Source organism: Arachis hypogaea, chromosome 7 (assembly GCF_003086295.3).
Source record: "Arachis hypogaea cultivar Tifrunner chromosome 7, arahy.Tifrunner.gnm2.J5K5, whole genome shotgun sequence".
NCBI classification, from domain to species: Eukaryota; Viridiplantae; Streptophyta; class Magnoliopsida; order Fabales; family Fabaceae; genus Arachis; species Arachis hypogaea.
In genome coordinates this window covers 19,824,209-19,886,974 of record NC_092042.1, presented here as the reverse complement: position 1 = coordinate 19,886,974, position 62,766 = coordinate 19,824,209, and the positions used below count along the sequence as shown (strand labels likewise).

At 34.4% G+C, this 62,766-nt stretch overlaps 3 protein-coding genes and 2 long non-coding RNA genes across 6 annotated transcripts; 2 read left to right on the top strand and 3 right to left on the bottom strand.

The window, feature by feature from the left end:
• Positions 1 to 13,030: 13,030 nt before the first annotated feature.
• On the bottom strand, positions 13,031 to 13,519 carry LOC112704017 (wound-induced protein 1-like). The gene has a single exon (XM_025755607.3). It carries the CDS (start codon positions 13,517 to 13,519, stop codon positions 13,031 to 13,033), a length of 489 nt encoding a protein of 162 aa, XP_025611392.1.
• Positions 13,520 to 14,969: 1,450 nt separating this feature from the next.
• LOC112702730 (E3 ubiquitin-protein ligase listerin) lies at positions 14,970 to 27,282 on the bottom strand. The gene is made up of 16 exons (XM_025753883.3): positions 26,988 to 27,282; positions 26,743 to 26,878; positions 26,207 to 26,269; positions 25,697 to 25,774; positions 25,462 to 25,553; positions 24,782 to 24,884; positions 23,979 to 24,131; positions 22,377 to 23,026; positions 21,765 to 22,230; positions 20,892 to 21,412; positions 19,773 to 20,463; positions 18,540 to 19,221; positions 17,289 to 18,307; positions 16,718 to 17,176; positions 16,077 to 16,307; positions 14,970 to 15,775 (listed from the first exon to the last, which is right to left on the bottom strand). Exons 1-16 carry the CDS (start codon positions 27,041 to 27,043, stop codon positions 15,548 to 15,550), a joined length of 5,628 nt encoding a protein of 1,875 aa, XP_025609668.1. The 5' UTR covers positions 27,044 to 27,282; the 3' UTR covers positions 14,970 to 15,547.
• Positions 27,283 to 36,151: 8,869 nt separating this feature from the next.
• LOC140174471 (uncharacterized) lies at positions 36,152 to 36,651 on the top strand. The gene is made up of 3 exons (XR_011863806.1): positions 36,152 to 36,331; positions 36,428 to 36,482; positions 36,561 to 36,651. It is a non-coding gene; the product is annotated as an uncharacterized lncRNA (long non-coding RNA).
• Positions 36,652 to 39,692: 3,041 nt separating this feature from the next.
• Positions 39,693 to 43,828, top strand: LOC112702729 (uncharacterized). 2 transcript variants are annotated; one of them, XM_025753882.3, is made up of 7 exons: positions 39,693 to 39,796; positions 39,900 to 40,177; positions 40,336 to 40,366; positions 40,497 to 40,510; positions 40,622 to 40,672; positions 41,501 to 41,562; positions 43,303 to 43,828. In XM_025753882.3, exons 2-7 carry the CDS (start codon positions 39,947 to 39,949, stop codon positions 43,580 to 43,582), a joined length of 669 nt encoding a protein of 222 aa, XP_025609667.1. In that variant the 5' UTR covers positions 39,693 to 39,796; positions 39,900 to 39,946; the 3' UTR covers positions 43,583 to 43,828. The 2 variants fall into 2 exon arrangements, with proteins under 2 accessions (XP_025609667.1, XP_072055361.1); XM_072199260.1 differs by lacking the exon at positions 39,693 to 39,796 and having other exon boundaries at positions 39,818 to 40,177.
• A 4,174-nt stretch (positions 43,829 to 48,002) lies between these two features.
• On the bottom strand, positions 48,003 to 51,193 carry LOC140174470 (uncharacterized). The gene is made up of 3 exons (XR_011863805.1): positions 50,716 to 51,193; positions 49,293 to 49,363; positions 48,003 to 48,650 (listed from the first exon to the last, which is right to left on the bottom strand). It is a non-coding gene; the product is annotated as an uncharacterized lncRNA (long non-coding RNA).
• Between the last annotated feature and the right edge of the window lie 11,573 nt (positions 51,194 to 62,766).

Genomic DNA, 62,766 nt, shown 5'->3' with positions numbered 1-62,766 from the left:
TCATTGAGCTTCCGACCTGATGAATACCCTATTGCAAACTAAAAAAAAAAAAACTTAAAATTAAGAATAAATAAAATACGGTGAAAATTCACGTACAGTTGTATTTATGTAAAATTGATAATTGAAAAATTTTAAATCATAATTTAGTCAAACTTATTAAATTATTTAATAATTTTCAATGATATAAATTGTAAATATATAGTATGGGTGAATATTTTAAAATGTTACAGATGTTCAGAGTTAGAAGATGTTCAAACTCATTTTTCTAAAAAAAAGGGCCAAATTAATTTTAATAAAGAATTTATCATTCGTCAATAAATTGATGTATGCAAAATATAAAATTTAAACTCTCAATACTTATTTAAGTAGATTAGTGAGTTAACTACTAAACTAATCCAACTTAGTTAAAAACAGACTTTAATGGTAATAGTTCTAGTATATATATTAGGCCTAAGTCTGATTTGTGGCTTATATAAATTGTTTTGGATGTTTGAACTTGATATGTTCACAGACCTAGTTTGATTGAAAGTCTATCAACAAATTTATTAATAAATACAAAATTTAAAAATCAAATTAAATTGGTCTAGTGATTAGTTTATTAATCTGTTTAAGTAAGTGTCAAAAATTTGAATCACATCTTATATATATAGCAATTTATTGTCAAATAGCAAACTTTTAAATGAAGTTCAATACTACGACAAATTAGTCATTGGTCTGCCGAGTTAAAAGATACTGCTAAAAACAAAAAAAATACAAAATTTAAATAAAAGTAGGCTGGTCATTAGGAGTACATATACGACCGGGTGAAATTGGATTTGTGTTGATTCAGATTCGATCCTAAATAATAACTAGGTCTATTTTTTAGATTCTTATTTGACTCTAAACCCGGTAAAATCATACTACTTTCGAGCTACATTAAAACCGAGTCTCGATCGAGTAAAGTCCAGGTCTTGATAAATTTTATGTCAAAAAATTATGATGCACTCATTTATAAAGAAGGAAAAAAGAAATACTTATTACATAGAAGTTGATAACCATACTTGAACTTGAATTTGTCCATAAATTTTAATTTCATACTTTTTTTATCTATTTCTTAATTTAACAAATGTGATTAAAAATAAATCAATAAGTTTATAATTAATATAACATAATATTAAATTTAAAATATATATATCTTTTTTAATCCCTCTAAGATGTACATGAGTCGGGTGAAGTTGAGTTTGTCTTGATCCAGACTCAATCATAAATAATAATTGAGTCTATTTTTAAGACTCTTATTCAACTTTAAATCCAATAAAATCACACCAAATTAGTCTTAAAATATTCGAAGTCGAACCAAATCTTTGGACCGAACAGAATCATATACACCCCTCCTGGTCACATGACTCCACCTAATCGAATTTCACCCAAACGCAAAATGTTATAAGTTATAACATTCTTGTTCCTTTTATTATTAAAGACATACAAAAATTAGGATATTTAAATTTGTTGGAAAAATGAAAAAAATTATAAAATTGTATGGTTCTAACAACTGGATCAATCTATTCAGTTCATTCGATAAATAAATAAATCAATTGAACATGTACAATTTTTTAGACGTTAACCAATTTAAGATAATAAAATATAAAATTATTTTTAAAAATATATATTTATACACAATTATATTATTTTATTATATTCGACTAAATCTTTTAAGTATTCGAACTTTAAATTTTATTATTTAATGATTGATTCGGTTTTTAAAATTTTAGTATGCTGCAATTTGTTAGCACAATTATTGCGAGATGCATAAAATTAAAGAAAATATTGGACTTAAATAATTTTTTTAATCTATACGAATTATGAAATTAATTTTAATTGTATAAAAGGTTCGTCATGTCAATGTGTTAAAAATAAATTTATAAAATACAATTGTTTATTTTAGCCTTTATACATATGGATGGAAGTCAAAAGAAAAAGAAATGGAGGAGTTTCAAAGAGATCTCCACATGGTAATTGACTAATTGCTTTCTGATCTTCTCTATCTATATTTATTAATTTAACTATGTTAGCTATATGTCAAAATTATAGAATTTTTTTAATATGATAAGTAAGGTGGTAATACAAAAAAAAATTGAATATGTAATACCGAGTTATAGAATGTTATTTTAGATTTAATTAAATCGCAAGTAACATCTTAAATTAAATCGTTATTAACAATTTCATTGTTGCAAGGAATGGTCTCATTCTCATTGAATTCAAGATAAAGAGGATATGTTTTTCGTGAAACATTCTCTCTCTTTGCACTCTCTCATCTTACTCTATGATTCCTTCTCATTCAATTCATTCATTATTTATTATTATTATTATTATTGTTGTTGTTGTTAAAAACAAAAATACTTACAAAGACTACAACATTATTATTATTATGGTTTTTATTATTGTTATTATTAGTATTATTATTGTTACACATTATTATTATTATTATTATTATTATTATTATTATTATTATTATTATTATTATTATTATACATATTTTTTTTTAACCATCGATCGATTGATGTTAACGACATACAACAGTGGAAAAATAAAATGATAATACTAAAATATTTTATGATTATTAATATTAACGATGTTATGATGGAAACAACCATGTTACTGTGTAGAGACATTATTATTATTATTATTATTATTATTATTATTATTATTATTATTATTATTATTAAAGTGTTATTTTAATTATTATTACTGTTATTATTATAGAATGGTTATTAGAGCCAATTATTAAACTTTTTAGAATAATTTTTATTTGATAAATACTACTGTGTCCTCTTTAAAATAAAGGATAAATTATTCTCTGATAAATATATATAGTGTTTATAATTATAATTAAGTTGAATATTAACCATAATAATTAAATATATATTCTTTATTTTTCTTTTTCTTTCTTGTGATTATTTAAATTTAGTTTAGCACTACCAGTTTATGGTGGCGGTGGTGGTGGTGGTTGTCACCGTCGAAAAAATCTCTTTGCGGTGACTTACAAATCCATCAACAAAGTGCATACGTATTCAGCTTGTTACACGTGGCAATATTTGTGCTACTGAGGTACGGAGAATCTATACTACATAGGCACAACTCCTTCCTAATCTCAGTGTACATCCAATGCGCCTCCTCCACCCTCTTCTGTACGGTGATAACATCCTCGAAGTTCACTATCCGCAAAACTTTTGTCCCATGAAAGCATAGTTATCAGAACCGAACCGGTAATCAATCCGGTGAGACTACTGGGTCACCGGGTCACTGGTTCAACCGTTGGGTCACAGGTTGAACCGGTTAACTCGGTTATAATTAAATAATTTATAAAATTTATTTTTTTATAATAAGATTTTTTTATATAAAAATAATTATTTTAATATTTCAATAATTTATTAATTAATTATATTAATCAAATATATGTTGAAAAAGAGTTAATATTAATAAATATTATATAATTATCAATAACAAAAATATGGTATGATTAATAAAATTATTTTTATTTATCTTTTTAATTTAAAGAATATTTAACAACATTTAATATTTTTAATAATTATGTAAAATTAAAAAATAATTAATTTAAGTTAGTAAATATAAAATAAAAAATTAATTAAATTAAATATAAAATTACTCATTAGAATAAAAGATAAAAGTGTAAGGAGATTTTAAATTTTACATAAGTAAAAGAGTTAATAAGATAAAGTTATTAATTAGGATATGTCTTATAAGTTATAATATATTTATAAAAAGGTACCAACAACTTCAAAATGCATGGTAGCCTGGTGGTTACAAATCCTTTTATTCTCTAGGAGTGCCGGTTCCAACCCAGCAGGTGACACTGCGTTACATTTTTTAAAACGCACGTGCTGACGTCATTTGCGGTCTGACCGGTCCGGTTCGGTCCACGGTTCAGTTCGGTTTTTACTGGGTCTTCCGAATTTGATCGGTTTGTCTGCTTGTGTGGTTCGATTGTTAACCCGGATCGGTTAAAGGTCCGGTTCACCGGTTTTTCGGTCGAACCGGTCGGTCTGGTCCGGGTTTGATAACTATGCATGAAAGTGATTAAATTCTTGTGCATAATTGTTATCTCATCTTGCAAATCCTATTGTCTGCAATTGAATTCGACTTGATCTCCACCTCATCGACAACAATATTTTTAATCTCATGAGGATCCGAATTTACCGTCCCTTGAAACTTGTATTTGACCTCATCAACAATAATGTCTTTATGACTTGAGGATCTAAAGAATCTTTCTAAATGTCTTTATGACTTCTATCATAACGGACCATAAGCTATCTTCTACCTTCAAGTGCATCAATTGCATTCGTAAAGATCTCTTCCACTTCATAAAACTCATCTTGTGAATCACTTTCAATATATATATCACAAAGGATAATTTACCCTTTATTTTAGAGAGGGTATGATAGAATTCACCTTTTTATATTAGTTGTTTCATTATATGTTACTAACATAAAGTGAATTACTTATTTCATTTTTTTAAAAGCCACAATGAAATCGGTAGTACCGATTTATTTTTGAAAGATATTTTCTTGTAAAATTGGTAGTGCCGATTTTTAGCTAAAGAAATTTGTCTTTTGTTTTAAATTATTTGTTTTGATTTTCGATAATTTTATCCATGATTTTTTGTGACGATAATTTCTTCTATATCAAGATATTACACCAAAATTACATAATATACATGTAATATATGCTTAATAATACAATATAAAAAAATTAGCCTTAAAATTAATCATTAGTATAAAGTCTATAAATATTACAAAAAAAATTTAAAATAACATTTATACTACGGCGGTTTTGAAAAATCGCCACAATATCTAGACATTACAACGTTTTATTTTATTGGCATAATTGATTTGTATTTGGTAGTGATTTTGGTAATTATAGCGGTTTGAACCGCCGTTATCACCTATATACAAAAAATGAAAATAGGTAATTTCGAATTTTAGAACCCTTAGTTAAAACACTACGACGTACGCGTACAACCTCTCCCTTCTCTCCTTCATCCTCCTCTCCGTCGCTACTGCTTTCACCCTCCATTGCCGCTGCCTCTTCAACAAAATCAAAGGTTCCAAGCCACACACGCACCTTCTTCTATGGATCCCTTATCTCTGTCGTGAATTTTTCCCATAGTCCTTGCTAGGTAGATGCATACCATAATGTTTGGAGGTTGTATTTGTATTTTTGAAGACTTATTTCTTTCCTATCTTGTTTGAATTGTGACAAAGAAATATAAAGAAGTCTAAATTATTTTTATGAAGACTATTCTTTTCTTTATCTAAAATGTTTTAGGGGTGTTATGTCTTCAAAAGATTTAGGAAAGTTGGTCGGTTCTAATATGATATGATAAATATTATTTTCAATTGAAGTTTAAATTTATTTGCAAATTGTGAAAAAACGGTTGACTATTAATTATATATTACATAGTGACAATTGTGTTGATATTTTATTTTAGATAATATTAATATGCATTAGCATGAATAAGTAAAATTTTATACTTTTTATTATGCTCACAAATTATTCTTTTATTGTAGATATGAGTGGCAAATGGGAAAGTCAACCCCGCGTCGCCAAAAGCCCTCCATCTAGCGGGCTGGCTCGCCCCGCCTAGTGAGGCGGTCCTGAATTCCTCCTCCGTCCCATCTAACGACAGGCTGGTGAGACAAGTCCACCAAATTTCTTTTCTTATAAACTATTAAATATTAAACAATATATATAACAACTTGAGTGAACTACCAACATGGCTTCTGTCCATTTTTGCGAATGACAAAGCGACCCCTCAAAATAAAAATGATCCACTTCGGTCCTTGTCCACTACTTCCGTGACACAATCTGGTCCATGTAGGTGTTTCTCCATCAACTCCATACGAGAAACTTTGACGTTTCATGGTAACCTTGTGTGCTGGCATATCTCGCTACTGATGTGAATGTCTATTGCATACGTGGACAATGTAAAATGGTCAAAGGCTTAGTTGTTATGATCCATGTCCTCCAAAAACGTCGTTGTTTCCATGGAAGCGACCTTCCATACATTGTATGCGTTCATCTCTCCAATTGTGTCTAATTTGTTGAGTCCTAATTCGCCATGAGCAGCAGCAGAGAGCTTGGTTCGACGTCTATTTGTGGGTTTGGATGAGATGCAAACAATGGTGAAGGCAAAAGTGCAACTGTTGGCAATGTTGGAAGCGTTGAAGTGAGGAAGAAGAAGAAGAAGAGGTTCAATGTTCCGCAGTGCTATTGTGGGAGTAAGGCAATTCTATTCCTATCCTCAACAGAGCTAAACCCTAATAGCTTGTTTTATGGTTGCCCAAACTTTAAGGTAGTTTGGATTTTTGTTAAGTTTGTTTAATTTGTCTTTTTCTGGCATGTTCTTACCATTTTCTATGTTGTACAGAGTTTAAAATTACACTGCAAATATTTTGAATAACTTGATGATTATATTTCATCATTTGATGCTGAAAGCATAATGTCCTTTGGGTTTGAAATTTGGAAGTAAAATGAAGATCATTTTGAATTTGTCATTGAGTTGTTTGGTGGAAAGTGAAGGAACTAGAGTGCAGAGTAACCGATTTAGAATTGCAAGCTAAGAATTATACAAATGTGAAGAGTGGTCATAGGTTCTTTAGTTTTTTAGTCCTAATTGTTGCTTTTTTCTGTGGAATTGTTATGGCAAATATCTTTAGGGTATTTGGTTAGATGCTTATTATGCCAATTTATCTTGACACGATGTTATCATGATGTATAATTATGTTTTTGAGGGAATGAAGATGACATATTTTTATTATGATGAATGTTATTTTCTATCTAAGCGAAATTGACAGTAGACAAAGTAATGTAAACCAAACATATGTCTTATATTATATTATATTAAAGGTCTACAGTAAAACAACCACATGATGTTGAAAGTAATATAACAAAAAGGACAGCATATAACCCTTTAAAAAAAGCATGTTTTCATATTATAGCAACAAAAATAGGGGCAATATATAACCCTTAGAAAAAGTAGGATCCAAAATAAACTACTAGAGGTCCATTAGGGGCCTAAACTTGTCAACAACATTAAGCAAACATTGTTTATCCTAACCAAATTAACACAAAAAAATATTTCCAAAAAAGAGCGTCCTATCACTACTTGGATTATCTCTTTCTAGGAGGGTTGAATCTAGGAGTAGGGATAAACTTGAAGAGCCTTGAAGCAGTCCCAAAACTTGCTGCAGCCATTGTCTCAACAAAAATGTCACTCTGTCTTTATTTAAGGAAAACATTGGTAGTTGCTACCTTGGGATGCTCATCTTAGTTTGGTGAAAACAGGGTCTAAAAAATCCATTATTGGTGGAGCAGATTGTATAATCATTGATGGACCAGATGTGGAAGAAATTAGGGGCCTAACAACAGGGTGTTTCATCCTTTGAGTCTGATTGAGTTGAGGTGTAATGTTAGACTGTGGTGGTGGCTGATTCAAGTTGATTAAATCAGTTACAGCCTGAAACAAGAAAGTAAAACAATGACACATTTAAATATGTTGAATAATTATAGCTGTAAATTTGATCAAATTTACCTCTTTTGCCTGGGGTGCAGTTTGTGACAGCGGTATCTCATTCCTTTGCTTTTGAGCCTCTGAAGAATTCTTTTTTCAAAGAGTTTTAGGTTGCTTCTTATTTTTCTTTTCTTTTTCTAACCCAACACAAGAAAATTATAGTTAATAATAAATACTAATCATATGCAAATCAATTCAGTTTTTAATCAAGTTACCAAAGGATTCATGGCAGCTACGCCAGTATTTTTTCCCCATGTGGTTGATCCTAGGCACATGTACAAAAAATTGTTTTAGGACAATTCGAACCCTGACAATTAAATTCGAAGACACTTCACACCTTAATAATATGTATAGTATGCCTAATCAAACCCTAAGATTACCTGTGCAATGTTCTGGCTTGAGTCATTGGTTACAATATGAATCTGTAAGTCCTTTCCTTGCTTGGCCGTGCCCCTCTCTCATTCTTAGTCATTGGTGTCCAGTTAGAATTCTTTGAAAAATTTTTACATGTCTTATAATAATGCCCAGTCTCTTGACATTTGCTACATGTCACTTGAAGTGTCTTCCTAGCTTTGTTGGTATGCATTTGTAAGTAGACCTTATATCATTCATAGTCAGCCACTGATGCAAAAAATCTTCTGGCTTCAACCCAATTTTGTACATGGCTGCAACTGCATACATGCAAGACATTTCTAAAAATCACAGACATTAGGACAATAGAGATATAAAGAATAAGAACCTATAACAACACATAACTTGGAAAAAAAGATGGTCTACTAGTTAACTGCCAAACGTTGCAGCTACATGTTTTTCGAAATAGATTTACTCTAATCTTGTGACTTCCTCTATGAACCTCAAATAGGATCCTGTCATTGTCCCCAACCCAAATGGCTCTCTATTTATTAGCTCTAGGCTTGATAAACTCATCTAATCTTTTCTGTTGGACTGGGGCTAACTGACCAAAATGAGCCTTTAATTTTTTCTTGTGGGTGGCCATTTTTTTCATTAGGTAGCATTTGAGATCTTCACACATGGTCAGAATTAGTTTCTCCTGTATTCCAAAATTTTCGCATTCCACACCTCACATATGTTGTTTGTAATATTATCCACCTTGGATCCGTGGCTAAAGTAGACCTTTGTCCACACTGTCAGCTCAAATAGTTGAAGATACTCCCAGGCTCCCAAGTTGACTTGATTCAGTTTCTCCATTGCACTTGCGAAATTCTTGCATTGTAGTGCACCTTGCACATTCCTCCACCATTGACTTAGTCTGTTGATCCTTGAAGTGCTTGATAAAGTTTTTTTTTAATATGAAGCACACAGTTTTTATAGTGTGCATTGGGCATTACTTCTTTCAGTGCCAACTTCAAACCCTTCATGCATAATTCAAAACAGTTAACAACAATAATACATTAGTACTGTGAATCAATCAGATTAGTAAGCTATGATGAAAAATAAAACTAAGATATGCCTCCTTTTAATACCTGAGTATTTTTTGCTTGCCCTCTTCTTAGCAGTCTTTGGTGTCAGCTTTGGCATACTACTAGTTAAAGGAGCTTTGTTACAACCACTCTTCTTCTTAAGTGATACTCCCAAATTTTTTTCATCATTACTCTTGTCATCTGTTTCATAACCAGCAGCCTTATCAGTCATTTTCTTCTTACTTATCACTGACTTTTTTGACACTCTCTTCTTCTTATATAATTTTTCTCCATTACTACTACTATCATCTGTCTCATATTCAGGAGGAGGAGACTTGTATGGTTCATCCTCTGTAGTCTCATATCCGTCATCATCAGATGATGATAAAGAACTAACTACTATAGTTTTCTCAGCTAAACCTTCTCCAACCACTTCAGGCATATCAACTTCGTGATCAAAATAAATATAGAATTTATCTGTGTCCCTATTCATCAGCTTATTTTTTCTCATTTGATTCATCTCCTCATCTCCTTTAATTGCATGAAGACTAGACTCTATGGTAGGTGTTGTCATATCAAGCCATAATATCTTATACCCCAAATATCCTAATTTCTTAAACAATGCCACCAAATAAAAAAAAGTTAACATAATCTAATTCTATTAGGAGAAATCTCTTCACTTTACCATGTAAGTAGTAGAGACCACCCTCTGAATCTCTTCCAAAAATTTTTTCATATTAAAACACAAAAGTAACTAAATTTTTTTCATATTAAAACAAATTTTTTTCCATATTAACACACACACTTAATGACACACATATACAACACAGGTTAAAAAAATTAATTTTCTCTATTTTTATACAAGACCAAATTATTGAAATCTGTTTCTAGTTTCCTAATGTGTTATAGACTAATACTTTCTACTTTGATTATAAAAAAAATTATATCAGCATTATTCATATTTTATGTTTTCTTTTTCCAAGACTACAAATGGGTTTCAGATATCAATGGTAGTGTATCAAAATCAATTAACAGGACAACACAAAGCACAAGAGATAAAGAGGCACATGGAGAACTGAACTAACTTCAACTGTGCAAAGCACTATTAGTGGACTCCTCCAAGCGCCGTCCAACCTCCATCAACAACAATGTCATTAGCACACTCGTCAGCAGCAACGTCAGCGTGAGCCTCTAGCTCTCTGAGGTCAACAATGGTCTCCGTGGTGAAGAATGTTCTCTCTTAGGGTTTTCTAGTAATTCTTTGGGGCGAATGAAGGGGTATTATGAAAATCCAAAGTGTGAAATACGTATGAAAGGTCGCATTTGATGGAAACGACGACGTTTTTTTGTGGACGTGGATCAGGACAACTAAACCTCTGACTATTTCACATTGTCCACATATGTAACAGACATCCACATCAGCAGCGACATATGCCAGCACACAAAGTTATTGTGACATGTCAGCATTTTTTGTTTGGAGTTGACAGAGAAATACCCACGAGGACCGCGTTGTGTTACGGAAGTAGTGGACAAGGGCCGATGTGGATCATTTTTATTTTGAATGGTCGTTTTGTCATTCGCGAATATGGACAGGGACTGGGATGGCAGTTCACTCTAATAATTTCACAACCATTTCAATAAAATTATAATTTCTAAAGACAAAAAATTATAATTTCTAAATTCACAAACATTAAAGTCTTTATAATTATAAATATGTAGTAAATATAATCATAAACCAAGTTTTTAAAAACAAAATAATAAAACCAACATTGTCCAAAGCAAAACAAACATTGTCTAAAATATATAATTAAATATCTTCAAGTTTATAATCAATCAAACATAAAACATAATCCAAAATATAACTTAGAACATCTCAATTATCATCTTCATCATCTTGTAGATCAATAATATCATAGAAATTTGTAAAAAAAAGGTCCCTGACAAAAAAAAATGCCTGGCCCGTTGCAAAAGCCTGTCCTACTAAAGCCCGCCAAAGCCCACGGATTAGGCGGTGTGGGTTAGGCGGGTTTTTTAAGTTTGGCAGTTTTAAATTTCTAGCCCAACCCGCCTTTTTTGGCGGGTTATGTAGGCCGACCCAATGAATTTTGGCCCGTTTGCCACCCCTAGTAGTAAGGATTAGATCAAGAGACTGAGATTCCATTGTCAAAAGAATTAAGAAGTAGACCTTTCGGAGTAAGCAACAAAAAACCGTAATCTCGCATGATGAAATATTATGTGTTAAGGACCATATATTTAGATATGTATAACTAAAAAATCATGATATATTTGATGCTTTGTTTATTAGTTATGACTTTTGATTTTCGATGATTATGAATGAATTAAAAATATTATGATGTTTGGTTTATGATATTTTTTGTTATTACAAAATTTTAATGTTTTGAATTTCAAAAATGGAACTTCAAATAAAAAATAATTATTTTAATACGATCTAAATGACTTTAAAAGACAAAAAAAGCTATAATTATAATAAGGTAAAAATGGCATTTAAAAATCGCCATTTTAAAGGCATAAACTGTCATTTTGTTTAAGTAAAAAGGACGGTTAAAAACTACCATTTTTAAAAGGATAAGCTATTATTTTATAAAGGTAAAAACGTAAATTTTTTAATTGCCATTTAAAACCACTAGAATGTGCTTTGGATTACGTCGTTTTTTGAAAATGCTATTTTTGGATATAATAACCGTTCAAATCACCGTAATTACATTCAAAAATCGTTGTTTTAACCATAATTTTTTAAGTGAAAATATATGTTAAGATATAAAATCTATATTAAAAAAATTAAATAACATATATGTACATACATAATTTTAATGGTTGATTTTGGAATACATATAACATTTTTTTTCTATTCATTTTGCTAAATACCTGAACATGACTTTTTTTCAAATAGAAATAGGAGTGTTTACAGTGCAATTTGGATCAATTTAAGAGTCAAAAACTCATTTGATTCGAATACTAATTTTATTTACGGTACGATTTGAATTGGATAATTTTCTCTAAACAATTCAATCCAATTTTAAGCGGTTTGAATTTGATTAAATTGACGGTTTTGTAAATTAAAAAAATGAATACACATAACAAGTCTCAACATTAAATCTTAAATAATTAACAATGATATAACAAGTCTCAATATATAGTATATTAAAAAATCAACAATAACATATCAATAAAAATAAAATTATAGATTGATTAAAATAAATAAATAAATCCCTTTTTAAATTCATAAAATATTCACTAAATAATAATAATACATGAATAAGATAAAAAGTATAACAATAAATATATTATAGGTAAAATTTTAAATATAATAATAAAAAATAATATTATATCACATTATACTATTTGAATTGGATTGGATTAGTTTTGAGAAGTAAATTTGAAATCCAATCCGATCTAATTCATATTCTAATTAAATTTAAATTAGAGCAAGTTTTAGTTGGTTGTCGATTTGAATTGGATCGAATAAACGATTTAATTTATACTATAAATAAAAATATGAAATTCAATTATTGAATGAAATCACAACGATAATAAATACAAATATTGTGGAGTTTAAGGATGACAATGGATAGGGTAAGGTTTAGACCCAACTTCATTCTTACTCTAGGTTGACTTTTCACTAAAACTCAATCCTATCTTACTAACCCTAACTCTATCGGTATTTAATTTACAGGTCATAAAAAAAATATAACATTCAATAATCTAATAAGATTTTAAAATTATAATTTTGTGTTTATATATCTCTAAATAGATTTGACTTTTATATAAAAAAAAAACGTTAAACTTTTGATAAAGATATTGGTTCAGTGATTAAAAAGTTTTTGGTTCAACATTCTTTCCTAACACATTTTTTATATAATATACGTATGTGCGCGGCTGGAGGATTAGTCGGATAGGATAGGGTTGAGTTTCAATCTGTACAGTGTTCGTTTTGCAGATCAATTCACTCTGCGCTCAATTGTGCCCGGTTAGGTACCTACGGATAGGGTTGCTGCTGCAACCCCTAGCGGAGTTAGGGCTATATTGCAAGAATAAGTCCAGGCACAGAGTCATCAATGAGCTTGCTCTTCCAAACGCAATGACCCATGGAAGAGTAACAAGCATCATCATCGTCAGCATCCAAATGCTTCCTAAGCTTAGTGACAATCACCGAAGTGTTGAGATACTCTCTGATCTGAGTAATGACCCCATCAACGGTAATAGTCCATGCATGCACCCACCACACGTTGTTCACCTTATCGTACCCTTCAGCGATAATCACCGTTGATCCAAACTCTTCTATCAGATGAGGAACAAAAGGGTTTGATGATGATGCTGAAGAAAAAGAGCATGTTAGGAACGGAATCAAATGGTGGCGATGACGTTGTGGGCCATGGAACCACCATTCTAAGTTTGGGGCAAGAAGGAGATGCAATGTGTCCGCGTCTTTGGAGATTATAGCTTTGTATAAGTCTCTGATGATTCTCTTGTTGCGATCTTTTTCCTCTATTATTTCAGGCACCACCATGTTAATCAGTTTCTCTTCAGCTTTTGAATCCCAACTGCTAAATGTGTTATTAAACTTTCTTGCTAATGCTTTCCCAAACCACAAGAGCAATGTATCTTTTGAGAGATACGGGAATGAAAGAAAATAATGGGGTGTTTTATATATATTGTGGTGGAGCTGAGATGATCATTTGAACAACCTTCATAGATATATAGATATATTAAAACGTTAAATAATCTTTGGCATTGTTGTATATTTCTTATGTATATTTTCTTTTTTAGAAAAATAATTATAGTACTACCTTTATGTATACATGTATATTTTTTATTTTTTGTATTAAAAGTGATTGATAAAACTAAAATTTGACTAAATCAACTCCAATCTTGATTCGAGGAAAAGTGCATGAACAAAAGCAATCAATATTTCTATGAGGTGAAGGACACTGTAATGTACATGAATGGATTAGAGGAAAAAAGATTTTTTAAAATGACAACATTAGTACAGTAAGAAAGTATCCGTTTAATTATTGTTAATTTTGTAATTTACACCATGAATTCTATTATCTTAATTTAAGAGTGACTAAACTTTTAATTTTTTATCTTATTAACTTTCTCACTTTAGAGCACTTTAAAGGAGAGTGATTCAGATTGGATTAAGAAGTCATTGCGCACATTATATCATCTATTATTGGCAAAGTTTGTCGTGTTATATTCTTCAATTTTTTCATCTAACCGAAATAATAGTTATATTTAAATCCATTTATATTGGGCAGTGCCAATGATTAGAAGAGGCAAATTAAATGCATGAGTTTATTTATATCGATGTTATGAATATAAATCATAAATATCAGCAAGAATAGGTTAAATACCAGACGGAATGACCTCTACAACGCTAGGGATTCTGGTCTTGAGCCTTACACGTCATATGTCAATCATATTGTATGGATCTAATTTTGTTTGTATATGCCAATTTTTACCGGAATTCGGTGTGGATTCCATGTCTTAAATGTAGTATTATAAGCTGGCAGACGCTAGATAATTCATAATTTATGGTATCTCTTTAATACGATGAGGTCAAGTATGAGGAGATGAATACAAATATTGTGAATATTTATAGAGATTAAGTGATTAACATTTCTAGCAGTGTAAAATGTTCCACCAAATTAACCGCTAGAAGCAAACTTCTAGAAAATCTCCTAATTGTTCCAAAGCAACTAGAAAGAGATTTTTTAACCAAAAAGAATTCAATTCAGATGTAAGATACCTATCCAAAAGTTTTCGCAACTCAATCATGTATGATAGAATCATCAAAGATTTGACCTTTTCGAACTCTGTCTGTAACTCTCTAATCTTATGTCAACTAATGATTTATTAAGCTAAAATATTCTCCATCTTTTTGCTTCCATTTATTTTCACTTGAGGTCAAAACGTGTTGGCAAATGCATATTGGATAGCAGGCTATATCGGTCGAGTTTTTGTACTTAAAAAAGTTCCCATGGCTCATTGGTGAATATAGATAACTGAATAATATGTACATACACAACTGTTCTTGTTCAAACAAATCTTTGATCACATGTTCATTCTCTAGATTACAAAAATGTTATTGTCTGTACTCTGTAGAACCTCCACTGTTTCGGAACCGACCCTATTCTAGACATAACCAACACACAACAAAACTATTATTACTGTGGTGGCGAAAAACTAATCAAGACAAGAAATTTGAAAAGATGGTATCTGATAAGTCAGGGGGGAGAATGATATCTTTCTCTAGCCTTAGTAGTAGAGATGTCATCCCTGTTAGTTGTCGCTGCAAAATCACAGACAAGCTTCCTCCTCGGCTCACCGAGTTCAACACACTGCTTGAAGAAAAGCTTAATGGAAAGGAGTTGGATTCATAAAATTATAAGCTTTGCGAACTAGTTTCCATATGCAAGGCGCAGCCATAATTCGGATGTCAAAACATAAGGGATGATTCTGTGGCATCTACACATTCTGACCATATACGCAGCATGCGAAATTGGTCATATTCATCACTGCAGTAGTAGTAAACTCAGAATGGAGACTGACACAATGGACAAGACGATTTGTGAGAAGTTGAAAACCATTTATAAAGACAAGCAGAATGAAATTTGTGTTTGCACGTCTTGCAAGCAAGGCGAGGAAGGCTGTGGTTGGTAGTGTGGATGACACTGTAACAGATTGGGCACTCCTCAACACCTTCAAATTCTTTATCGAAATTGCGCTTCCAAATTCCTATAGCTTCTGCTAAAGCTCCATTCTACAGGAACAGAAAAGGAATTGTCAGCTTCGGTGCAAATATACTCTGATAAGTACTAATACATTGATTTCAGTTTCCACCATATATCACAATGTAAGGTGTATAAAGTTCAGCAACAACTAGTAAAATGTAGCCAACAAAAATATATGAATTACCTGCAAACTACATAAAATTGCAAAATATTTGAGGTTTTGACACACTACAATTCAATTGGTAATTCTAGGCATTTTTCAGAATAGAGCAACATAAACAGAAGGCAAAGACATGATGTAAAACTTAACCACAGTCCATAACAAATTACCTGATTACGAACAAATAGCATCATTGACATCAACCATTTCCTTTGCTTGGTCTCACTTATCCCTAGGCTCCTTGTACAATCAACGTCTACAGGCCTTAGCGGATAAGATGCTGGCAGGCGAATGACTAGATCCATTCCCGTTTCATCCTTTGTGTAAGTAGCAACCACCTCATTTGCTGCTTTGCTTACACTAACTGAGAAATTCTCATCAGAATAGTTTTCCCTCTTAATCTGTATTTAAGATAACATGTATATATCAGAACTCAGATTATTTATAAACTAATTGCATGGTTAACCAAATAAGTATAAATGTTCAAAGCAAAAAATCAGATTCCGAATTGTACCCTAAAACATATCCAATCAGAAGTTTAGATCCACCCAAGTAAGCTCCTTCATAATGCGTGCAAAACATGTCTTGTAACTTGGATATGACTATATGACATTAGTGATCTGACTATAGCACTTCCACTAATGTATTACTTTCCTATCATTTATTTCTTATAACAAACGTGTTGATTATATCATGTGACACAGGGCAAAGGAGTTTCTACACTTAGTTAACAGAAGCTTTTCTATCATCAAAATAAAAGCAAATCATCACACAGCAGGCTACTTTTTGTGGAGAAGAAACTAAAGCATACCAATGACAATTCATTTGCAATGAGAGGAGGGCTACAGCAAGTCCTCGTAAAGGATTCAATAGCAGCTGAAGTGTTACGATCACGCAAATCACTGAACCAACCACGTACATATGCAGGAAGAACACGAAGCATCAATCCATACATTGCACCAGCAAGAGATGAAATTTTCACCAATTCAACAGGCCAGAGAGATTCCACAGAAGTAAACAACGAACCAGTTGTTATGGCACGGGTGGCAGCACTTGCAGCTTCTGATAAACCACCAGAAAGCTCTGCATCTTTCTTTTTCAAACTCTGAATCATGGAAATATCTAGAGGAATATGCTGAAAAAGACAATCTAAGATAACTGAAGTAGCAGAGTCTTGTATGTACTGGATCAGTCTCTCCCTCAAAGATGATGATGAAGGCAATGAACATAGATGTGATATCAACATTGACCAAGCAAGGAAGAGGTTTACCTGCAGATTTTGTTGGATGGAGTGAATATCAGAGATGAAATGGAAAACCCAAGTAAACCTATAAATAGACATTAAAAAGAAATGCTTCACATATAAAGCTAAGTGTCCTTACTCGTTGCTGTGCAAGTAAGTCCATTTCAAGAACCTCAAAAGGTGCCTTCTCAACCATGGAAGATATTTCCTGTTTCAAATGGACCTTTTCTTCTATTGTTAATTCCTGGTCACTACCCGTGTACATATCTGAGTTACTAACATTATCTTCGACGACAGCCATGCTTATAACGGGCTCATTTGAAAGAACAAAATATGCAGCAAACTGCAATAAAGGAATTGGCTTCGAAGTGAAAAGTATAGCATACAACGAGCTAATGGGACCTTCACTTAATCCCCAAAATTCCACTGATTTCACAGCTCTATCCCTAGCTTGTGATGAGGAGTTAATAACACAAGAAGCTACCAATTCCCAGAAGTAGGTGTATTCAACACGTGATGATGCAATAACTGATGCAGCTTCTTTGAAACATGCATTTACAATAGCCTCAGAAATGCCAGTACAAAATAATAGGCGAAGGATACCCTCTAAAATTCGATCTTTAACAGATTCCAATTTTTCGGATTTCATTGTATTCAAATTATCTCCTTCTTCAGCTTGTTGAAGTTTACACTGCTTAAGGAGAAGTGAAAATGACAACAGAGCATTTTCACAAATCTTTATAGGAAATGGATCTGAAATCAAAACTGCTTCCTCAATTTTCTTATACATCAGATCTAAATTATCCGATGAACTGTCAACAAGACCATTTACATTTTCAGCTACATCCTCCATCTTAACGACTGTTGATTGAATCCAAGACCTTAGGTTAGAAAACAGGAAGTCCCAATCTTCATCACTAAATTCATTCAAGCAATAGCCTACTGAAACAACCATTAGTTCTGATAGCAGCATCTGGACCACTGGAAGCTGGTTGACAAATGCAGATTCACCAGCAACATTCCTTTGCTTCTGGAATAATTCATACAAAAGTTTCCTCTCATCAGGGCTGACACTTCTTGCTGGCTTTATCGCTTGAGGACCACCTATTGCACTGAATGGGTAACATGCTATAACCAACTGAAGCCAATTTTCCATATCTGCAGGAGTCATGAACATTTTCATCAGAAACATGTATTTAATTCTGGTACTAAGTTTTTTCATTCGGGATAAAAATTATTCGGAGCAATTAAAAATTGCACAAGCCCATAGATGCATTTATGCACAAAACAAATGTATAACTTTTGTTTAACCCTGTCCTGCCAAATATAAAGTCTCTTAAAGAGATTTGAACTAATGTGTGTTTATAGATTGGAAGGAAAAGGAATTCACCTTGTCCTGTTTTCCACGTGACCAAAGGTGGGAGCTTTAGAGTCCTCTCCAGCCAGTCTATCATAGTATTTTGGACAAAATTTTCTTCTGAAGAACAAGGTTGAGCATCTCTGCCAGGCTCCATATCATTGTACAATGGTTCTAGAAGTATACTTATAAGCAAAGGAAGAATGTTAAGACAATTTGTATTAACAGCTTCACCAATGAAAAGCTTATTTACAAGGAGCTCAAGTAGACTCAATGCCTTCTCTGCCCCCCATATCTTCTCTTTGAACAAAGTAGACAGAAAGGCAACAAGAGCTCTTAAGAATGGTGCTTGAATGCCTTCCACTTCATCAACTGGTACTGGCCACATAGTAACATAACTCTTTGTATCATTGCATCCATAAACAAGAGCGCCATCAAGCAAGATACTCAATGTTTCATCTAACAGGCTTGCCTGGGGAGAAATACTTCTTTTGGCATATGCAGCAAGTGAAGGTAAGAAAGAATACACAGCACTGTTCCCTGGCCATCTCCATGTACATAGTATTTCAGCAGCTAGACAAGCAGGAGAGGCACCCTCTTGACTTACTTCAAGTGTAGATTGCTTGTGCACTGAATATCCCAGGATAAACTTATCAATCCCAATCGTCGTGATTAACTTGTCAATTAATGCTACAAACTTCTGATGTCCTGAAGCCTGCATTTGGTATAATTGGTGGTCAAATTTTCATTGTATATTGGGCTTAACTTTTGCTATATGTTCAAACCACATAGTTCCCTATACACAGTTAAATTCATCAATGCATGCAGCACCTTTTGGTACAAGCAATTAATAATTATTTGAGCACTTAAATATAAAGTTTGCCAATTAACAGATGAAAAGCACTGAAAAACATTCGAGATGAATTAATAAATATCATGGGTTGTCTCCATGGTGAAGCCTATGTCCAACCAAATGTGACTTACAATGCATTGCACCACCAATATGTCTAGAAAAATAGACCAGTAACACATACAATTCATTCTATAATGCAAACATTAGTAAATATGAATGGGTGGCCCAGCACATGAGGTTTCTTAAGGATGGTAGATTAATGCAATCTTATACCCCAGAAATGGAGATAAACAAAGTAACAGAAGCATGTGGTCAAGGTCCACCATCTAAAACAGTACAGATCTAAAAAATAAAAAATAAAAAAAGATAACACTGACATAATAGAGAGTACCATTAATCAAATATTCCAATACCTTTGTCAAGCTGAAACTTGGAACCACAAACACAGGCCACATTTCACCCTTGCTAAGCAGCAGATGTAGCAGAGTTTGTTCCTCATCTTCATTCAAACAGACGTACTCAAGAATTTGAAGCACCCAGGTAAAGCACAATGATATGATTCTCTCATTTATTAGTTCGTCTTCAACAAAAACTGCAGACCTTGCTGATTGAATTAAGATATTCAACAACCTCTTGCGGCTATCTAAGCAAAGGCTTTTCATAAATTGAACATTTAACTTATTGCGAAAAGCGCACACAATTTCACCAAATGACAACCTGGCTTTCGTTTTAATCATTGATTTGTCATCAAGCGAATCATCAAGAGCTTTAATTAAATTAGACTCCCATTCAATGACAAAGATTGCAGACAGAACTCCTGATACAAGTCCACTTTCCCCATCAAGTGTCTTTAGGCAAAAGAAACTACCATCAAGTATCTCGAGAGCAAACTTAGCAATCTCAACAATGTTGAGAGAACTATCATCTTCCACACATAACTTTGCATCATCGCTTAACACAGAAGCTGTATTCTGTACCCAAAGAAAAGGTGAAACCTGAATAAAACTTATTAATTTCCGGAGGATGTCCTTGTAGATGAGAATCGATGAACTTCTCGACAGAAAAGCTGTAGAATTTCCTTCTGTCGAACCACCAATAAGAGAGCTGCAAAAGATATGAGATCAAAGAGTCAATGATATTATCAATCTTATATTTCTCTTTTACAGGCATTTGAAATACAATAAGAGCACAATAAATATAGACTTCACATGCATGTTGTAAAATCAACAATGCATGGAAGATGAAAAGTATAAGCTGCCATGTCATCACCACAAAATCCTTCATCCACTCAAGAGGCAAGAAAACAAAAGACTCCACCAGTTCAATTTGTCACTTCCCCTTATTCCTCATCCCCTAAAAACCGATAAAAGGACACAAGGTTGAACCACTTCAACACATAAGACTATCTTACTTTATATATGGAAAATACTTATAATGTAATAGTCACGTTATTGGATCATTTCGTCTTATTTAACAAGTAAACTTATAATGTATTTTACGACAACATGCTTCAGATTGAATAACTGACTTACCACATAAATTGCACATGAGAAGCACTAAAAGGAGGCAAAGAACGGCAAATAGAAATAGCAAATGATTCCAGGTGTTCATGATGCCAATCTTCAGCATGAGTGCCCTTTTTATGACCTGAATAATCTCTCTTTTTCCTATTCATAATCTCATTCCTTGCTTTTTCAAGGAGCATAGCCAACATTGCAGCATGGGTGGCATCCACCACCCCAGGTTGGCATCCAGGAGAACTTCGGTTAACAACATAGTCGATAATGAAAGACCATTGTTCAGAAAAATATTCATCATCTAGTAGTGCCAACAACAAATCCAGTCTGGCTTTGGTAGAGGTTTTATTTTCCTGTAGACACCAAGGAACAAAAATACTCTTGAAGATTTGCATAAAATCCTCAGCTTCCAATTCATCATTTGAAAGCTGACTAGAACAGTACCCTCTGTTTTGAATAAAAACTTCTTGGACTATCTTTTGTGGTCCAAATATGGAGACAGGAACAGATAGAAGTCCCACAGTACATGGAGTATCCTGATATATTAAAGCAAAGTGAGTTCAGGAGTATTGGGAGAAAACATTTTTTCTTCATGAAGTGATCCCATAGAAATCTAATAACTTAACAATTCCAAAATCCTATGCAACTTTTTAACCCCTATTTTTAACGGGTCAACAACAATGGCAATATTGTTTTAGTGAGAGAGAGAGAGAGAGAGAGAGAGAGAGAGAGAGACGGAGAGAGAGAGAGAGGAGGAGGATTTTAAAACAAAAAATAGAGAATAACTTCAACGTATATTTTAGTTTTCACTAGCAAACATATATAAATGAATTTAAAAAAGTAAGAGAAGACCACATAAAGAGCCACAAGTTACTAATATCAACTTACAGATGATCTAATAATCGAGAAAGACTTTGCCAACAATGGTCCAACAATATAGACCAACGGCCAACTTGCACCTTTGACCACTGCATGTTGCTCCAGCAATGACATGAACAAGATGATCCGTTCAATGAGCTCCACATTACTTGCTTGCTGAAGAATGCCCATGTAATTCTTTTCAAGTTCCACAACAAAAACAGTCATAAAATTCCTATCTAACACATAAATTCCTGAAAGGATTTCAATAAGGCTTTTTCCCAACTCTTGCAAATAGGGCATTGGATCCTTCGTATTCAGCACTGTCTTCTTGTTAAGAGTTTCCTCAGATGAATCTGCAGCTTTTCCTGAATTGATTATGTCATAAGCTTCCATGTTTCCAGCTGTAAGGAAATCCTGCCATAAATGCTTTACTAGGACTTTATCAACAAGAGTGATTTGGAAATTCCTGATTGAGTCCACTCCATCATTAAATCTGATACAAACAGAAGAGAGTTGGGTTACAGAAAGAAATTATTGCATCAATATTCCTTTTTTTGTTAAAGTGAGGGCCAGGGACAGGCACAAAAATGAATATATCTTCTAAATGCAGATGGCCACAATGAATGGGATAATTTGTACCTTGACGCATTTTTCAGTGACCAAAGAAAACATTCTTTGAAAGCCTGGAAAAATGCTGTTCTATCTGTAGATAGAGAAGTTCTTTTTCCTATCCACAAGTTCTTGAAAAACTCGGGAAAAAATTTATCCCCTTCTATAGACTTAGGAGGCACACTATCCAAGAATAAAACCAAAGCTGGATATGAAATCTGCTGGGAACCAAAGCACCCATTTCTAAGAAAATTCCAAAATGGATTCAGTATGCCTTTCTGAACATTCATGGAGGTCCAACCATCAGGGAATCCTCTAGAGAAAAGTAATATTACATCCCACATTGAGCGATGACAAGTTGTCTCCTTCTCATTGAAAGCACCAAGAATTGCAGTGGCAAGAGTTTTTATATTTCCATCATTAATCACCTGTGGTATATTTTTTATTAAGCTCTTCAACAAGTTATAAGTAGCTGATCGGATAGCAGGTCTTTGTGACTTTAGGAAGTCTAGAAAATTTTTATGATCCATTAATAGCTTTTCAGCAAAAGAAACAGCAGTCACCCTGGCCTTTGCAGCATGTTTAGGTTCAGCAGTTACGTTCTCAAAGCCAGGTCGCTCTTGCTGGCAAATTAGAACATCAAGAAGTGTGGCCAATGCTAGCAATGTTGATGATATCACCTGTAAAACCAAAATGGAGAAGCCTCAGGAAATAAAAATTAATGGTCTAACAAAGAAAATTCAAATATGTAAAATACTGAAAATACTGAATATCCAAACTGCAAAGTAAAAGAAAACAGGTGAGATAACAGTAATAATAGTAAGAATGGTGCAGAAAAGGGGATGAAAAGAAAACAATAAGTATGTGCCACTCAAATCAGGTACAATTTAGTTGGGGCTACAGGCACATATACTCAGTTCTTGTGAGTCATCAACATGGGTTTCTAGTTTAAAAAAAATAATAAATCACTCCAAGAGGATAAAACTTCTAGACGCATCAGGATGTACTTATATCGTCAACCATTCATTACTTTGGACGAATATTAACAGACCCAGAATATATTGATGCATAATAAGTGAAATACTCCTCTTATCTATTTATCAGTGCCTTTTAAGGATTTTGCATCAGATTAAGGGTGTTAAACAGGTAAAGATATAGAATAAATATGGCTTTTACAATTTATGACTGGATTGACAAAGCAGAGATGCATTGTATTTTGGATGTTCAATGAAATCAAATCCTGGTTCCAGGTAAATCCTCTCTCCGTGATGATTTCTATGGCTTCCGGATAATCTGACTAATTTGAACACAAGATAATCTCAAAAACACCAAAATAGGTCTCTGCATATAAACAGATTCTAATTGTATATCCAAACATACCATGGAAGCAAAATAGAAAACAAGTCTGAAGTGAAGGTGTCCACTGTTATTTTAAATTTTTTTCAAAAACATACCCAAGAAAACACTTATCTAGAACCTGCTATGCCAAAAAGGGGACTTACATCCTTACCATTTACAATTCAGGATACTATCTATCCTAGTCAATAAAAAAGATGAAGCAGTGTTAATCAATAAAACTGAAAGTTCAACTTAAAATGTTTTATATATAGAAAGGTGATTTTTGCTATACACCTGCTGGTAAATCTCTTCCAACTCATCCGAAGCTACAGCCTTGTCAGATAAATTTTGTGGTGTGAGTTTTAGGTTTTCTTCTAAATACATGAATATCTCTGTTGTGCATAAAATCAAAGCATCAAGTCTTTTTTCGTGTGCGGGGAAGGCTGCCTGCCAAAATTAAACAAAGAATCAACCATATATATCACAAAACATAATTGAGGATCATTGCAAATCATTTTGAACACCAAGCCATAGTTCATAAATATCTTTTACATATATATGAGGACTTTACAAAGTTAAGTGCAACTTTACAGGTTAGAGTATATGACCGTGACACTACTATCCAGAAAACCTTTCCTCCATCATAGAACTTCATCTGAGAGCAGTGGAGGGGAAAAATAAACAAATAAAAGATTTTATATTTCAACCAAAACAAGAACTACAATCTAGGATTTAATGAATATATCAATCAACTGGAAAATCAAAAGGAGTTGAGTCTTTTCTAATGTAAAATCACTAATCATAGAGGAAGATTCTCATTGTGGCTCCCTCCTCAATTCCACAAAAACTGTAATATAAAAATTAAAGTGAACACTAGAAGTTCTGAGCAATAGCTAGCCATTAATCCTTCTACAAATAATACTCAAGTAAATATTCGACAGATCATTTGTGTTACCCACAGAACGAAGTTGAAACCACATGCATGAATGAAACAAGCAACAGATTCATAAAAAATATAGCTAATCTTTTCTACTTCCAACAATGAAATGGGATCATTTAAAACAAACAGTAGTTAGATAAAAACCAATGTAGCAAACCTGCAAAGACCTTTTTGCTGCCTGAGAAACTTCATAGGCTGGATCAAATTGCGCAAACCACCATGGTCCCATCAAAGTCTTCAGATGTGGAGCCAAATCTCTCCTGAGAAAGGGGTGAGAAGTCAAATATAAAATCTCTATGTGAATGTTGTCCACTCCAGCATATTCAGATAAGGATCAGGTATTGATGGACAAATAATATAAATAAATAACTAACAATGAAATTCATTCAAAAAAACTTTTGTTGTTGGGTACACCTAAAGAAAAGGATATCCATTCCAGCATATTCAGATGTATTAATGGACATATAACACAAATAAATAACTAACAATAAAATTCTTTCAAATAAAATTTAGATGCTGGGTACACCTAAATAAAAGGATATCTGGTTACTAAAAGCTCCCACCTAGTCAGAAAAGCTTTTGTAGATGTTGGTAGACTACATAGATGTTTGGCTTCTCAGAAGCTATTGATGAAAGCATTCAAATGGCAGAATTAAAACTAGAAGTTCAGTGAGTATCACACCTACTAACATCCAGCAATGAAGTGTGAAAATAACTTACAGTAATATTACTTAAGAAGGGTAAAAAATACCAATATATTTTTCAAACTTGCAAGCATTCAGATAGCATAAAGTTATACAGTAGAAAAAGCAAGATGTGCCTGGAAAAAGTTCTAACCCAATAGAGACAACGAGAGTGGTCATTGTATCATGAGTGGCCCGCCGAACCTCCCTATTGTAGTCCATCAATAGCTTTTTATATTCAAATGCCTACATAAGAGCAATTTACATAACATGATATCAAAATAAGTGTCTTTGACACATGAGATGAGCACATTTATCATTTTTAATTAGTAAGGTCATAAAGCCATTTGATGGCACAAATGAATTATCATCATATTAAAATTGCATACCCATTGAGGAACAATTAGAAGAACGTCCTTTGCAGATTTTTGTTGAAGCAGCACAGATAAAGCTCCCAACGCCTTAAGCTGCAAATAAAGAATAAAAATAAAAAGGGGGACATATAAAGGGCAAAAACAGCAAAATCAATGAGATACTGGCACCATATAACATAAGAATAGATTCATGACCAGACCAACCACAATGATCACTGGAGACAGTGAATAAATCATTAAGCCAAATTAGAAGCATCTCAACAACAGATAGCAAAATAGTAATATACACAAGTGGCAGTGGCACCATCATCTTTAAAGGGAACAAAAATCAAAATCTATACAGTTCCATTACCCTTTAAGCATGCTTTATTTTTCATCATCTATGATTGGCTAATTCATAAAGCTGGAAAGTTGCAAGCTCAAAGAGGAACAGGACAAGGTGCACCAAAAGATGCACAAAGAATATCATAACTAGCTCACATGACATTGTCATCAAATAGTACCCCAAGTTGATCCAAAAATTACCTTAGTAGTGGGATCCTTCCTGCCTAGCCTCTTCAAGTGCACCGCGATTTCGCTATCTACATCCTGCATATCAAGACAAAAACAATTTACATATTAAAGAAAGGTATAAAGCATTAATGACAACGTTATTTCATTAAGAGAATGGTCATGACCCAACCAAGAAACTTGGATCCTCTAAAGTGTAGAAGGTAAAGGGTGACATTTAAACCATTGATGGGAAAACTAAAACCATTGATGGAAAATTGAATTTTCGAGATATAATTAGACATAAGATCATGCACAACCAATCATGTATTCTGTGCCATTAAATTTTTTAAATCGACAGTTCAAACATTACACTTTACTCTTTAAAGTACACACTTCAGAGGAGCCTGATCATTGATTAATAACTGAGATTAAAGCTACTAACATTAATCACAATAGCAATATGCTTATTTGATATACACAAAACAATCATGGTTAATTCAAACTCAGCTCGTACAGTTAAGAATCTAGAATGCTAAATAAAGAGAGAGAAAGAATCCGTAGGGACATACGGGAAATGGGAGAGACTCGTCGGTAGAAGGAGAAGGGTCAAGGCGTGAACTGCCGACATAACCACCGAATCCGACGGCGGCTGCGGCTGCGGCGGCGGAGGAAGAAGAAGTCGACGTCAAGAGCGACGCGGCAAGACTGCAAGAAAGATAAAAATAATAAAAAAAGAAATAAATAAATTGATTATTGGTGTTGAGAGAAGAGAGAGAGAGAGAGAGAGAGAGAGAGAGAGAGAAGGAGACTGAACCTGCTGCTAGAAGGGCGTGCCTTGGTTCTTGCGGCTTCACCTTTTTGCCTTCCCATTCTAAACTGTTTCTTGTTGCTTCTGTGCGATTGGTACTGTAAGTCTGTAAACTTGTCTTGTGTTGTGTTGTATTGAGTCGTGTGTGTGCGAGCTTGTTGCAGCTCCTTCCTTGCAGCTGATGCTGGCAAACACAACTAGTTGGGGTTTTTTTTTTTCACTTCTTTGGTTTGTTCCCTCTCTCTTCCCTTGCACAAATTCCCAATTTGCTCTATTTTTTGCTTTTCCGCTAATAGCCTTTTTTAAATAATAATTAAAAACTTACTTTATCTTCCTAAATATTTTTTTAGATTAAAGTATTATTTTTGTTTCTAATATTTGGAATAAATTTTTTTGTGTTTTTAATATTTAAATTGTTCTATTTATTTTTTTAATATTTATAAAAATAATTCAATATTATTCTTCCATTAATTATACTAGTACGTCAAATTATTTTTATTTGGATATATTCATTTTCAATTAAATCTCACTTGAATGTATTCAATTTTAATATTATACCCAAAATTTGTGTTCAAGTTCAATTATGTCCCTAAAAAAGTGAATTATGTAAATATTACAAAGATTAGTGTCAACTTTTAATGAGTTATTTTTTGGAGTGGATCATCAATTCTGACCCAAACATTTGTATTCTAATTTCAAGAAGACATTTTTAGAACTCCAATTAAAGCTCATGATGTGTAATTGACAGCAGAATAATATTTTGAATCACTTTTACAAACGTTAGGAATGCATATAGGACGATTTAAACGTTAGAAACACAAATAGAACTTACCCTAAAACGATATTTTACTCTATTTTTTAAAATTTTAAATACATTTTAATTTTAAAAATATTGAAAATATAAAATTTTAAAATTTTATTTATTTTAAAAATAAGAGAACAATTTGAAAATAAATTAAGGCTCTATTTTTATCTTTTATATTTTAAAAACAATGTATCTGATATCTAAAATTACCATTGATTTCATTGTTTGCTACCTATTCACTAACATATGAAGTACGGACACTTTGCTAAGTTGTCATGTCCACATGTCGAACACATTTTGGACATGATATTCACAGACACTCGTTCAACACGCGTGTCTGCTATGTACAACTGTGTCTTAATAAAAAATAAAAAATAAAATTTTAGACATACCTGGACACACATAAATACAATCACGTGTCAGCGTGTCCAAATTTATTCTTAACATGTATTTTTAAAATAAATTTAGAAATAGTATATATTATTTATTAAAACAAAAAATATTTTAAATATTTATATAATTAAAATAAAATATTAAAAATAATTAAAAATTAATTTATGTTTTAATATTAATAAAATATCAAAATATTATTACGATTTATCTAAAAATACTTTATATTTTATATGTATGCATATTCTCGTATTTTATAAGATTTTAAAATTCGCGTGTCAGCATCTCCTGTGTCTGTATCAGTGTCCGTGCATCATAGTACCTAACTAAGTGTGGTAATTAACGCAGGCCAAATATCGGTTCAGAATTTCTTTAATAAAAGAATCGCTTTGTTGCAAGTATAGTTCCAAACCGACACATGATTCGAATCAAAGTTTAATTTCTGTTTGTCATGAATGCAAACTAATAAAAATACCAAGAGTATTATATCTCGAGTCGTCTCTCAAAGGAATTGCAGTGAGGTATACGTGTTATCGGTTATGAGAATCAGGGATTAAAGATGATGATAGGCAAAAAATTAAATGACAAAAAATAAAGGTAACAAATACTAAAAAAGGTATCTTGGCAAGGATTGAGAATTAAGGTTTTCTATCTTTGTCATTAATCATAACATCACAATTACCAGGAATTAATCCTACTTCGTTATCTTCAACATCAGGAGAAGATCAAATAGGCCTAGTTCCCAATTCATAAATAATAACATCAATGGAAACAAGATTAATTAACAACTCTAGATTACCAATCCAAATTGGACATTAATGACTCAAGATTACCTAATTTCCATTCCAATCCAACAATACAAAAATATACTCTAAAACTAATTTAAGCATTTCATCAAACACCTAGAGTGCATAAACATAAAATATAATAAATTACAAGAATTAGTAAAATCTAAGACTACCAATTGAAAGAAAACAATAATAATAAATCAAAGAGTTAAGTACTGTTTTCGTCCTTAAAGTTTGGGGTAAAAATCAAAATCGTTCCCGACCTCTTTTTGTTATTAAAATCATCCCCAACGTTACAAAACGTTATAAAATTGTCCTTTTGTCCATAAATAAAATTTTTTGGACAATTTTACCCTTAAACAAAAATTAAAAAGTCCCTCCACCTTCACCACTGCCCTCTGCATTACCCTCTGCATTATCATCACCATCACCATCGCTACACCATAACCACCAACAATCCAGCAACACCAACGGCAACAATCACAAAATAAATCAACAAAAAATTCAAATTAAACAATTCAGCAATCATCAACCATAATTTTAGATCCAAAATTAGCAACAACATAAATTAAAAAATTTTAAAAAGAACTCATATGTTCTTCAAAAATATAAAAAAAAGAAAGAAGAAGAGAGAAAGAGAACAACCGAAGAAAATGGGAACAAGAACTCAAAATTGCAGTATCTCTTCCTTCCATTTTCTATTTCTACCATTTACTCCCCACCATCAATACTCCTCCCACCTCCATCATACCACTGCCTTGCCCCTTTCTTTTTCTACTGCCAAAAAATATCACAAGTTTAACTTTAGCTTTGCCCAAAATCAACAACAACAACAAAAACAAAGAGAAAGCGAATCAGAGAAAAATGATACAGAAGAAAGAAAATTAGAAAAAATAAAAAAATGAAGAACAAATTGAAATCCAAAAAATCAAGTAAAAGGAAGAAAGAATGGAGCATGAGTTGTTACTACTAGCAATTTCATTATTGGTCCAATAATCCCAATGTGCTTGCTATTGTAAATGATGATCGCGCTAAATCCAACATTATTGTTCAAGATTGAAGAAAAATTAAAGAAGAAAAAGTTGAAGAAGTATCATTCCAATGTTCTTGCTGTTGTGGATGATGAACAGCATGTTAGTGTTGCAAGTGTGAGGAGTGTCGAAGTTAGTCCCACATCAAAGAAAGTAAGGAAGAGTGAAGAGTTTATAAGATGAGAGACTCATTAACTTGACACCTTAAGGTTTTGAGTTGGATGTGGTGTCTTCTCATCTTATGTTCTCTCACTTAATTTCTCCCCGAAGTCTCCCTGGTTGTCGAGAGCTCTCCACGTTTGGCCCAAAAAGTGGTATCAGAGCTGATGGTTTAATCGGTCTGGTTTAAGGAGTATTCAAGGTGAAGTATCGAAAGTCTTCCCAGCAAAGGTGGTCTGGGCGGCGTGTCCCGCGGTGTTTTGCGGCGGTGTGATGGACGAATACTCATGTGGTGGAGGAGCTAGCGGGGAGTTGATGCTTGATGTGGAGGATCACACTTGAGAGGAAGATTGTTAGTATTGCAAGTGTGAGGAGTGTCGAAGTTAGTCCCACATCAAAGAAAGCAAGGAAGAGTGAAGAGTTTATAAGATGAGAGACCCATTAACTTGACACCTTAAGGTTTTGAGTTGGATGTGGTGTTTTCTCATCTTATGTTCTCTCACTTGATTTCTCCCCGAAATCTCCTTGGTTGTCAAGAGCTCTCCACGGACGGCCCAAAACAGCATTGAATCCACCATTATTTTTCAAGATTGAAGAGAAATTGAGAACCAAGTTTGCATTGGAGCCATAACTGAAGCAAGCAGTAATAGTGGGCCGATGCAGGGGAAGGAGATTGGTTGGGTTAGGGGGATTATTTTTTGTTTTTAATATTATTTTTATTAATTATTAAGGGTAATTTGGTAAAGAAAATTAAAATTAAAGTAAAAAATGACTATTTTATAACGTTTTGTAACGTTGGGGATGATTTTAATAACAAAAAAAGGTCGGGGACGATTTTGGTTTTCACCCAGACCTTAGGGACGAAAATAATACTTAACCCTAAATCAAACAAACATCAATAAACATGAAAATACTAAATTGCATCAAAGAGAATTGAGATTAACAACAGAGTGCATAATCCAAAATTGACAAAATAAAGAAACTAATAAATAAAACTAAGAGAATTAAGTTAATTGAACAAGGAAAATATAAAAAACTGCCCTAGAACAAGATCAAAGACTAAAACTAAAGAGAAATTAGCCTAAGAATCCTAAATTCTAGAAAATTATCTTAAAACATGTTCTTAAACTATCCTAATTACTCCCTCTTTCATCCTTCTTGAGTTTGACTTGAAATACTTTAAAAATGAGTTGGATTGGTCCCAAGGAAGTCTTGAAATCACGACCCACGTGTTCACTTAATTGAAATCATGTGCCTTCAGTCATGCATACGCATGAAGCATGCGTACCCACGATTTCAGAAATTCCAAAACATGCGTACCCACAACTTGAGATATTTGCGTACGCATGACCATGAAATGCTCCAAACGCTATTTTTTTCATAAATTTTCCACTTTTGCATACTTTTTATTCACTTCTTCAAGTCATCATTGTCTTCTAAACTTGAAATCACTCAATAAACATATCAAGACATTGAATGAAATTAAAGTGAATTAAATTTAGTAATTTTAAGGGCCTAAAAAATATGTTTTTAATCATTAAGCACAATTAGAAAAAATTCACAAAACTATGCTATTTTAGTGAATAAATGCAAAATAAGTTGATAAAATTCACTCAATTCAATACAAGATAAACCATAATATTGTGGTTTTTCAACCTCTCCACACTTAAACATAACATGTTCTCATGCTAAATATCAAGAAAGACAAAAAAGAGTATCAACATTTATTCAATGTAAACTATCCAAATGTAATCTATCTAAATGCATGCAACTACTCTACTTAATATTATCTAATTGTTTATATGTATCTACTTAATTCAAATAAATTAATTTTCAAGAATACATATATAAACAACTAAGGGCTAAAAGCATTAACAACCAAGTCACATCTACAATTGAATTGAGTCATAAAAAAGAATTACAAACTTGCAAGATAAAAGATAATCATAGGTGAAAACATAGAGTTGAGCAATCGAACCCCTCACCGAATGTGTATATGCTCTTGTCACTCAAGTGTTTAGGGTAGATTCACTCAATTCTCTTCTAATCTTGCTTTCTAAGACTTATTTTTCATATAACAATCAATAATTATTCAATGTATGCATGCAAGTATCATAAGGACTTTTCAAGGGTTGTAATGGAGTTAGGGTCAAGGTGAGGATGTATATGATTAAGTGAGTTAGAATTTGAATCTTTGATCAACTTAAACTTTCACCCAGCATATAACAACCTATACAATTCTAAAACTAAACCTATTAACTACCCATAATTTCACTTTTTACATATTCTTGCATTCTTTCCAATCCATATCCCATATGCATTGATTATTATTACTTTTCTTTGGGGCCTTTGTCCCCTTTTTATTACTTTATTTATTTATTTATTTTTATATACAAAAGTGAATGCATATGATTTACACAATTAAGACATGAACATGTATCCAATTCTCAAGGTTTTCAATAGAAATATAAACCACATTTTTATCAACTAATGTTTCCAAATTTTCTCACACTTAGACAAGATTGCAAGAACTGGATTGGTCAATAAACCAATAAGATCACTGGTTCAATGGTTTACTGTTTCGACCGAAGTTTAACCGGAATTCAACCGATTTAATAAAATATTAAATAAAATTATTTAAAAAACTTATATATAATTTTAAATATATAAATTCAATAATTTCTAACTTAATAAAATTCAAAATTTCACAATTTCACATAATAAATTATCCATAACTTTGTCTCCCATTGTTGCAGGAGCTGGAGGTTGTATAGAATTAGACGATTCACACTCTTCTTGTGCTTGTGTTTCCACATCATAACAATCACTTGCAATTTTTTTTTCTGCCTTATTTTTTTGTTTTCCTCTAAGAGCCTTTTGAATTGAAGTTCAACAGCTTCAGTGACTTTATTACAAACTTTAATTTGAATAGAAATTTTTGCAAAGTGATCTTTTATTCTATATATCCCCCTCCATTGTAAGTATTCAAGCAGAAAATACATGTATATTGAGTCTTGTTATTTTTATCATACTTCACTATAAAATATTGCCAAACTGGATCAGATTTATCTCTAGAAGAACCAGTTTGCGATTCTTGAATAGCATTATCTTGTGGCTGTGAATTGCTTTGGGATTGTTCCATCTGTAACATACAACAAAAAAATTATGAACAGAAATAACAAATAACCAATAACCTCAGCAAAAAATCATGAACAGAAATAATAAATGAAAATCAATAACCTCAGCAAACAATTACTAAACCAGCAAAAATCAATAACCTCAGCAAACAATTACTAAACCAGTAAACAATAATAGGAAAAAAATCATGAACAGAAAATCAGAAATAACAAATAAATCAATTACCTCAGCAACCAGCAAACAATAACCTCAGAAAATCAAGCTAATCAGCAAATCAATTACTAACACATAATAAGTATTATCAAAATCAATTACTAAACCCTAAACCAGCAAGAAAACGCCAAGGAGATGGTTGCGAAGTGCGAACAGAGTATTATCAACATCCAAGTATTATCAAAATCTAAGTCACAGTGCTTACCGGCAGCGAGGAGGAAGGCGAGCAACGACGACGACAAAGGATGCAACACCGACGAATATAGAGAAGGTGAGCTTGGCGATGACAACGACGCGGTAGGGCTGTGGGGGATGCGGTGGTCAAAACCGTTGTTGCGATGGTCGCGGGCTACGGCGGCTACGCGATTGAGGGTTGCGGTGGCTTCTATGGTTCAGCTTCAGAGAAGAGAGGAGAGGAGATGAGTTTGAAATGATGGGTTACGAGGATGAAACATGAAAGCGATTGATTTAGGGTTTTGCCATTTTCCTTTTTTTTTCTTCTAAAGATAAAACGGCGTCGTTTTTTAGGGTTTATTTTCGAACCGGAAACCCTCCAAAAAAATTGGCCAGTTCAGCTGGTTCACCGGTTAACCTCCGGTTTGACCAGTTCTATAACCGGTTTTTTGCCAGACGGTTTATAGGCCTAATCGAACCGGTTTGGTGACCGATTCTCAGTTAACCTAGTTGAACCGGCTAGTGCGGTTCGGTTTTTAGAACTATGCACTTAGATATTACACAATCTCACTAACCTAAACTAATCAAAGATCCAAATTAAGGACATTCATTGTTTTCACTTAAGGCTAGTAATGTGCTAAAATTAAGAACAAAAGAGAATTAAAAAGGCTCAAAGTGGGCTAACAAAAGGTAGATGAAATGGTAGACTATATGGGTAAATGAGCTACAAAGAAATAAAGGCCTCAATCATGTAAATACATATACATACTAAATAATAGACATAAAGAATCAAACAAATCAAATATTGCAATCATAGAAAGAGAATGACATACAAGAATGAAAATAGTGGTTAATATTATGTAACCACACATTAAGGCACAAAACTCATAAGGTTGTGTGTTCTTAGCTCAAAAACTATGTTTCACATTGTATAATTCAAGCAAGTTTCAATGAAAAATATCCACTCAAATCAATTGGAATGTCAATGCCCTATATAAAAAGAAATTTTCTTGGAAAATTTCATTATTCAACTAATCTTATTCTATATATGTGAAATGATTAGGTGAAAATCATCAAAAATCCTAAGTTCATTTCCTAATTTCAATCAAACCAAATCATCAAGTATGTAGAAAACTAAACTAGGTGCAATCATCATATTATCCAATCGCAAACAACAACTAAAGTCTAAAAAGCATATATACAAGCCAAAATAAAGATGCATCCAACTATAAAGATACTAGTTATGTTCAAACAAAACTAATAAAAGTGCAATAAACTAAAATGTATCCAAAATAACAAAATGCTAACAAAATATCTAAAAAGCATAATAAAAACCAAAATTGAAGTGTTCGGAATGGAAGAATTGTCACCCAAAATTCGCCGATTGGTCGGACGACCTCCCCACACTTAAAATCTAGCTCCGTCCTCGGTGCTCATGAAGTCATGCAGAATGGAAGGAGTTGTCATCATCATCATCTCCACCGTCATCTGTTGGGGCCTACTCTTCCTGCTCACTGGGCTCAGAAGGAGTGTCAGGTTCCTCCGGTGGGAAATCAGTGCAGCCAGAGATCCTCTTCAGGAAGTCAAAACATCGCTTATTGTGACATTCCATCTGATCCATCCGGTAGAAGAGGCTTTGTACAAGGTGGTAAATTGACTATGATGATGCTGAGCATGTTGAAGGTCCTGCCTTTGAAGCGGGTGCTGCATGACATCTGCCTCTGCATCTGGAGCTTGGCTAAGGCCTGAACCAGTTGCTGTGTAATATTACCTTCTTGCTTCCTGCGATGATCAATCTCTCATCTGTGGCCAGCTAGAGAACCCCTGCCTCCATAACCAACTCAGTAATCAAGTACGAGAAGGCCAAGTTGCCAATATAGTGAGCTCGTCCCATGTACTTTCTAATGAGCCTTAGAAGGTACATCTACTTACCTTCCAGGACACACCAGACCAATACCACCATATTAGCAATAACGAGGGTATGTTGGGTGCTCGGCATCACGTAATTGGCCAAGATCTACTGCTAGATCCAAGCCTCATTAGTCATAGTGTAAGAACTCGCGTTTTCACGTAAAATCATTTTAATAAAATAATTTTAGTGTCCAGAATTGATTTAAAATTTAGAAGTTTTAATTAGAAAATATAAATGTGAAATTTGGTTTCAGTGAATTTTTCTGACTGAAAAAATGTATTTTCTGAGCAAAACCGAGAAAAGCCGCGAACAGGCAACCGAACCGGCCGAACCGATTTAAGTCAGTCCGATGCTGTGGTTTTAGAAAAATAAGATTTTGAGAAATTAGTTTATTGTTTTAAAAGGACAAAAATAATTTTTGAATTGAAAACCGGACACTAATCTTAAAGGTTTTGGCCCAAAGTGGGTCAAACGAACCAAAAACGCTAACGGGTTAGACCGGGCCCAAACCAGGCCCAAGGTCCAACATATATAAGCTCACTTAATGAGCTTTTCAGCTCATTCATGCCCTAATTTGATGAGAGGGGCGCAGCTGCCATGAGAGGAGAGGGAGAAGAGAAAACACTATTCACCCTCACTTTTTTTTGCTTGTAACTTGAGCTACGGACCTCCGATTGACGAGCCGTTTACGGCCACGCGAAGCTCTTGACGAGCTCTTCCTTTTTATCTAAAGAAATTTGGTAAGGGCTCGCACCTCACTCTCCAGTTTCGTGCACTAAGTTTCTACGCGTTTTTGGTTAAGAGTTTTGAGTAGATTTGTGGTTTTGCTTGTTTAGGTGATCTCTAGTAGCGAGTAATTGTTGAGTTTTACCCCTACTCTTGTTGGATAAGGTAAGGTTTCACTAAATCCTTGTGTTTAGTTGTTTTGTGTATCTTGGGTTGTGATTTTGGTGATATATGTGTTGTTAGTTTGAGCCTTGGTGTTTGTTGGTGTTGGTTGAGGCTTTGGATCAAGCTTGGTGGCTTCGTTTTGGTGTTTGGTGGGTTTGAAAATCGGCCAAGGTATGGTTTCGGTTTCCTTTATGTAATATGTAATGTTCATTGACACTTAGGCTAGTGGCCCATAGAATAGGATTGAATTGGAAATGTGGTTGTTGTGGTATATGGATGATGATGGTGATTGTTGAAGATTATTGGTGATAATGATGTATTATGATGTTGGTTAATGTTAGTTATTGTTTGGTGATAAATTGTTGGAATTGATGAGGATTTATAGTAGTTGTTGATGTTGGTTGGTTGATGATGCTTGATGAATTGATTTTTGTAAATGTTGTTAAATAATGATATTGAGGTATGAGGTATATTGAATTTTGATGAGTGTTGAATGGGTTGATAATTTGAGATACTAAATGTTGGATGTGGTATAGTTGAAGGATGATGGAAGTAGTAAGAAGTCATGTTGATGTTAATAAGGTTAATGAAAATTTGGAAAATGTGAATTAGATTGGATTTAGAATTGTTGGATGGTTTAGAAGGTTATGTGAGTGAGAAAATGATTGAGGTAGTATTTGTATAAATTTTGGACTGTTTTGGTATGGTTGATATGTGATTGAATTGGTATTGGATTGAGGTTTGCTTAAATTTGAGGTTATGTGGTTTTGGGGTAAAAATAGATTTTTGGTGAATTTTGTCTGATCATAACTTTTGCCTCGATTTTCAAAATCTGATGAAACTTATCTAGAATTAAAGATCTTTGAAAAGCCTTTAAATTGATATAAAGTTTGTAAAATTTGGAATTTTGTAGAGGAAGTTATGATCATTCAAAGTTAGTTTTGGAAATTAAATATGAAATTTTGCAAAGTTGCAGAATTTCAGGATTTCTGATATGTGCGCACGCACAACCCTGCGAAAAGTTAGACCTATGCGGTCGCACAGATCTGTGTGCACGCACACGCAAGGGAAGGCTTACTGTTTTGAGCACTGGCACGGCTGGTGCGTGCACACATCAATGAAGGATTACGACCTGTGCGGACGCACAGCCTTGTGCGGACGCACAGCCCTGTACGCACGCACAAGTCGAGAATGGTCGTCTGTTGGGGGCGCTTGCACAGCTTGTGCGAGTGAACATACTTTATAAATTTTAGTACCTGTGCATACACACACCCCGATGCGTACGCACACTTTGAAAATCTTCCTGGGCGTGTGCATGCACACCCCTGTGCGGACACACACGCCCTATTTCACAATTTTAAATTTTGTTTTCAACTATTTTACCTTCCCAACAAGGTTGTAAGCTTCTATGACACCATTTTAAAGCTTTCGGGCCTACTTTTGAGTATGGAAATATGGGAAATAAGATAAGGGCTTTAGTTGATGTTTATTATGAAAAGTTAGAGAACGGAGGCTTAGGTTTCTGGTGTATTGCGGATGAGTTAGTTGAGAGAGAAGGAAGAGTGGTGCATACGGGTGATTGTTGATAGTGAATTGAGAAATTGGTGAACTGATGAGTTCAGAATGGAATTGCCTATGATGAGTTTGAGAAATATGAATGTGTAAGGATGTTAATGGAATGATGATAATGATTGAAAGAGAGTGTGCCAGGCACTATATCCTTGGAATATTGAGAGTTGATAATTGGAAGTGATTTAAGATGAGAAATGATGATGATTTGAGGTTGATGGAATTATGGATGCGGATAGTGAGCCAGGCACTAAATCCTTGGAATGATAATGTGCCAGACACTATATCCTTGGAATGATTTGTGATGAGTTGTATGTGTTGTTGTTTTTCTTCTCTGCCACAAGAGTGTGCTAGGCACTATATCCTTGAATTGAGCATGCAAGTGGGCCAGACACTATATCCTCGGAACAAGAGCGGGCCAGGCGCTATATCCTCGGAAGTGACAGAAAGGCGACGTCCGAAAGGATGTGTCGGATTGGCATTCATAGACCGACAAGTGATATCATGAGCCAATAGGATAGACATTCATCATATGCATCTCTTATGTGCTTGCTTGCTTTGACTACTTGGGTTTGCCTAATTGTATAATATGTTTACTTACTTGCTGAACTACTTGCTGTATATGTATATTATCTTTGTTTTACTTGTTTGCATTATTTGTGTTTGTCTGGTGCTGAGGAGGTTAGGTAGGCGGTGGCAATGGGATCTCACAGAAATTAGGTTTTGATAATACTTGGATGTTGATAATACTTTGTTCGCACTTCCCAGCCATCTGCTCGTCGTCTGTTTGCTGGTTTAGGGTTTAGTAATTGATTTTGATAATACTTGTTATTTGTTAGTAATTGATTCGCTGATTAGCTAGATTTTTTGATTTTGTTAATAATTGGATTCTGCTAAATTTGTTTGCTGAGGTTATTGACTTATGTCTGTTCATGATTTTGTTAATAATTGAATTCTGCTAAATTTGTATGCATTTTGCTATACCTAATTGCTATACTAATTTATTTACTATGATTAATCACTTTCACTGCGACGGATTGAAGTTAAGAAAATTTAAGTTAGTTATACATCACATGATGGCTTTCTTTAGGAATTTTCTAAATGATAATGTCTCCTATAGCGTCATTAAAGATAAAGACCAAGAACAGAATGCTGATAGAGTACTTAGATCAGTAGGTAATGAGTGTGTGGATGCAACGTCCGGTGAGAAGGAATTTGATATGAACACGGAGGCACAATACCAGAGTGATGGTGAGTCAGATGGGACAAATTAAAGTTTGTTATAGTAGAACATTATGGTCACTATGTGCATTTTAGTTGTTTTTAGTTATGAACTTTCATATTTGAAGTTGTTTGTGAACTTGTAATATTAAATTATGGATAATTTATTAGGTGAAATTGTGAAATATTGAATTTTATTAAGTTAGAAATTATTAAATTTATATATTTGAAATTATATATAATTTTTTTAATAATTTTATTTAATATTTAATTAAATTGGTTAAACTCCGGTCAAACTAGTAAACCAGTGATCTTACAGGTTTATTGACCGGTTCGGTTCTCACAATCTTGGTATTAAACTTTGTTTTAATTTGTTTTATTTAAATTTTATTTTATATTTTTTTGTTTTATTTTGTTTTATTTTTTATTTTGTTTTATTTTGTTTTATTTAAATTTTGTTTTATTTTGATGATGTTGTTTGTGGCCTCCTCTTCTCGTGACGCCGCTGCCACCTGCTCTTCTCGGTATGTGTTTGCTTTTTTTGTTTAATTTTGTTTTGTTTTGGAGGGTAACGTTCTGGTTTTTGTTAAACTTTGTGTTAAATAACATTTCAATTACACCCTCCAGCACCAGCAATCAAACCAGAAAAGCACAAAATCACAAAAGAAAAAAGAATGCAGGCTCTGACCCTGAGCAAGAGGCTCTCTACATCCAAGCCTCTCTTCAGAATCTCTCCCAACCTCGTCGCTTCAACCACCTCCTCTTCCACCACCTCTCCGCCACCTTCGTCACCGATCTCCGCCGCAGATAGCGGCTCCTCCTGCCATCCCTTGGCTCTCCTCAGCTTACTCCGCGCTCCCAGGTCTGCTACCCAAAGCCTCCGAACTGGTGTCTCTGGATCTGACGTAAGCATAACCGTTTCCTCGATTCTCTTGTATCACTGTCATTTTCTTGCACGATTTCTTGTGGCAACACTGATAGTTAGCAAATACTGTTAGAATATTTTAGTTTCCGTTGTTTTCTTGTTCTCATTATTTATGTTTTTTCCCTGCTTATGGTGCAGGTTAGAGATACGAATCTCGCTGGAGGCCAAGGTTGTGATTTTTATTTCTTTGTTGTTATTTGTTGTTTCTGATTTAGTTTTTGAGATATTTATTGTCACTGATGACTTCAATTTGCGTTGCTATGGTGGTTGATGTGGACGTGTGGTGTGTGTGCTTTTAGTGCGCGCTTATGAGGTACTACTTATTAGTTATTACTATTTGATTGATAGAGAAGTTGGTTGGGTTGTAGGTTTTAGTTAAAGATTTTTGTCTAATGTGTCATTTGATTTGTGTAAATTTCACTAGGTTCTGAAACTTTATCGCCCCTGTTATGGAACCGGAATAGCAACTTTCAAGGTTTCATTCTGAGATTTCATATTTTTTGCTCTTAGCAGATTTTTTATTTGATATGATTACTGTTGCATGTTATGGTTCCTTCAGCTGTTTTATCTTGATTGGAACTACTTCAACTAATCAATGGATTGATTCATCTTAATGAAGGATTTCATTCTTTTGCTAATGTTTGAATTAGAGTGTTGTGTTGTGCACACATTTGTACATATCTGTTCAACTTGATAAAATAAGGAAAATAGAATTAGTAAGGATATTGAAAGTGTGATTTTTGTTAGTTGAAGGAACTATTATTGCTAGAGGCTTTCATGTAATTTTTGATATCTTAAGTTAAGGGGAGGGTCTTTTGGACATTTTGTTTGGGGATAATCTTCTGAAAATTTCTTCACTCAGAGAAATAGCTTGGCTTTTAGAGCCAACTTTGTTTCTACATTCCGGTGTCTACCTTATAATATGCTTGGGTAGTGGGACAGCTTGGGTAGTGGAACATTTTCATAAATTATCAATAACTTTTCCCCCCTCTTCTGAGCAAGATGATGAAGGAAGTGGATAGAAAACGACAAGTTTTTATTTTGTGTTATGCCTATTATCTCAAGTTATCAACAATGTTTGAGAGATATATCTGTAAAGCTGTTTGCTCCATGCAGAGTCCGTTTTGCTCTATCATAGACAACAACAGAGTTTCTCCTTTCTTTTTCTATCAGTAGATGTAATGGCCTGGCAATAGTGTGCTATGTAGTAACTTTCCTTAAAAACTACTACCATATATGTTAATGCTGCATCTTAGATTGTAAATGCTTCAGTCTTGTTAAACCCTGTGACAATGTCTCCCAGGTTCAGCCTCACGGTGCTGCTGGTTATGCCACTGCTACTACTACGGGCGATAGCATCCAGAGGTTAGTTGGTGTAAATTCAAAGCATTCAATGATAAAATTGATTTTAGTTTCAGTTTTTTCCAGCATCACCATCTTCTGTTGTATTAATATGCTTATTTCTTGGCCTGATTGCTGCGACTAGTGGCTTTTCTGGGACCTTGTTTGTTGGAATTTTCAAAGTTTATATGTAAATATTGTCATAACTGCTATTTTTAATAGAATAAAAAAAAATAACATTCTTGGATAGTTGAAGGGGAAAATATGCAAGAGGATAAGACATGTTGAGTTAGCATCTATGAAGCATGAACGCAGCCTATTGATTTTTCTTTTTATCTTTTGGAGCAATTTCAGACCACATCTTGTCATGAAAGCCCAAAATAAAAATCTTTTTTATTAAAGGGGAAGGGGCATAGAAATAAAGACTTATTTTATTAAAAGGGCATAAAAATAGAGGATAACAATTTTATTAAAAAAAAAGAAAAAAAAATCTTAGATACCAAAGATGTATACAACATGCTCCATTTTTTGGTGAGGGACTTAGAATGGATACCTTTTCCGTGTTGGATTTATTTCTTTGATTTTGGTGTGTCGTCAATTATGTGTCCCTGTCGTGTTAGGTGTCCATGTTTGAGTCCCTTTACCATTAATTTCTTTATCAGAACACCGTGCCTGAACATTCTTCATTTTTGTTTGGATAACTTGCTGTTAATTAATCAAGAAGATGATCTTTAGTGTATTCATAAAAGAAACCAATTTAATCATCACAGATCAAAACCCACCCACCTCAATGTTGGCAACAGAAGAATCTTGCTCAACCCTAGAAACTTGCTTTTGCATCTCTCTCTTTCCAATCAAGATTTTTAAACCTTGTCCTAATTTTGGGAGTATTTATGATTTTCATCGTCATCCATGTGACGTGACATTGTTTTGATTTTTGAACTGCTACCATAAAACACTTCTCCATATGCCAATCCTTAAGTATATACTCTCCAACTGAATCTATGAAGCTTCACCTAACATGGTTAATTCGTCTCATGTTTAGAAAGGCTCAAAGCTGCAATAATTAATTATTGCACTCATACACTTTGGTGCTTGTGATTTATTGGGCAACGGTAAAATGTTTGGGTGTCTTCAATGACGTCAAATCTCTTCTGGATCATGAAACATTTAACTGGAGGTTAGGTTATTCGAGGTTACCAAATAAAAATTAACACAATGTATTCCGTGTCATCAAGTGTCTTGCCCTTCAGTTTTAATCAACTAGGCCACTGCTGAAGCAGTTGTGTTCATTAGTTTTAATTTGTGTAATATTGGCTTCAATATCACGTTGATCGATGTTTCCAACACATTATTTTTTATTCTAACGGCCAAACGATTTGGGGGTTTTAGCCTGGATTTGAGTGGATATCTTTGTGAGATAAAAATCCAATTGTAGAGTAAATAGTGTGTTGGATGAGATGTTCGTTTTAACTTGCCTCCCCCCTTCTTTTCTCAAAACCCCCTTTTCCATTTATTTCTTGATAATAATAACCTTGTCTGGGGTATGCATTTGTAAAACCTCAATCTTGGTGCTTGTCTTAATTGGGTTCAGTCTATTCAAGCCTAAAGGGGTCAGCATACTGGTCTTAGGTCTTGAAAATTTGACAATAGAAGCGTCATTGAAACATTTGTGAAATCCTCTTGAAAATAGAAACTGGCATTTTACAAGTCTGGTTTGATTAATTTCCATTTCTCCCTAACAATTGTTCGGCATGTGTATAGGAAGGAGCGAGACAGTGGATTGAGGAATGTAGGTCCGAAGACAAAGAGAGAGCAGCTGCTAAAAGCCACTGCACTTGTCCCACTTCTTTTGATATTCCCGAACGCCTATTCCATGCTCGCAGCGAATCTCTTTGTATTTTGGCACATAAGTGCTGGTATTGAAGAGATTTTGGCTGATTATGTCCACCATGAGATGACCCGAAATTACGTCGTGATTGCTTTCAAATTGTTCCTGATAATTGCAATGAAGGATGTGTTCCTGAAATTCGTATTTGTATAATCAGATAGCTCACTAAAATTGTACTTGCATTTCTGCATAATAAGAGCCCGAGAGGTGTAAACATGAGAAAACCCTTATTTCCAGTTTTCAGTTGGTTATTAGAGGTGAGGCAACATGATAATTTTCTGATTCATAAAGTTAATGAATGGCTTTTAGTGTGTATTGCTCAAATTTTGGCATCTATGGACTATGGTGCTTATGTTATGGTGGTTACGTATTGTTAAAATTAAAGTAATAGTTTTTTAAGATTTAATGTTATTTTTTAATTTAAAAAATAAAAAAGTATTACTAAAATAAAAAATTATATTTTTAACTTTAAAAATATTTGTATAATTATCATAACCAATTAACCAAAGGCACCATAGATACTATTTACATATAGAGGAGGAATTTGTTAACATCAAGTATGAGTTTTGTTGATTTACAATCTCAATTTTGAATTTTATGAAATTTAGCTATACAGTGAAATGTTGGAATTTAACAATTAGATTGGTAAAATTTATCCCGGATAAAATGTTATTAAACTGTGTAAGTTAACAAAGATTACATTTGGTTTATTTATGTATTTATATCATAGAAAACTTTTGGAGTAAAGATTCAGATTATATATGTATTTATATTATAGAAAACTTTTGGAGTAAAGATTCAGAGTGGTTCATAAGTCTTTTGAGAAATTTAATTGATATTATATTGTTATTTAAGGATTTAAATTTAGTGAATTTTACTAAATTTTTTTTCAAATAAAAAGTTATTTATACCCTATGATATTTATTGGATGAAATATATTATATCATCTTAAGTAATACTCATTCTTAATTTACCATGAGTTTTGATAACTTAACTAACTAATGATGGTATTTCAAAATAAATTATAAAATACATAAAAAATTTGTTGTATATAGATAATCAAATTTGAGATAAATATACCAAAAATATTAAAAATTAAAATTTATTAATTTAGAAATAATTATATATAAATAATTTGAAAGAATTATTTTAAAATTTTTGAGAAATTATTTTGAGACTTTTTTAACTCTTTGCGAATTATTTTGTACTTCATCTTAGGGACTAATTTGTCCAAATCACACACGTGGATACTTAACGGTTACATGTACAAGTTAATATTTTGTTAGCAGTCATTATTAGTGCCTAACGCAGAAAGAGTTCTTAATCTTATGAATTGGGTGGAACAATAGTATGACTCTTTTCTACATGAGTTCTTGTGATTCTCGAGAGAGTTATCTCGCTTGAACTACAGCTTGAAAGCACTCCTTTTAGACGGCTAATTATACAAATCGATAGGGATAAGCAACATCTATTTAGCCGGTTTGGGTGGTTAGGGTCTTCGTGGTATAAACTAGTTTTTTGAACTTCACCCTCTAATCTGAGTCAAGTGACCATGAGAGTGGCGGTTGATGAAGGTTAGAGGAGGCTAAATCGCTAAGAGATTAAGGTTTAGACACTCATGGTTTGCTATAGAATGAATCATTCATTGTTAAAATAATTGGTAAGACATTTTAATCCGGAAAAGTAAACATCTCTAAAGTCTTAACCGTTTTCTCACTGTTTTTACATCAATACTCTTATTTGCTTTCTTATTCACTTATTTACTGTTTTATACAATTTCAAATCACCAACCAGTTTTTTTTGTTTGCCTAACTAAGCCAATTATTCAACCATTGTTGCTCAGTCCATCAATCCTCGTGGGATCGACTCTCACTCACTTGAGGTATTACTTAGACGATTCGGTGCATTTGCCAGTTAAGTTGAGGATATTCCAAAAATTTGCACCAGAGCGCGAAGTAAGCTGAGGAGAGCCAAGGGATGGCTGGAGGAGTCGCCATCTGCAGCAGAGATCGGTGGTAGAGAGGTGGTGCAAGAGAAGGAGGTGGTTGATGATTGGGCGACGAGGTTGGGAGAAATTCTGAAGAGAGGCTTGGATGTAGAGAGCCTCTTGATTAGGGTCAGTGATAGAGACTGCATTCTTTTTTCTATTTTTTTTTGTGATTTGGTGCTTTTCTGGTTGGATTGCTGGTGCTAGAGGATGTACTAGGGTGGTGTGATCAAATCAATAAATTCTTGTACGAGAAGGTGGAGGAGAAATTGGGGAGATTATTGGCGATGCAGAAGTTATCGAGGAGCTTGATGACCTAATAGTGTAATACTCGCAAAGCCATTAAGCCCTAACCCCTAACCCCTAAACACTGAACCTTGGATTCGGGACCCTGGATACTGGATCCTGGATCCGAGACCCTGAACCTTGGACCCTGGACTCTGAACCTTAAAACCTGAACCCTGAACCCTAAACCCTAAACCAAACGGACTCTACATGGAGCAAACATCTTTACCAAGGTTGCAAGAACCGGACCGGTCAATGAACCGGTAAAGCAATTGGTTCATTGGTTCAATGGTTCGACTGGGGTTCAACTGGAATTCAACCGGTTTAATTAAATATTAAATAAAATTATTAAAAATTAATATATGTAATGCTTGATCACTATCTAATTGTTCTATCTTCAAAAATAAAAATTTCTAATTAGTAACAACTACAATTTACAAACACAAATTTACACAAATTAAATACAGTTACAGTCAATGACTAAATATTGATTGTTGAACATATTTATAGAATTTCTAATCACATAAAGAAGCCAAGAATACATGCAGCACCAAAAGTTCAAAACAAAAAAGTATCAATTACATTCGGCATCAAAAGTTCAAAAAACAAATTCAGAAATTAGAATCCAAACAATTAGACAATTAAATCAACAATTAACAATCAACAAAATTAATAAGTACCACAAAAAATTAACAAAATTATTTTAAAAGAATTAATTCAAATTGAAAAGAAAAGTGAATCTGAACAAAATCACTAAATGAAGTCAATTAAAATACAATGGTTCTCAACAAGCAACTAGAGAGGGCTAATTCCATAATTTCTAGCCTTGAAGATGCCCATAGAATTATGTTGTAGTTGCTGATCATTTTGTGGCTGTTCCATCTAAATTCAAAATGACAGCAATCTAGAATCCAGAAAAATATATCATTCCATATAACTCATACGACATTCATTCAACATAATTAACAGAGCAGAATTGAATTTAAATTTTAAATCCCAAAATTCAACAGAGCAGTATTCAACAGAGCAGAAATAAACAAAACTCAATATAGCCAAATCCAACATAGCAGAATTGAATTTATATACCAAAATTCAAAATAAACAAAATTGAAAAACAAAACAAGAATAATTAACAAAATAAAAAAAATTAATTGAAAAATAGAACAAGAACCCATGAATAAGAACTCAGAAGAAGAAAAAGATTTGAAAAACAAAACAAGAACCATGAACTCAAATCTGTCCAATTCATACAGTTTTATCACCAAATAAACGAAATTAATTGAAAGAAGGAAAAGATTGAAGTACTGACTACTGAGTACTCACCGTCGGACGGCGACCTTCGACCCGGACGCGACGGTGACCTTCGACCCGCGACGGTGACCTTCGACCCGCGACGGTGATGCTTTGCTTCGGCGTTTGTTGGAGGTGAGGTGGTGTTTGTACTTTGGAGGAAGAAGGTTGAAGAGAGACTGAGAAAGTTAGGGTTGGAAGGCAGAGTATTACCGGCTGCGAGTAAGGGCAACGATGGAGGAGGCGAGCTCAGCGACGACGATGGAGGAGAGGAGCTCGGCGACGACGAAGAGGGGCTGTGGGACGGCGAAGAGGGGCTGTGGGATGTGGGATGCGGTGGCGATGGTGGTGGCTATGCGATGGCGAAGAGGGGCTGCTCCATCGTGGGTGGCTATGCGACGGTGGGTCTGCCCGTGGTGGCTATGGTGTCTCTTGTGAGAGTGTGAGAGTTGAGAGTTGAGACTGAGATTAGGATTAGGGTTCGTGCATTTAGCACTTTAGCTTCTCTTTTTTTTACCTTTAAAACGACACTGTTTTGAAGTTTAATATCCAAACCAAAAACCGGTAAAAAATTGGACGGTTCTCCCGATTCACCGGTTAACCGCCGGTTCGACCAATTTTCTCACCGATTTTTTGTCAGGCAGTTTCTGACTTTATCCGGACCGGCTAGGTGATTGGTTCCCGGTTTTTCTGGTTAAACTGGCTGGTCTGGTTCGGTTTTCAGAATTCTTTACAAATATATATCTCAAATGTTGTTTAGAACTTGAGATAATAGGCATACACAAAAGAAAAGCTTTCTATTTTTTATCCACTTCTTTCATCATCTTACCTAGAAGAAGGGAAAAAGGTTCTTGAGAATTTATGAAAATGTTCCCCTACCCAAGCATATTATAAGGTAGACATCGAAGCGTGGAAACAAAATTAGCTCTAAAAGCCAAGCTATTTCTTTAAGTAAAGAAATTCCCAGAAAATTATTCCCAAACAAAATGTCTAAAAGACCCTCCCCTAACTTAGGATATTAAAAATTACATGAAAGCCTCTAACAATAATAGCAATAAAAATCACACTTTCAATATCCTTAATAATTCTATTTTCCTTATTTTATCAAGTTAAACAGATATGTACAAATGTGCGCACAATACAACACTCCAATTCAAACATTAGCAAAAGAATGAAATCTTTTATTAAGATGACTTAATCCATTGATTAGTTGAAGTAGTTCCAATCAAGATAAAACAACTGAAGGAAGGATAACATGCGATAGTAATCATATCAAACAAGAAATATGCTCGGAACAAAAAATATGAAATTCCAAAATGAAACCTTGAAAGTTGCTATTCTGGTTCCGTAACAAGGGCAATAAAGTTTCAGATCCCAGTGAAATTTACGCAAACAAATGACACATTAGACAAAAATCTTTAACTAAAACCTACAACCAAACCAACTTCTTTATCAATTAAATAGTAATAACTAATATGTAGCACCAAATAAGTGCGCACTAAAAGCACACACACCACACGTCCATATCAACCACCATAGCAACGCAAATTGAAGTCATCAATGACAACAAATATCTCGAAAACTAAATCTGAAACAGCAAATAATAATAAAGGAATAAAAATTGCAACTTTGGCCTCTAGCGAGATTCACATCTCTAACCTGCACCATAAGTAGGGAAAAAACATAAATCATGAGAACAAGAAAACAATGAAAATTAAAATATTCTAACCTCAACGTATGCATACATAACAAAATTTCAGAAAACCTGATATGCTGTAGAAAATTCAGTTTTTCGACCAAACTTCAAATGCAAATAAATTTTTTCGTTAAAAATCATTTTCCATCCGTTCTTCGAATGTCATAAACTACACGGACCAAATTTTTATTTAAAACCAATTTCATAAAATTTGAGGATCCGAAAACCAAGTTATGACCCATTGAAGTTAGTTAAAAATATGTTTTTACCAAAATTCTTTAGTTTTAAAACTCTCAAACTAATCTAAAATTTTCCATACCAATCTGATACTATACACTTCTAGACATATCAAATACTCCTTAATCATTTTCCAACCATCCAAACCTAATCACTCATTTCAAACCATTTCGATTAACAAATTCCAAATCCCACAATATTTCACCAAAATTGATTACCAAACCCACATTACCATCAATCATCATCACAATTAAAAATTATCATTCATTTCAATCCATCATACTTATGCAATTCAAACCTATTTTAGGGGCCACTAGCCTAAGTTTCACACAATATTACATATTACCTAAAAGAACCTGAAACCATACCTTTGTCGATTTCTTTCAAGCCTCTAAACAAGCCACCAAACCAATTCAACAAGTTTAGCCACCATAGCTCGCTTCCATGCAATCAAAATCACCAATTCAAAATGAATTTTATCTAGTTTCATGAAATTTTACCAAATCAACAGTAGGGTTCATAAAATTGATAAACCACAATGATTTAGAATTTTCTTACCTTACCCACAGATGTTTGGGGTGAAACCCAAAAATCATCTAAGCTAGTTAACTCCTAAATCATCAAAACCATAAAAATCTAAATCTAACAAAGCCAAAATTTGAATTTGACATTGAACAAAAAACTAGAGCAAGGAATTTGAGTTTCTTACTACTTTGTTTGGATAGAATTGAAGAGCTCAGCGAACTCGTGGTCATCTAATTGATCTCAATACACAAATCCTAGCCAACTCACTAATTAGCTTAGTGAAAGACCAATGCTAGTGGAAATCAAATCAACTAACAACACTAAATCACCAATTAATATTAGACATCAATGACTCAAGGTCACCTAAGTCCTCGATCCTAAGCTAAGAGTGCAAAAATCTACTCAAAAACTAAAAGAGGCATTTCATCGAACACTTAAAAGGCATAAAAGTAAAATATGATAAATTGCAAGAATTAATAGAAACTATAACTAACCAAAGCAATAAATCAATACCAACAACTTAAACAAACATATATAGAACTCAAAACATCAATTTTATTGATGGAAATTCAAGATTCAAAGATTCAATATTCATAAGCTAAGAAAACAAAAACAAGCTAACTACCACTAAATTCTAAGAGAATTAGGGTGCAAGAATATAAAATTAAGTATCAAAACTACAGTTAAACAAGACTAAAACTTAAAATTAATGAGAAAATAAAACTCAAACCTAAGGCATTCTAGAGAGAAGTTGGAGCTTCTCTCTTTAGAATCCTCTTAAAATCTAAAAAAGATGTAAAAATCTAAGTGTATGTGTGTGTGTGTCTTCCTCCTTTATCCTCTTAGCATCTAAATACATTAGAATATAATAATTAGGGGCCTTTTGGAAGCCCAAAACGAAGATAAACGTGTCTCATTAAACCAGGCACGTGGAAGATTTTTGCTACGCATACGGCGCTCGCGTAAGTGAGAAACTAGGTTCCTCGAGGTTCGGCTGCCTAGGCGAGACACCCACCAAAGCAACGAATGCTTGCTTAAGCATGGCTTAAGCTTCAAAGCATGTCAAAAACTCCTTTTTTACTTCTTTTGAACTTGTTTTGTGCTTTTTGTTTCTTTTTCTTTAATTTTCTACAAAATTCATCAAATCTAAAGATCAAAGTAATATCCAACTTAAGCACCAAAATACTCTATAATTAAACATTATGCATTTATTTCTTATATGAAAAAACATATAAAAACACAACATGATGTGCATGCATCAGGCACCTTCAATGGAAATGAAGGATGGAATGTTGAACTCCCATGATGGAATGAACGACACTGACGATGATGGTGAGGCTGATAGTGCAAACGAGGTGGATGATGATGGAGGGGCGGTTAATGTGGTGACCCATAGGACAGAATATGGAAAAAGGGAATGGATCAATAACGGGCGAGTGCATGGTGATGGAATAACTAAATCGAAGGGCGATAGGGTAGCATTATTGCATGACAAAGGTGCTGGAGAAAAGGGTATAGTGAGTGACGGGGAATTAGACACAGATGTCATGAGCTTGGGAACCAGAGGTAATCAAAGGCTGGTATTGGAGGAGCAGATGATTAAAAATAGAAAACATGGAAACTGACAGTGGAATATGGTGCAATATTGTACAGTGAAAAAGATGACATCATGGCTAACCTCCAAGCACAAAATAAAGAAATTGCTCAAAATAGGATATTGGATAAATAGAAAGAGAAAGCAAAATGATGCAGACAAAAAAATTCAAAAAGATATGTAAAAAAATTTATCATGATCTTTAGTTGTTGGAATGTTAGAGGGTTGAGAGGTGATGGAAAATTGAGCATGGTAAAGGACCTTACGAAAAAACATAAGTTATATATGTTAGGTTTGATAGAGACAAGTAGTGACGAAGTTTGACATAACACGGATTTGGGGGTGTGATATTGTGGGATGGGAATATGTAGGATCTGAAGGTGCATCTGATGGTTTATTGTTGATTTGGGATAAAATAATGTTCAAAATGAGTAACTGCTACAAAAGGGAGAGATAGTTGTATATTGAAGGGGTCTTGTTAAAAAATAATTTCAATTGTACATTTTGCTTGGTGTATGGCACTCATACAAGATAAGAGAAACTTGTTGTATGGGAGAAACTGAGCTATATAGCTGGGTTATGTCAGGTTCCATTATATTTCATAGGTGGTTTCAATGAGATTATGCATGTGGAGGAGAGGAAAGGTGTTGAGAGCTTAACAACGTCTACGAGAGATTTAGGGAATTGGGTACAAGATATGCAGCTGATGGACTTGCCGCTATATGATTGCAAATTTACATGGTTCGGGGGTCGATCATACACTCGTATTGGTAAAGTTCTTATTAATTTGGAATGGCTTGAGAAGTTTCCAGAGATTTGATGGACTAAGGGGGTTATCATATTATTATCCAATGATAGTGAAAGTTACGAAGTGGAGAAGCAGACCAAGACCTTTCAGGAGTCTAGACTCTTGGTTTACACATAAGGGCTTTCTGAGGATGATGAAGGAGGAATGGAGAGGCCTAGGGAATGTAAAATTCATAGATAAACTAAAGGCTTCAACAGTTCCATTGAAGAGTTGGCATAAGAAAAAATTTAGTGACATGGATAAGAAAATAAAAATGTTTGAGGATTAGATAAAGAAGTTAGATGATATGGTAATCAATGAGGTGTATGATGGAACGGTGGAGGCGAGAAGAAAGGAGTTAGTGAGCTACTGTGAGAAATGGTATGTGAGAAAGGAAATACACTGAAAACAGATGTCGTGGTCTCGGCATGCGAAATGCATGGACAAAAATACTAAATACTTTCATAGCATAGCTTTAGCAAGAAGGGGGAACAATAGAATTAATGCTTTGGTAATTAATGGTAGGTTGGTGGAATCAAGGAAGAATAAAGATTTCCATTAGAAATTTCTATAAGGACTTGTATCATCAGGAGATGTCTACCATGGTGAGTTTCAGAGATAGATTGGTAAACCGAATAGATGGCAATGAATAAAAAGCTTTGGAGATGTTGCTAATAGTTGAGGAGATTAGAGAGGCAGTATGAGACTGTGAATCTTCTAAAGCGCCAAGTAGCGATTGTTATGATATGAACTTCGTTAAGAAATGTTGGGATGAGATTGGCTTAGAATTCACGGCGTAATGACGGGTTTCTTTCAGACAACCATGTTACCTTCTGATGCAAATATCATATGGGTGACGCTAGCACCTAAGTTTTTTGGTGCCAAGGAGAACAAAGATCTTCGACCGATTAGTATGGTGGAATGTGTGTACAAGGTGATTTTGAAGGTTTTGGTTAGGAGAATAAGGTCAATGATGCCATGATTAGTAGGGGAGACTCAGAGTGCTTTTGTTAAGGGTCGAAAAATACATGATGAGGCACTTATTACTTGCGAAATAGTACATTGGCTTAAGTTGAAGAAAAAGGAAGCAGCAATTATTAAGGTAGATTTTCAAAAGGCATATGACAGAGTTAAGTGAAGTTTTGTGGATGCAATGTTATAAAAGATGGGCTTTGGTCGAAGATGGAGAGAGTGGGTTATAGAGTGTGTTAGGACTGTTTTGATGTCTATTTTGATAAATGGTTCTCCGTCTAAACCATTCAAAATAGAAAGGAGGTTAAAACAAGGAGATCCACTATCTTTGTTCTTGTTTGTACTGGTTATTGATGTGTTGTATAGAATGATTGGAGAGCCGATTAGAAACAAATGTATATCCCCGTTGTTAAATGGCAGAGATGATATAGAGTTGTCCCATCTTTATTTTACATATGACACTATATTATTTTGCCTACCTGAGGAGGAGAATATAAGGAACTACAAGAGGTTACTACGATGCTTTGAGCTGATGTCAAGGCTAAGCATTAACTTTGATAAATTTAGTTTGATTCCAGTTAATTGCGAACAATACTGGATTCAGAATATGTGTAGCATATTAGGTTGAAAGGAGGCTACTCTTCTAGTTAAACACCTTGGAATCTCCCTAAGAGCTAATCCGAGATTGGTGAAGACGTGGAAGTCGCTAGTAGACAAAATGGAGGAAACACTCAGTTTATGAAAAGTTAAAGTGTTCAATAAAGCAGGCAAGTTGGTTCTCATCAAATCAGTGCTAAATAGTCTACCGGTATACTATTTAAGTTTGTGTAAGATTCCGAAGGCGGTTTGTAGAAAGGTTGATTTCACTACAATGGAGATTCCTGTGGAAGAAGGAGGATGGCAGGAATGGCATGGCAATGGTAAGGTGGGAAGTAGTGCAAACTATAAAAAAGCTAGGTGGTCTGAGGTGGGAGATGCGGTGGTCTATAATACAACACTATTGTTTAAGTGGTGGTGGCATTTTTCAAAGGAAGAGTGTTCATTATAGAAGAAGGTGGTATGCTCCTACAACAATATAAATCCCGATGTGATGTTATCCAATCAGGCAATATCTACAAAAGGGGGTCCATGAAAGAATATCTGTCAACTACAGATTAAGAAGAAACATGTGAAAGATAAGATGATTACTGGGCTGTCTATTGATGTGTTTGCATATTTAGTACTTTTCTCTTAGAATTTCATTCAATATACTAAGAATTATTGCAAGATAAGCAGTGATTTCATGATTAATTGAGTAATACTTTGAGTTAGCATGTATTCATTGATTATAGGAGAACTTGAAAGAGAATTGAAAAAGATTAAAGAAAAAAGAGGCAAGGAATCACTTTGAGCAAGAAGAGCAAGAATGAGAAGCAACTCAGAGAGCTTTCTGGACAAAACAGAGAACTCCCTGGACACAAAATATTAAAGACGTGAGAGAGCAAGCGTGCCAAGCCAACCAATTATGCCCTCCCAGGGGCACTAGGTCCATCAACGTGCAATGTGGGAGCATAGACGTCCCACGCAAAAAACAGCAGTCGTGCGTACGCATCATCCATGCGTACGCACAAGTTGTAGAATTTGCTCAATCATGCGTACGCATCTGCCATGCGTACGCATGACCCCCACTTTAATGTGGGACATGGAATCATAGCTGTGGGACGTGAAGACATCAATATGGGATGTAGGCATGTCAAGCGTATGCATCTAGCATGTGTATGCACAACCAGGGAGAAAAGGGGATATCATGCATACGCATGTAGCATACGTATGTACACAAGAGATTTTAGAGGTGTTATGCGTATGCATAACACCTAGTTCACGTGGAACATGAGATTTCCTACGTGCAACACCTGGAGCAAAACATAAGCTAAAATCTAAAGAAATCAAGGCCATGTTCAACATGTGACTCTTCTTGTGCAACGTGGATAAGACAGAGAGCAAATTGAATCAAGAATAGGCTTCATGTGTTACGTGGATCTTTCACGTGCAACGTGAGATTATGAGACACTTTTCAGAGACCTCAATTTAGCCACTAAATCTTTAATTCTTCATCTCTTGTGTGGTTGATTAAAGGCTCAACTTAGTCCCGCTAATCACAACATTAATTAAGGATTTGGAAGAAGAAAAGGAGAGAGAGAGAGAGAGAGAGAGAGAGAGAGAGAGAGAGAGAGAGAGAGAGAGAGAGAGAGAGAGAGAGAGAGATTTACTGGAGGAAAACATTCACTAAGCATATTTGATTTTGTTTTAATTTTGAATTTGAAATTTGTTTAGGGTTAGTATTTAAGAGGAGAATGCAGATGCTTTGAAGGGCTCTCTTCTATTCTTCTTCGGCACTTTTTACTTTTCATAATTTTAGGTTTTCTTTGTAGACATGAGAACTAATCTCCTTGGTTCAGGTTAGGAGCTCTGTTGATTCCTATGGACTATTCTAGCTTTTCTACCTTTGATTAATGCATTGATATCTTCTTAAGAAAAAGCTTTGATTCTTTATCCAATAAATTTGAATGTGTTGGGAAACAATTCTCTTCTGAATTGAATTCTTTTAACTTGTTGAAAAAGTTGATTAATTGAATTAAGCTTGAAAACTTATTCTCATAGCTCTTAATTTTTGAAACTAGACTTGATAAGTGACATCGAATCAACTAAGGGAGATTCTTATGAATTGTGTGGTGTATAAATCAGTAAATGTGCTTAAGCTCTTTTCCTAAATAATTGACTGAAGGATTAGCGATTAATTAGGTTAAAAATAAATTGAATTACCAAGGGAATGGGGGTTTAATTATTTATGATTTACCATGGATGTATCTTTACATGATCAAGGTGGAAAGTGAAAAAGTATTGATCCGGAAGTCTCAACATCTCTAAAATCTTAACTCTTTTAATTATATTATCTTTCAATACTCACTTTTTGGTTTTGTCTACTTCATTGTTTATGTTAAAGGTTTCTAGAAATCTAATTTTACTTGTCTGACTAGAATAATCGATTGACTATTATTTGCTTAATCCGTTAATCCTCATGGGATCAACACTCACTCACCGTGAGTTTATTACTTGGTACAACCTAGTGCACTTGCCAATAGTTTGTGGTTTTAAAAATCCGCATCATCTATGGAGGTAGATGATGGTAGAAGGACTCGTTTTTGGGAGGATGTCTGGTTACAAAGTGGTGCGTTGGAAGATCAATTTTCGAGGCTCTTCTCAATCTTAAACCAAAAAGGATTCGTCATAGGAAATTATGGATTTTGGAATGAGTTATAATGGATTTGGAACTTTCAATAGAGGCGAGAGTTATTCTAATGAGAGTTAGATTTAGTAAACCAGCTACATGATAAGTTGAGGCCAGTTAGACTAGCATATGACAGAGAGGATAGAGTTGTGTGAAAGTTTGATAGGCAAGATGTTTTTAGTACTAACTCATTTGTGCAAATGTTGCAGGCAGAAACAATTCCTGAGAAAGTAACAAGTTATAGTTTTTCTAGAACTATTTGGAAAGGATTAGTTCCACCAAGAGTAGAGTTATTTGTTTGGTTTGTTTTGATTAATAGAGTGAATACAAAAGAAAGACTGAGTAGGATAGGAATATTAAACAATGGAGATGATGTATGTGTATTCTGTAATAAGATGGTTGAATATATTCACCACTTGTTCCTTGGCTGTGATTTTACTTGGTAGGTGTGGTGTGCATGGTTATCTATCTTTGGCAGGCTATGGGCTGTTCCAGGCACAATAAAGGAATACTTTGAGAGTTGATCATGATCTCACAATGTTGAGGATTTATTTGGAATATCTAGTTGGAAAGGAATAGAAGAATTTTTCAGCATGAGAAAACATGTCTACAGGAGATTATTAACAAATCCTCTCTTAGCTATAAGGAGTGGAGTGATGAAGATCCTTTTAGCTGTTGATGATAATGTCAGAGATGACTTTGGGATTAGTTTTTTTATATATATCTTTGTTTGTTGTTTGTTCTACTGTCACTCCACTTTATTGTGTTGAGCTCCCTTCTTTTTCAAAAAATATTCCAATTTAAAAATTGGGGGTAAATAAGTTAGGTCTTATTCAATTTTGAATCTCTTGAACAAACTATTTCTCTTTTTTTTTTTTATATTTGGTGATCCATCCATTATACCTTGGTAATGAATACACTACAAATTAGCAACCTTATATTTCTGTTACTAAAAGACACATGTTTATGCCTGTTACAAGCTATAACACACATATTCTTATCAGATAAGAAAAAACCTTCACGTGGTTCCCCTAAGGAATAGGTCAACTCTTTAAGTGTCTGATAGCATGTTTGAATCCCTTAGAATCTAAAAAAGAAAAGCCCTAACAAGAAAAGAAGTACGTTATTCACTCTGAATACACACTACTCATCTCATATTCTTTCTTACTTGAGCATAAGAGTGCCTTTGTAGGTACCCACCGTTGCCTGTTCTCTTGGAGCTGAAGTATACCTCATCCACCCTAGGCAAGGATAATTTTACTCCTAGATAGGATGAGCTATACACCCTTGACAAGGCTCACCACATAGGAATATTTGGCGTCCACCGACCACTGTGGGGATGACTTTAGTATAACCCCACTATTTTCTTTTTCGGTTATTTTCTACCCTCGTTTGCACGACCTAAATAATGGTGGATGAGCAGACTCCACCCCCTCCTCCTCCAACTGAAGCCAAACTAGTGGCTATGAATGCGATATTACAAGCTGAAATCCGAAGAGTGACCGAATTATTGAATCAACGACAGAATGATTGAACTAAAAATAAGCACAAAAAAAGTGTTAATAATGTCAAAAATTGTGACGATCATACCTTGGAAACTAACACCGTGGTGGAGGTCACTCCAACAAAAGTGACGAAGAAGGTAAATCCTTTCTCACAGGAGATCATGAACTTTTATATTCCCAACAACTTCACCTTGCCGACGACTATGAAACCCTATAATGGGCTCAACGATCCTAATATACACGTCACCAAATTCTAATTTATGATGCTATTGAGTGGTGAATCTGATCCAATTCTCTATCGTTCATTTCCTACCTTTTTGGGCAGTGTTGCTTTATTTTGGTTTTCTTCTTTACCTGTAGGTTCAATTTCAAATTTTGACTAGTTTTAGGGAACAACTTTGTAGCCTCTAAAATTTATGTTGATGACTCTGACTACCTCAACACCATCAAATAAGGACAGCATGAGAGTCTCAAAGATTACATGACGAGATTTGTTAAGGTAGCCATGGAGATCCCAAACCTCAACCCAAACGTCCACTTGCATGCCTTGAAAAGCGACCTTTGTCCTGAAAAATTTCAGGAGACTATAGCAGTAGCGAAACTAAAGACATTGGCTGAGTAATAAGAGAAAGTGGTAGAACAACTCAAGATAGAAGAGCTCTGCCAAGTTCATAAATCAAGAGGTCAGATCCAAGTCTATAAGATGACAAACGAAGTAGGAATCAAGGCAAGAAGGACAATCAAAAGTCATTTAAGTTGACCCCAAAGTTTAACACATATACTCCATTCAACACAAAAAGGGAAGATATTATGTAGACAAGGTCGAAACCCCAAACAAGGTCGAAGCTTATCAAGACTAGAGATATGTAGACAAGTTAAAATATTGCACTTTCCACCAGAAATATGAAAACACCACAGATGGTTGCGTCATAGCAAAAGATCTCCTGAAAAAACTAGCTCATCAAGGCCTCCTAGACAAATATTGACAGACATGGACAGAGAAAAAATACAGCATAGCTCGGTGAACCATCAAAGACAAATAACAACTATATAGATAAGGAAAAAAAAGGTAACTACAAATTCTACACAACCCTGTAGTATTATTAATTGCATTTCTGGTGGCTTTGCAGGTGGAGGCAGCAGGAACTCTACCAAGAAGAGGTCGTATAGGGGCCATGATGTTGGTGACTAGGTCTGAGCCGATCTCAACCACCAAACTAGCTATTCTAGAAATCACTTTTCAGCCACCAGACCTCAAAGTAGTGGATAAAAATCTAGACGACCCTGTAGTCATATCAATCTAAGTGGGAGACCTATTGGTACAAAGAGTCCTTCCAGATCTAGGAAATAGCACACATGTATTGTTCTATTCCACATACCAAAATATAAAGTCAAGTGATAAAGCATTGTAGCCATCCACAAGTGAACTTTTAAGTTTCTCAGATGAGCATGTTCTAATATTTGGCTATGTATGATTACTGTAAGAACCGGATTTTTTACGGATAAAATCATTTAAATGCCCAAATTAAATTCCGGAAAGTTAGGATGAGAATTTAGGGATTTAAATATGATTTTTGGACTCAGTGAGTCTTTTCGAGTTAGAAAATGTGTTTCTGCAAAAAATCGTGAAAAATCACAAATCGGCAGTTGAACCGGTTGAACCGGTTCAAGTCTGTCCAGTGCTGCGTGAGAAAAAGTGAAAACAGTCCAAGACCTTAGAAAAACATTAGAAATGAAAAATCGGACGTTAGTGTTAAAGGTTTGGCCCAAAGTTGGGGCAAACAGGGTAAAAACACTAACGGGTTGAACCGGGCCCAAATTGGGCCCAAGTCTAACATATATAAAGGTTTATTTAATGAACCCTAACCTCATAACACACTCAAACACACACACACACACCCAGCTGAGAAGGAGAAGAAGAGAACCTCCATTTTCACTATTCATCATAATCTTCACAAGCCAATTTCTTGAGCTACGGTACTTCGATTTACGTGCCGTCTGCGGCTACGCATTTCTTGTGAAGAGCTATACAAAACCCATGTAAGAAACTGGTAAAGAAAGTTCGAAATCTTCCTAGTTCCTCTCCTCTAAATTTCAGGTATTTAGTGTTTTGAGTAAGTAAATTTTTGTGATTCTTGATGTTTAGGTTCACTTTAATCCTTGCTTAGCTTTGGGTTTTGCCATCCAAATCTGTTGGAAAAGGTAAGAGGCTTTGATCTCTTATGAACTTTTGATTTATGTTGAGCCCTAGGTTGATTTGTGGTGATTTATATGTATATAGCTTGATTATTGTGAGTTTGGAGCTTGTTAGTGCTTGTTGGAGTTGCTTTGGTAGTTGGATTTTGGTTGAAAGCTCATTTGGTTCATATTGAGAATCAACCAAGGTATGATTTCAGTTTTCTCTATATAGTATATAATATTCATGGACACTTAGGCTAGTGACTCATAAGATAAGATTAGATTTGAATGGTTGTTGAGTTGTTGGATGTGATTGTATGATGATGTTTGATGAAATGATGATTAATAGTGATATGATAAGAATAAATGAATTGTGAAGTGGAGGAGTGTATTATGTTGATAAATGTGATGTTGGTGTTGATTAATTGGTAATATAGTTGGAATTTGTTAATAAAATTTGATATATGAGATATATTGATGTTGATGTTGTTGACGAGGAAAGGTAAAGGAAAAATGTGGAAATTTTGGTATAGTATGACAAGAGGGTTGATCTTGATGAAAGGTGGAGTTGGGACTGGGTTGGTTTGGTTTTGGTTGGGTTTTACAAAGTAATTGAGGAAATGGTGATTTTTGGTAAAAGTTGATTTTTGGTGAATTTTGTCTGATCATAACTTTTGCCTTAGTTTTCAAAATTGGTTGAAACTTGTTTAGAATTAAACATCTTTGAAAACCCTTTAAATCGGTATAAAGTTTGTGAAATTTGAAATTTTGTAGAGGAAGTTATGATCATTCAAAAATTGGTGTTGAAAACTGGAAATTTTGCAAAGTTACAGGATTCTGAGTTTTCTGGTATGTGCGCACACACAGCCTTGTGCGCACGCACACTCTGCGAAAATGGTGACCTGTGTGCACGCACAAATCTGTGCGTCCGTACATGCAGAGGCATGCACTCTGCTTGCAGCGCTGGCACAGCTTGTGCGCACGCACACCAAGGGAAAATTGCAACCTGTGTGTACGCACAGACCTGTGTGCACACACACGTTGGGAAGGCCAGTCTGTTGGGGGCGCTAGCACAGGTTGTGCGAGTGAACAGACCCTTATGAGTTTTGACACCTGTGCGTACGCGCATCCCTGTGCGTGCGCACACTTTTAAAATTTTCCTGGGCGTGCGCACGCACACTCCTGTGCGGACGCACACGCCTTGTTTCTCAAATTTTGCGTTGTTTTCAACTATTTCACCTTCCTGACGAGGTTGTAAGCTACTATAACACCCTTTAAAGATTTTTGGGCATATTTTTGGATACTCAAACATGGGAAATGGTTTAAGGGTTTTAGACGCTATTATTTGGAAAAAGTTAGCAAACGGAGTACTAGGTTTCTGTTGTACTGGGGAAGGCTTGATGATGTCTGATGAGCGGTTGATGAATGAGATGAGAATTAAGGAACTGTTGAGTTCGGAACTGTAATGTGAATGAACAGAGGTAGAAAAGAGTCGAGATTCTGAATGAAGTGATAGATCCATCTTGCACAAAAAATGTTTTTGAAAACCACCGTACTACTTTTCATTGAGATTATGAGATGCTATGCGCCCGGCAGGGGCCGAGGTTGGATTCCGCCTGTCGAGATAGCGGCGGCGGCGTAAGGGCGGTGGTTTGTCCCGCTTGCGCTTAAATGTAAGGTCCGAGGCAATAGATCCTGCTCGCATCCCTTCGGATCATCAGAGCGTACAGGCACAAAACCCTGAATAGTGATCCGAGCACTATATCTCGGGGGCTCCCACACCATGATTCCGAAGGGCAACATCTCCATGAAAATGTGTCGGGTTGACAGTTGAACCGACAATGTGATATCACAACCAGTAGGGCAAGCATTCATCATGTGCATTTTCTATCTGTTTGTATGCTTTGCCGACTTGATATTATTTTCCTATTTGTATAACATGTCTAATTGCTATTTGAATTAATTGCTATATATGCCTTTACTTGTGTTTTACTTGTATTGTATATACCTATGTTTTCTACTGGGATTGAGGGGGTTCGGAAGGCGGTGGCGATGGGATCGCATGGAGGTTAGGTTGGTGAAGGCTTTGGGACAGCAGTGTTCAGCTAGATTAGAAATCCCTTAAGATAGATTACCCTTTATGGTTCAATGGTTTAAGTTTTGTGAAGGTTTTACATATTATGCTTATTTGGTTTAGAATGCTTTAAACTTGAATTCTTGTGTTGGATATGTGGTCTAGGATTGCCTTTGGCATCCCGGGGTCTTATATCCTACATCACTGGGCACTGTTACTATATTGAGAACCTCCGGTTCTCGTACCATACTTCTGTTGTGTTTTTCAGATGCAGGTCACAATCCACCTCGGTGAGTTGTTTGGTTGGTGACAGAAGCAGAGGATCCGGATGCTTTTTTTTGGGTTTTTGATTTATTTGAAATCTATTTCTCACTTTTGTATTTTGTTTTGCCTAGAGGCTTGTATTTGAGAGAACAAAACTTGCATAAGCCATTTTAAACTTCAGTTTCCTTTTGTCTGTATATTTGGTTAGCCGGCTTAGACTCTGTGAGCCGTGGCTAGTTTCTCATGATATTATATTATACTATTGTCTTCGTTTATATCACATCTATTTCTTGAGCTTTAAGTTAGACGTTACGTTAGTTTGTGTTGCGCTTTTAAATCTTGTTTTTGAGCTATATCCTTCATCAGCCTTCTAGATTATATTATTCCTTCTATATATTATATGTGAAGGTTGTGGTAGGCTTAGAGAAGGGGGGTTGAATCTATGCCTTCCTTTTAATTTGCTGTTTTGACCCTTTTTAAGCAAGGCTACAAATCTGATTCTGTTTGAACTCAGCAGCGGAAATTTATGAGACAATTTATTTTTGTCTCATGAATAACAGAAAACAGAACATGACAGAGAAGAAAAAGCTAACACCAGCATATATCCTGGTTCGGTTGCTTTGTGCTATGCAACCTACATCTAGTCTCCTCCACAAATATGGAAGAATTTCACTA

Coding starts and splice junctions, on each gene's coding strand:
- LOC112702730 (XM_025753883.3), bottom strand. CDS start 27,043: ATGGGAAGGCAAAAAGGTGAAGCCGCAAGAACCAAGGCACGCCCTTCT. Junction 24,132..24,781: donor CAGCAAAAAGGTCTTTGCAG/GTTTGCTACATT, acceptor TAATTTTGGCAG/GCAGCCTTCCCCGCACACGA. Junction 17,177..17,288: donor ACTTACTTGCACAGCAACGA/GTAAGGACACTT, acceptor CAAAATCTGCAG/GTAAACCTCTTCCTTGCTTG.
- LOC112702729 (XM_025753882.3), top strand. CDS start 39,947: ATGCAGGCTCTGACCCTGAGCAAGAGGCTCTCTACATCCAAGCCTCTC. Junction 40,673..41,500: donor CCGGAATAGCAACTTTCAAG/GTTTCATTCTGA, acceptor AATGTCTCCCAG/GTTCAGCCTCACGGTGCTGC. Junction 41,563..43,302: donor ACGGGCGATAGCATCCAGAG/GTTAGTTGGTGT, acceptor GCATGTGTATAG/GAAGGAGCGAGACAGTGGAT.
- LOC112704017 (XM_025755607.3), bottom strand. CDS start 13,519: ATGGTGGTGCCTGAAATAATAGAGGAAAAAGATCGCAACAAGAGAATC.